Source organism: Benincasa hispida, chromosome 6 (genome assembly GCF_027475165.1).
Source record: "Benincasa hispida cultivar pf3 chromosome 6, pf3_genome.v1.1, whole genome shotgun sequence".
Classification (NCBI taxonomy): Eukaryota; Viridiplantae; Streptophyta; class Magnoliopsida; order Cucurbitales; family Cucurbitaceae; genus Benincasa; species Benincasa hispida.
Window position 1 is genome coordinate 9,599,506 of NC_143483.1, and position 72,089 is coordinate 9,671,594.

The following is a 72,089-nucleotide window of genomic DNA, read 5'->3' on the forward strand; positions in this document are numbered from 1 at the left end:
AAAGAATGGAACCTACAAAACAGAAGCTCGTTATAAGCTGATTCGTGGAGCTCGCTCTCTTTAAGACGTTTCACGGCACTACCCAAGTGTGCAAGCAGGTCAGGAATACTACCATGTCTTCCCAGGATAAAACAACCCAAAAAAGAAAAATCGATCGAAAATGCACCATTACCGACCAGAACACACACCCTTTCTGACTGAAGGCTCGAAAAACGAAAAAGAAAGTAAGCAAAGGAGAACCTGCGATGGAAGGAAGTGTAAGAATTGTGAATGGTGAATTGTGTGTTTTTGAACTACTGAAGGTCACGCCTTGTATAGGCCTTCAGAGTGGAACTCCGTATGAGATAGAAGCGGGCAGCCTCTGAACGTGCGAGGGCGGGCTGAAAAAAGCGCACGCGAAAAACCACTAGGAATTTTTTTCCTGGTTTTTATTTATTAAAAGAGATAAATAAATAATAATAATAATTTTATTAAGGAAAAATAATCACACACGCGCGCATGCCACGCCACACCCAATTGATGGACGCCGATAGTAGCGCGCATGTGGGATGTCCATCGAATCGACATTGGTCTATCTTCTCACTTCTTCCAAAACATGGGTACCCCTCTGGGCCCAAACCTATAGCCCAAGGTTGGAGTACAAAAGGGAGGCTTTCTTTTCAAAATTCTTCAATGTGGGATTCTCCAACCAAAGGTTGGTTCCCTCTTATTTTGAAAAATAAATTTTCACCCAACAATCCCCCACTTGAAAATTTAAATAGAAGAGAGAAAAAGGTTTTTCATCGAGTAGTTTCAGTCTATACAACACTGTGCATAAGTAAAGGTGTCTTATGACTTAAACCTTTACGTAGTGTAAATGATTCATAATATACTAGAGTAACACTTGGTTTTGAAATTTATCTCTAACAGCATCTCACACAGAGTGTCATTAAGGTGTGGTTCAAAAGCTCGTGCTTTAAGGCCTAGCATGTGTATCCCGATTTAGTGAACGCTCTAAAGAGTTTTCCTAAAAAAAACTCCATAGGAAGCAGCCCCACTTTCACATTCACATAGGTGAGTCTATCAAGAGTACTCTAGTAGCTAGGTACCCTACTTGTCATCAAGTATAGATCTCATTAAGAACTGAGTTCAACCTTTCTTATGCTTCAGGATATCATGCTCAAACTCTAAGTCATAGGAATGAAACTCTGTGTTTTGTTTAGCATGATTCACTATATATCACTTGTGACCAGTTATTAGATGTTGAACCTATTTCTTGGGATCTCTAGTCTACAGATTGGGTTTTCCTCACAGTGATTCATCTTTTTATAGGCATGAGTCCCATCCTTTATGAGGTTCTGAGAACCTTCTCTCTGGCCAGTCCTTTTCTCAAAGGATCAGCCAAATTTTCATCAGTTCGTATATGATCCACTCTAACTGCACCAGTAGTGAGAAACTCTCTAATGATATTGTGTTTACAACGTATTTGTCGTCTCTTTCCATTATAGTAACGGTTCTGAACTTTTGCGATTGTTGCAGTACTATTGTAATGGATCAATATAGTTGGTACCGGCTTTTCCCATAAAGGAATCTCTGATAGCAGACTTCTAAGCTAACCTGCTTCTTCACAAGCTGTCGCTAGTGCTATCATTTCTGACTCCATCGTAGATTGGGCTAAAATAGTCTGTTTCTTGGACTTCCAAGAGACAACTCCGCCTACTATATTAAAGATATAGTCACTTGTAGCTTTTGAATCATCCAAAAGAGAGTTCCAGTCAGCATCGCTGAACCCTTCCAAGACAGCGGAAAAATTATGATAATATAATCCTAGGTTTTGGGTTTTCCTCAAGTACCTCATTACCCTTTCTATAGCATTCCAATGCTCTTTACTAGGTTTGCTTGTAAATCTCAAAATATCCTACAACATAAGCTATGTCAGGCCTAATACAGTCAGCAACTTAACTAACTATGATGCTCACATGCTCAGATTGATTAACATTGTCACCAATATTTTTAACAATTTAACACTAGGGTCATAAGGAGTACAGACTAGTTTACATTCAAAGTAATTATATTTCTTTAGAATCTTTTCTATATAGTGAGATTGATCCAAAGAAATTCTCTTTTCAGACCTATTCACTTTTATGTCTAAGATTACACTAGCTTCTCCTAAGTCTTTCATGTCGAAGTTTGAACTCAATATTGATTTCATATCATTTATGACATGTAAGTTCGACCCAAAGAACAACAAATCATCTACATATAGACACAAGATAATGCAAAGATTATTTTCAAACTTATAGTAGATACATTTGTCACTTTCATTAACCTTGAAACCTTTAGATAGGATAAGGTCATCAAATTTTTCATGTCATTGCTTAGGAGCTTGTTTTAGTCCATAGAGAGATTTCTCTAATTTACACACCTTATTTTCTTGACCATGGACTACAAAACCTTCAGGTTATTTCATATAAATCTCTTCTTCAAATTCACCATTTAGGAAAGCGGTCTTTACACCCATCTGATGTACTACAAGATTATAAAGGGTAACAAGAGAAAACAGGACAGGGATTGAGGTAATTCTAGTGACAGGGGAGAAGGTGTTAAAGAAATCTACGTTTCCTCTTTGTCTAAAGCCCTTTTCCACTAACCTAGCTTTAAATTTGTCAACAATTCCATCAAGTCTAAGTTTCTTCCTTAAGATCCATTTGCACCCTATTGCCTTGCAACCTGGGGGTAGATCTACTAAGTGCCAAGTTCTATTTGACTCAAGTGATTCCATCTCATCATTTATGGCTTCTTACCATAGGTTGGCATCTACTGAGGACATGGTAGCTTTTATATCTTTAGGGTCTTCTTCTACGTTATAAGTCAGGAAGTCATCCCTGAAATCCTTGATGGTACTAGCTCTTTTGATTCTTATAGTTTCTAGGTAGGTTTCCTCTGTAGAGGTTGAAGGAACTCTTATACAAGAGTACCTCTGAGTAGAAGCAAATCTTTCCAAATTTATTGTGACAAAGTTACCACATTTACATTCACACAAAAAGATATGCACTACAAAATTACCGGCATGCTTAGAAGAAAATTAACAAGAGAACAAAAATACGTACTAGTTGAAGAAATTTTCTTCACAGCCAAACTCACTCTCTCCAAGGAACTGATCCTCTCGCTGTCACTGGAATGTCAATTTATCGTTCAACAACACCACCGGTCGTCTACCAGGAACGACCTCCACACGAACAGAAGAATGGGGACGACACCACCACTTGGAACCCTCGGTATTCTCGGTGTGAGAATCCAAAGAGTGGGCTCTGTTGGGATTTGGTAGAGGGGAGGAGGAATGAAGATCGTATACAACGATCAAGCAAGCGAGAGAAAGGAAAGTTTATCGTATAGACAAAATGTTTGATCGTTTAGGTGAAGTACACGATCGTGTAGGAAAAAAGGCAGCGATGGTCTATACGATCGTTTAGTAAATGCTCAGCGTTAGACGATCGTTTAGTAAAACGTAGGCAATTGTTTAGAAAGATGCACGCGCGAGTATGCGATCGTGTAGTAAATTTGAGCTACCGGGTATAGCCTATCAGTTTACTAAACGATAGGCAACACACTACTTATGAGCAAATTTCGTGAACCTTTCCAAAATGAAAATAATTTCCATTTTATTCTTCAGTTACGAAAATTGATTGGAACCTCCCACTAACACACGGTTACGGAGAAAACGACGGTCAATTATCCTTTAATTGTCAAATTAATAATAATAAATATAATCATATTATATTCATTAACCTATAATTTAATATCACATATAAACCATAGTGTTTTCTCCTCCACTAGATATAAATCAAATTTATATCCTTTTTCCTTCAATTAATGTATCTCATACATAAAGTCAATCATATCATATATAATTAACCAGTTTAATTATATCATATATAATCGAACTCCCTCTTGTTAATTTGAACATTTCATTCTGACCCAAAAACTGATTCTCAACTTGGATCCATTGAGCTACCAAGAGAACCTTATGGACCTATAGCTCGAAACTCTAACGATATGTGAATAGCTGACTAAACTCTTTAGTCACGAGATCCACCATCCGTTAACTGTCAGACATTCCACTAAAGACTGATAGTTGAACTCTTCTTACCACAGATATATTTCTGTGTCCATCAGATATAATCAATCAATAGTATGATAACCCTTCACAGATGCTTGTAAGTACAGCTGGACTAATTTACCGTTTTGCCCCTGTAGTTACATCTAACTTCTTAAGTACCACTGATCCCTCTAATGAACAATACAACATAGTCCTACTATGTGTGAACACTTCTCGGGCCATGAGAAGGTGTGTGGCGCCACATCATTCAAGCCTGGGATCAGCCCTTAATGGAGCAATCTATCTATTTACCTCTGCTTTAGGGAAGGAGTGAATTCTATCTTGTGTAGCTGAGTTCCCAACTTCCAAATCAGACGAATCCCCAAAGTGGTAGGTTTGAGTCGGCGAATTAGCCATTCGCACCCATGCAAATCAAAGAATCGCCCTCAAAGGCAGAAGTTCCCAACTCACTGAGGATTGAGGTCCTATTACCTATGGTCATCCTAGTGAAGTAAAGTCTCTATCATGAATGGCGTTATATAACGAGACGTTAACACTTCGTGGTCGGGTCTTATACAAAATCTTTGTATAGAACGCCCTCGCTCGCATGTCCCCACGTGAATGATTAGAATCAGACCATCTATAGCAAATCATAACACTTGTAACTATTCTACAAAGCGGGCTGCATCCGTAACGTTACCAGGATAAGATTTCCCTCCTATATCCATATACTACAAACCATTTTGGTTATCACTTAAGACATGATCCACTTGTATGTCACCACATATATGCTTAAGTTACAGAATGACAACCAGGGATTTTAGTTTATTAGTTTGTTGTAAAGCAAATAAAACATCCAATGTTCAAAGACAAGTAGTGAAGAAAATATCATATATTCTACATCACAAGCGTTCGTACAAAATAAACTACAGGACATGAGAGTTTAGGGCATCATCCCCAGCAGAGGTAGAATTTCTAACTGGGTTAGACCATTGGATCCCGAGCCCCCACTATTCCTTGATTTAAAAGAAAATCTATCCTCAAAGATGCCATCAAATTCACATAAATCAAAATGAATTAAATCTAGAGGTTCAAAAATCCTAAGTACAGATTTATGCAGAGTTTTAGTAATTTTAGCCTAACTACAATACTCGCAGTTATCAAATTCATTCGTAGATAACTTAGATATCATTTCCAACCTAATCATGTTATTAATTAAAGTCTTATTCACATGATAGAGTCTAGCATGCCAAACAGTCATAGAACATAGCATATACACAAAAGATTTCATTTTATTAAGGTCTAAATTTAATTTGAACATTCCCTAAATTGCATACCCTTTCCCTACGAATACATTATTTTTGGTAAGGGTATATAAGTCTGGCCCTATAGTTTGAGTAAACCCGGCTTTATTGAGGAGATAGCCCGAGACCAAATTCTTTATAATCTCTGAAGTGTGCAGGACGTCCTTCAACATAAGGGTCTTCCTAAAGGTAAAATTTAGTTCCACCTCATCGGTTTCAGCAACTTTCATGGAGCGGTGAGCCCCCAACAGAATATTTATATCCTTAGTTTCAGTATAAGTTTTAAAAAGACTAAGGTCGTGATAGACGTGGTGCGTATGGCCATTATCTATCCACCACCCTTCACAACCATCGATCACATTTACTTCTGTGATCATGGCAACTAATGATTCTTCTATCAGGTTCGCCTGTCCAGCAGGACGATGCTTGTCTTATAGTTTCTGACCATGTGTCCAGGTTTATTACAATTAAAGCAGAGGAACTGTACCGTTTCTCCTTAAGAGGGTTCCTATTTTTTTTTTTTTTGGTTCCGGTTGCTGGAGCCACGGTTCTGCCATTTCCTCTTTGTCCTCTTTGATTTTCGGTCAAGTTTTACCACGGTAGAGGCGGGTTCCCAGGTACACCGTTCACCTCCTCCCTCTGGTCCTACTTCTCGACTTCCTCCTCAATCCTTAGCCGGGTGATAAGACTTTCCAAAGAGAACTCCTTGATCTTATGCCTCAAAGTGTTCTTAAAATCCTTCCACAAATAAGGCAGTTTATCAATAATAACAACAACTTGGAATTGTTCATCTAGAAGCATACCTTCAGTAATTATCTCATGGGCTATCTTCTACAGCTCATGGGATTGGGCCTTCATAGATTTTTCATCTGTCATCTAAAACTTGAGATAATGGTTGAGAGCATATTTCTTCGACCTGGCCTCTTTGGTATCGTACTTCTTTTGTAGGGCATCCCAGACCTCCTTCGTTGTCTTCATTGTGCTGTAGTTGTCATACAGATCATCAATCAAACAATTCTAAATAGAGTTATTACATAGTAAATCTTTCTTCTCTCAGTCAACAACTTCTTTTAACTATTGTTCAGTTGGTTCTTCTAAAGTGACGATCGGCTTATCTCTAGTACAAGTGTCGGTAGCTTTCTTGACGGTAAGAAAGAATAGTATCTTTTGCTTCCACCGTTTGAAGTTCGCTCAATGAACCAGAATGGACGGTTGAGGTCAGATGTCATAACGTCGTTAATGCTAATGAGGGCCATTAGTGATGTGGCAGAAGACGTCTTAAAATTTTTGTCAACGGCAAGACCCTCAAATAATGAACAAGATAGAAGCAAACGGTCAAGTCACGACGGTCGAGCAAAGAACGGAACCTGCAAAATAAAAGCTCATTATAGGCTGAGTCGCGGAGCTCACTCTCTTCAAGACGTTTCGTGGCACTGCCCAAATGTGCAAGCAGGTCAGGGGTATTGTCACGTCGTCCCCAGGATAAAACAACCTAAAAAAGAAAAACCGATAAAAAATGCACCATTACCGACCGAAACATACACCCTTTTCTGACTGAATGCTTAGAAAACGGAAAGGAAAGTAAGTAGAGGAGAGCCTGCGATGGAAGAAAGTGTAAGAATTGTGAATTGTGTGTTTTTAAACTGTTGAAGGCCACACCTTTTATAGGCCTTCAGAGTGGAACTACCACATGAGAGAGAAGCGGGCAGCCTCTGAACGTGCGAGGGCGGCTGGAAGATGCGTGCACGAAAGACCATTAGCGGACGGACAGTGGTGGTGCATGTGTGGGACGTCCACCGAACCCACATTAGTCTATCTCCTCACTCCTTCCAAAACATGGGTACCCCTTAGGGCCCAAACCCATAGCTCAAGATTGGAGTACAAAATGGAGGCTTCCTTTTCAAAATTCTCCAATGTGAGATTCTCAAACCAAAGGTTGATTCCCTCTTATTTTGAAAAATAAATTTTCACCCAACAGTATATGATTAAACTGAGATTCCATCTGAATAAGAGGGATCCTAAGAATATGAAAGTATGATTAAAAAATACTTTAAAAAATCGAAAGTCACTACCTATACCAGCAAAGTACTCAATCATATGAACTTTATAGTTGAGTGTGCTCAGCTTGGACCAATTTTACATTGGGTGACCTTTTGTGAATTTTCCTAGGAAGTGTGTGAATGAGAATAAAGCATGCTGAAAGGATCAATGTAGGTTTGTGAGGATAGTCTTCACTCTTAGAAGTAGTTCAAGAAATTCAAGAATGACGTTGTCAGGTTGCAGGGGATGCAAGGAGTACTAAGGCCATCGGGTGTCGAAGCCGAGACCAAGGGGCAGATTTCCATGCCCCACACTATCATTAAAACAAAGACAATTTATTAGTTTTAAAGGAAAAACAACATACATATATGTAAAAAATTCATCATTCAAGGGGACACATGTTCTCTTGATTCTTTCATAGTTTTGCCTTAGATTAAATAAAAACTACATTCAAAACCTAAATACCAAAAAAGTATCGCGTCTATCATCGTTGGTTTTTTAGATTGTAAATTAATAGGGATTTAAGTTAATTCTCAGTCATTAAAGTAAGTTTAGCTCAGCGCTTTTTCTTCCTAGATTTAGAGGTCGAATGTTCGATTATTTTCCGAGAGTTGTAAAAAAGTGGTTGATTCCAAGTCTTGGATTTGGAAGTATCAGTTACAAAAACGGTGCCGTATTCTGTTACACTAGAGCACGAGCTTAAAGCTACAGAATTTGATGATGCGGGGATTCTCTGCCAACAGAAAACTCCCAAAGAAGAAGATGACTTCATTCCAAAATCCATACCTTCTTTAATCACAGTCTCTCACACGCTCCGATCCAAATCCTTCGTGCTTCACACGCTCCTTTCAAAACAAACTTCATTACCATCACCAACCAAACTGATACCAAAGACAAAAAAATGTCGGCTTAATTTTCAGGTTTCAGCTCGGCCCCCTCTCCTCTTCTTCTCTCTGACCTTCAAACAGGTACGCCATCACAGAACTTTCCATTAACTTTTTACCCTTTCTTTTAATTTTCATGTCTTTCATTTCAATTTCTATGTTGTTATCTCTTTCTTTGATTGTTTTGGCAAATGGGTTTGTTTTAGGTTTCCATTTCAAGATCTGGGTCGTGGATTAACTTTGGGAATTTCTTTAAACTTTTTTTTTTTTTATCTTTTTTGTGTGATTGATTTGCTCTTGCTTGTAATTTCCCCCTTTTCTTCATACCTTTTTGCTCAACAATTCTGGGAATCTCTCATTCTTTCCTTTTTTCTTCACTTTTCCCCAATGTTCATATTCTCTCCCTTTAACCAGCTGCGTTGCTCTTACTATAGAGACTTAGTTTTTTAATGATATAAAAGAATTCACAATTGTATATAGTTATCTTAACCTAGAAGCAACACTTTTGGGATAAGCCTGCAAGTGATAAATTATAACTTTGGACCATTAATTATTATTATGATTGTCAGAGACATGATATACCAAGTTGAAACATTTTGTTCGGGGTAAAAGGTTCTGAAAAGAAAAGAGAAAAGGCTGATTTTTATGAATATGAAGTCTAGGGCTTGTTGGTGTTTCAGTTTTCTCTAAACAAGCTGGTGAAAGATTGTTTTTTTCTTTTTTCTTTTGGTATCAAACTCCAGAGGTTATATTTTGCTCCAATTAAGGTTTTCCACATAGAAAGCTGCGTGAAACAATGTACAGTGAGGGTTATACTGCTGAAGTTACAAGCTTGTCACCTAAAGCCACAGAGAATGATGTTTATGATTTTTTCTCCCATTGTGGCGCGGTCGAGCACGTAGAAATCCTCAGGTGAATAAAATATAAATCCCCTGGCTTGATGGTTTGTTACGATTTATAATCATATGTGAACCTATTACCATTAGCTTGTCACACACAAATCAAAAGCTTTGAAACAATTTGTATCAGTATGCTAATGTCTTAGTTTCATCAACTCCAACAAGAGGCGTCTCCGTCACGTCATAGATTTATGCTGAATTATGAGATCTTACCTAGGAACTTACTGAAGCTTCAATAATCAATGAATAAACTTGCAAGATCTGAATTTCTTATTCATTATTGCTGTTGTGGTTAGTAGTAAAAAGAAGAGTGAACTTTTCAGAAATGATAGGAAAGTAAACTGGGCTGATAATGAGTCTACCTCTGAAGTCTACATTAATTTTCTTAGTGCTGCAGTTTTCAATTAGCTGTAAAACCAAGCTACTTGAAAATGTTCTCTTTTGCAATAACAGATCGGGCGATTATGCATGTACTGCTTACGTGACCTTCCGAGATGCTTTTGCTTTGGAAACTGCTATATTGCTTAGTGTAAGTTCTTGAGGATTATTTGATTTTGGTTGACTTGAGATTCCTCTGTGCTCCTTCATTTTGAAATAGCTAGCTTCTCTTCTTTCTTACGTTATCATAGATTTGTGTACAGTACTTCCCTTTTGTTTCTGCTCACTTGCATGTGCATCGATGATGTACGTGATCACACAAATACACTCTTTAGGGTGAGCGGATGAGGAGGAGGTGGCCTTTGTAGAAGGATGATGTGCACTAATCAAGAAATGGTTTGAATCCTAGGCTCGGGATGTTACAATTTCATTTTCGGAGTCTATAAATTTCTTGCTTTTAAAGAAAGTTTTCTACGTTCCTCTTTGTTTCTTTATTTTTCAACATGTTTGATTTTCTCCAACTTACTCAATATGCAATTACTTAAATTTGCTGGAATTAGAGGGAAAATCATTTGAATCACTTTTCATATGTAGTTTCAAGCATTCCCATGAGCCATGACTAATCGATATTTGTTCTTGTAACTCTTATGATTCAGTTCATCTTTTAATGATATCAAATAAATCTTTCTAAGTTTGAGGTGGTCCATCCTTACATCTTAGGGGCTTGGGTTGAACTCTGAATCCACATTTCACCTTTTTAGAAGAAAATTGAACATTATGTGTTCTCTCGAAACAAGTGCCTATGCGTACGGCGTAACCAACAAAATTAGTTATCTTCAAATATCTCTTGTAAGCTTTTGTATTGCAGTTCATTTACTGATTTTGATGTTCCAGGGGGCTGAAATCCTTGATCAATGTGTGTTCATATCGCGGTGGGGAACATACATAGATGAATCAGATACTTGGAACAGCCATTCACATATAACCAACGACAATACAAGCTTAATGGTAAGTGTAAATACATAGGTACTCGTTCTTTAAAGGTATCAACGTGCCGTAACACATCCTGAGCCTACTCGCTACATATTGCTGGGTCAATCTTCTGGCTTGTACACAATATTTTGAATTGATCTCTCTAAGTTTCTCTTTATGAAAATCAGGTGACAGAAATAATGCATTCTGTTCACACACCAGGGGAGGCTGTAACTATGGCTCAACAAGTAGTGAAAACAATGCTATCAAAGGGATATGTTTTAACCAAAGATGCACTTGTAAAGGCTAAAGCTTTTGATGACTCTTGTCAAGTCTCAGCTACAGCAGCAGCAAAAGTTTATGAGCTTAGCAACAGGATTGGACTCACCGAGACAATTCATGCTGGCATGGAAACCGTTAAGTACATCGACGAGAAGTTTCACGTTTCCGATATCACCAGATCCGCTGCAGCAGTAACTGGAACAGCGGCTGTGGTGGCGGTGACAGTGACAGGGAAAGCCGCAATGGCAGCAGGTAATGCTGTAATAAACAGCAGCTACTTTGCGAAGGGTGCGCTTTGGGTTTCGGATATGTTGAGCCGTGCTGCTAAGGCTGCAGCTGAAGTAGGTAATAATAACAGTAAATAAGAGAAAAGAAAACAAAAACTTCCAATCAAACCAACAAAAATAACTTTCATTCTTTAACGCCATCATGAAAAATATAAATATACTCAAAATCAGAATCTTGATGTGCATTTTGGTATGATTATATATAAGTAATTATCACAACTCTCTATAAACTTGTTTGGGTAAATATGGTAGATACAGCGTTGAACATTTGAACGATTTGTTCTCTGTTTTATATCACGTTAAATTGAGAAATAATAGTAGTTAAAACTATGTATATATGTCACACTTAAGCTAATGGATTATGGAGAGTTGAGTTACTTATTGGGGAATGTAGTTCTTTTACCAAAAAAATCATGCTATCACTTATAAGATTAAATCGAAAAATTCATAATATGTTAGTTTGCTTAAGAAAATTGATTATTTGATTTTAAAAGCCTTCATTCATTTGGGGGAAAAAAAAAAAGAAATTTTAATGTTGGAAGTGTCATTTGATGGTTGGTGATAATGTTGGGTCGAGTTAAAGCATATTGCATGTCAGAAGTGCAACCTAGATCAATAGTAATTTATATATATATATATATTAGGTTAGAATTGCAAATCCTCCTACCAAATTTGTATTAAAAAATGTGTAAAGCATGTTACATAGTAAAAATAGATATACTTAATTATGAGTTTATTGTCTGCGAGCATATCGCAACTGACATGACCAGGAGAGGTTGCGATTCAGATATCTCTCAATTCTTATTGTATTAAAGATAAATTATAAGTCTAATTTAAAACTAAACTTATTAACAAAGACTTTAAAGAAAAGTTCAATCGATTTTTCTTGCTGTAGGGCTTAATAACGAGCTTCGATATCTTTTTTGTCCTTCAAATTTAGTCAAGCAATACTTATGTGCATCTTAAGAAGCATCTATCTCTATGCATCGCACAATCATCACTAGGGGTGTTCAACAATCCAACTCGTGCAGTTTGGGTTGGGTTATCAACTAATTTGGGTTGGGTTGGGTTCAAATAAATAAAAATTTTATAGGTTGAGTTGGTTCATGGGTTCACTTAATATAAAATCCAAATCAACTCGAATCAACCTGAATTCATTATTACCTTTAAAAAAAAAAAATTTGTTACTTATAACACAATTATTTATACATATATTGATTTAATTTTATTTAATTTCAATATTTTTTGAATAATTTATTCTTTAACAACTCTTAAAAGTAGTTTCTTTGCACTTTTGAAAGAAACTTTTTACTATATAAATTGAAATTGAGTAGTTAATCTTAATTCAATATATAAAAATAATTAAATTAGATTTTTACATATTTACGTTTTGCTTTTTTTTTTATAACAAAATTTTAAATAAACAATCTGATTAACCCGAACCAGCTCAAATATTTCATGGTGGTTTGGTTCATTTTTTAATAAGGGTTATTTGGGTTGAATAAATTTACAACCCGAATAATTGAATTAGATCTAAAAAGTCTTTTAACCCAACCTATAAACACCCCTAATCATCGCACTCATGAAAAATGAATTTCAATATTTCAAAAAAAGAAGTAATAAGAATTTGCAATATGGTAAATAATGATTGGACAATCTGATGAGATCCATAAATATAGGTGTTGTCAAGATGCACCTAAGCATTTTTTTTTTAACCCATATTCATATGAAGAAAACTTCAGTAAACTTCTAAATGATTGATTAACTAATTTTCCATCTCATAAACTTTCTATTGTTTGCCATTAAGGTTGAAAATGACAATGTCGATCTTTTTTAAAAAAAGAAAAAAAAAAAAAAAAAGAAAAAGCAATGTCAATTAAAACGTCGAGGTCTTATTTTTACTGAAATGTTGATAATAAAATTTTGACATTGATAGATATTTCTAAGAAAATTATAAAAGCAATAAATTATAAATTCTATTTATATTAATGATAAATATTGTACACTTTTTAAATAAGTTAACATGTATATTATTTACATCATATTTATATTAGTGAATTTTTTTTTTTTGTTTCATGGATTTTGTGCAATATAATAGAAATATTGATTCAGATCTCGTGTCAATATTAACCCATACAAAAAAAGTAGCAATACTGAAGAAAATATCAATATGTCGATTTGATACCATGGTTTCAATTATTTGCAGAAAAAAAGAGAAAATTAATCTTCCTTCTTTGCCAACAAGAGTGTAGCTCAACTGGCATAATGTTCATATTATCACTCGTGGTCTGAGGTTTGATTCTTCGACCCCACACTTTGACACTTTAATTACAATACCTTTAAAAAAAAATTCTATGTTTTCTTTTCAGCCCTTTAGATCCCGTGTATTCTTTATGGAAATGAATATTAAATATATTTGATAGTTCTAAAATTTTGCTATATTTTTAACAGTTTTACTTCCCTAAATTAAAATTAATTAATTAAATGTAAGAGAATAATTAATTTAGACATAAATTTAATTTAGTATTAGTTAATATGTTCATATATTTTAGTTAATTATTTAATTACTTAAAATAAAATAAATATTTTAATGATAAATATTTTACACTTTTTAAACAAGTTAACATGTATATTATTTATATTTGTACATTAATGATATTTTGTTATGTTTCATGGATTTTGTGCAATATAATGGGAATGTTTATTCAAATCTCATGTAAATATTGAACCCATAAAAAAAAGTAGTAATATTGATGAAAATATCGATATGTCGATTTAATACCATGGTTGCAATTATTTTGTAGAAAAAATAAAAGGAGAAAAATAATTTTTTTCTACAATTTCTTTTCGGATCCATGTATTGTTTCATGGAAATGAATATTAAATATTTGAGGTTTGAACTTTAGAAAATGTATGCGGTAATTAATGTTTTTGTTTGGAGGTACAAGATAATTTATATTTGGAAATTAAATTTATGTGTTTGTTTTATCGATTTTGTATACATAAAACTAAAATTAAATAATTACTTAATTAAATTAAATTAAGAGAATAATCTTTTAAATAATTGATTAATTAAATGTAAGAGAATAATTTTTTTTGAGGAAAAAATATAAAAGAATAACTAATTTAGTCATAAATTTAATCTAGTATTAGTTAATATGTTGATATATTAATTAATTATTTAATTACCTAAAATTGCACAAACTACCCCTGAGGTTTGTTACTATCACACCTCTTACCTTTTAATTTGATCGATAAACCCCCTCTAGTTTACTAAGAGTTGCAATCAAACTCTTTAGTTGATCAATGTTAAACTAGGGAAGGTAAAACTTGTCCATTCACAAATATTCAAAAGAAAAAAAAAAAAAAAGGTTTATGTTAAAAATTAGAAGAGTTCGATGACAATCTTGGACTGTTTAAGGACGACAGTAGCATCGACCATTTGGAGAAGTTTTAGGTTTTTGTTGGGTTTGGCTGGAAAAATCATTAAAAATGGATAAAAATTAGGAAGATCGAGAATTCAGGGCACACACGGCTGAGATAAAGAGGCGAAACTACAAAAATAAAAAACGGACGAAAAAATGGAAAGAGGAGTGAGAAAGAGTCCAGAATCTCAAATAATTTAATTTTTAAATATTCTTTGAAAACAAAATGGGGTTTTAAAAATGGTTTTCTTGACATTGGTCGCCAAACCTCACAATTGAACAACACCGCATGACCTTCATCATCATCTCCCCAGGAAAAACGGAATCAAAAGAGATGGAAAGAAGAAGATGGATGGAGAGAAAGAGATTGGTACAATCAAGTTCAGAAAGGGGAAGGGCCACGAAATGACGGTCAACAGAGCCGCGTCGGTGAATACTGGAAGGCGGCACTAAGTTGTTGCGGTTGTTGATTATCGAGAAAGAAGAGGAAACGGGGAGGAGAAGCCTACTGACATCGAAAGATAGTTGAACAAAAGACGGTCGAACGATAGCGCGAATCAACGGAAGCTGGCTGGCGACTGGTTGATGCTAGTTGTGGCATGGCCAGTGTAAGAGAGATGATGAGCAAGAGAGAGGGCATGAGTGGCATGCATTGTGGCTTCATCTAGCTTCGTTGTCGGTGCTTAGAGATCTTTTGCTGCTTCTTTTCAAGTAATTTTCTTTTTGTTTTTCCTTGTATAGATATGTAAATTGACAACTTTGTCCTTCCTTAATTTAATTTCAAGTTATCAATTAACATAAGGGTTTGATTGCAACTGTTAATAAATTATAGGAGGTTGATTGATCAAATTAAAAGTTAAGGGGTGTGATTGTAACAAACTTTATAGTTCAGGGTTGGTTTGTGCAACTTTTTTTTAAATAAATAATTAATTAAATGTAAGAGTAATTTTTTTCGAGGAAAAAATATAAAAGAATAATTAATTTAGTCATAAATTTAATTTAAAATTAGTTAATAGGTTGATATACTAATTAATTATTTAATTACTTAAAATAAAAATAAATTAGTATTTTGATGTTAAAGATAGCATAAAATTTTAATGATAGATATATTAGTGGAAATTTTCTAAATCGAAATAATATATTCATATTTAATATTTAATTAAAATTAATAGAAATGATTAATTTATATTAATTTATTAAATTAAGTTTTTATTGTTCTCATTTTTCATGTATAAAAATTCTGTATGTATGGACACGGCGGATCCAAAATCTTATGTTTGGTAGGCAACAACTTTATATAAAATTAAAATTTTAGTCCATGAACTTTTAAATTTATGTCATATATAGTTCTTGAATATTAAAAATATAAATATACTAGGTCACTAACATCTTGACTTGTGTGTCTAATACATAGTACTAAAATTTTTTAAAAAAAAAGAAAAATGTAACTATTTAGTTACAAAATTAAAAATTTATTGTTCAATTAGAAACAAAATTACTTTTTTTTTCTAATAGAACGGTTCATTTTTAAGCATTTTTAATATTTTGTGAGATTTATTATATAACGCCTCAAGCACAAGATTTGACACCTGATGGTCTTAGCATTCCTTTGCGACCGGTGTATGTTCTCACTCACATGCTTCCGAACACGCATCCTAAGAAAATTTCAAGAGGTTACTCAACAAAGAATTGCTCAAAGCTAATCACAGCCACCGAAAAGAAAGATGCATCTAATTGGTATAGGTAGTAACTTTCAATTATTTTAATTCTTTCTTAACTATACTTTCATGTTCTCAAGATCTCTCTCATTCATATGTGCAGTTCATTCATGTCCCCTTCCTAAACTTGGGACGTTACTGAAGGAATGGAATTCCATAGCCGAAGCGTATGAATGCATGTGCCAATGTAATTCAAATTGAAAAGCTTGAAAAAATAAAGAAATTATAGAAGAACAAGATAAATATTTATAAATTTAAGCATGCTTCTAGGGAGAAAAGGATGAGAAGAACTAACCCTTGAAGACTTTTCTTTTCATAATCCCTTTCCTCGAAACTGAACAGCACGAACGCAAATCTCCCTCAAACTGGAAAACGCCTCTCACGAACAGAGGACGCCACCATTTGATTTTCTCGCTATTCTTCAGACAAAGAATCAAGAATGTGTGGACTCCTTAATTTGGTAGGGAGAAGTGATTTTTGCGTGAGAAAAATTTTTGATGAAGAAGATGAAGAATGTAGAGAAAACTTTTTTTCTCTTTTGGGTGATCTATGTGTTGGATTGAAGTTTCTCAAAATGAATCTACTCCCTCCCTTTTCATTTGAGATTGAGTTGATTAGAGAGAGATTTTAATATGTAATTAAATAAATATTAATTAATTAATTCACAAGAACTCCCGATGGGAGTTATTATTTGGAATTTAAATAAATTATATATTAAATCAAATTTAATATATAATTAAATAAATATAATTAATTAATTATCATATATTTAATTTAATTTAAATCACATTCAAATAATAACCTATAGTTTTAATCTGAATCTCATTCATATTAATTTTAACCTATAGTTTATATGAATCTTATTTATATAATAAATATTTGAATTTTATTCAAATATTTATCTCTCACATATTTTAAAACATAATATTGAATCTTATTCAAAATTAACTTTATGTTAATAATTTCTTTATATACATTATATTAATTGTATCTTATATAATTAATTCGCTTATTTAATTTGAATAATTCAAATTAATCCAAAATAAATTGATTTTTATTTTACTCCTAGTGAGATAGCAAAGAGACCTTATGAACATATAGGTCCAATGATACGATATTAATTAATTAAACTCTTTAATTAAATTAATCAACATTCATTAACTGCAAGTCACTCCACTAAAGACCCACGACTGCACTTTTCGCACTGTAGATATATTTCTGTGTCCAAGGATATAACTAATCAACAGTAAGTCAACCCTTCAAGAATCGCTCGTAACTACAGTTGAGTTAAATTACTGTTTTACCCTTGTAGTTATATCTAACTTCTTAAGTACCACTGATACTTCTAATGAACAAACAATTTATAGTGCAACTATAAACTAATCCCTCTCAAGTTAGTGAGAGGGTGAGGTCTCAATATTCAAGACCTGAATGAGCCTTTTCAATTCACCTACTTACCCTAAAGACGAGAATGAGTGAATTTCATCTTGTGTAACTATGTTCCCAACTCTCGGACAAATCCCCAAAATATAGGTTTATTGAGTCGACGAATCTAGTCACTCTCACCTATATAGATCAAAGGATCGCCCTTATGAACAGGAGTTCATAACTCACTCAGGAGTAAGGTCGATTCACCTATGGTTATCCTATGAAATGTTAATCTCTTCGATTAATGGCGTTATAAAGAGAGACTAATCATTTTGTGGTCCGATCTTATACAAACTCTTTGCATGAGATACACCTACTCACATGTCTCCACGTGGACGATTAGGATCAGATCATTTATAACACTTTACAACTTTGTAACAATTACAAAGTGAGTCGTATCCATAGTGTCACTAGGATAAGGCACCCAACCTTATCCATTTAGGTTATTACTTAAACACGATCCACATGTATGTCAACTACATACATGTTTAAGTTACATAAAATAACCTTGAATCTCAGTTTATTGGATTGAGTTAATGTAATGTAAATATCAAATAAAATAACACCTTATTTTATTAAATAAATAATTCATATAAAAAATTTAGATACTACGAGAACCATGAGATTTAGGGCATCAACCCCAATAGTTACATATGAGATATTAAATTGAAAGTTTATATTTCTATTAGACATTTTTAATTGAGTTACGACAGTTTAAATTGAAAGTTTAGATATTTATTAGTCATAATTTTAAAAAATAAAAATTGTAATTGTAATTTAACTTAAATGTAATTTCAAATACATTGAATGAGACTTAGATATTTATCAAAATTGTAAAATAGAAACTAAGTTTTTTCATAGAATAAATTTTCGTAAAATACTTTACTAAGGCTCCGTTAGGTAACCATTTGGTTTTTTATTTTTGAAAATTATAACTATGTCCTCTCAATTTCGTTCATTGGTTTGCATCAACAACAACTTCCACGTAGACTCAAACTCTAGACGCAATGCTCCTTTCTTTGATCCTCCACCCAATTACTAAGATAAGTACCATTATTTTTTTTTTAAAATGAGATATTTCATTAAGCCTCAAGGGCAATAATTTGAGTTTTCATCTTTTGTAGTAAAGAGTACTAGTTCAAAAAGAAAAATTATTACCTTCAACGCCAGATAATCTAAGTCTTATAGCTCTCTTAGTAGTTTTATGAGCAATATTGGGGAAAAATAAGTCTATATGCGTTAATGGTCATGCAATTATCATGTGTTGGTCTGATGAGTATGGTTATGCGTTAACTGTGTATGCGATGATCATGCACTCCTACCACAAGTTTTCTTACTCTTTCGCCAAGTATAACGAGATCACAAGTTTCTCGAAATGATCTGAGGTCGAACATGGGGACTTGCAACTAAAAGAGGAATGTAAAGTGATGTGTTTGAGGCGGAGAATAAAAAAAAAAAGAAGTTGATTAACTATGCACTACTCATACTCCTAGCTAAACAGACGATGAGTAACTGAGTCTACTATAAGAATCATTAGAGACGCAGCAGCTATTAACGTGTAATAAGGTGCATGGAGAAGCAGGATTGGGGAGAAGAAATCGCCAAGTCCCTAAGTTTGATCGCAAGAGTAATTCCAGCTTGCCATACTCGTACATCGCACATCTCTCAGTGGTCAACTATATGTGTCATATCTCTATGACGCATTATTGCTGTTGCATTGAGCATAAGGTTATTTCTATTTCTAGGAACAGTTCTTACTTTGCTTAGTGAGTTCCACAACTACTTACCCTCTCGAGCAGTTAGTTATAACTACTTGTTTCTATTAGCGCGATCATAGACAAGCATTGTGATAGTCTCGCACTAAACAAACAGGATTGAATCGCTACGCTCGCACATTGCACACGTTTCAGTGACAGCTACATGTGTCATATCTCTATGATGCATGATTGAATGTGTGATGATTCTTGTGATCCATACTTAGCTCATGTTGATGAAGAAAAAACGATAAAATAGAAGAAGATAATGGAAATGATGTTGAAGGAATTAGAGAGATGCATGAAGAAACTCTTATAAAAGAGAACCAGTGAGCGGAAGCAAGATCTTTCCAAGCCCATTGTGAAAGAATTAAAGGTATTCACAAACATACAGAATAGTTATGCAACTTATACAAAATTACAACATGCTAAAGTAATCAAATACAGAAGGAATGAGAGCCATACCTTTGAAGAACTTTTCTTCTGTAAATCTCTCGCTCTCGTGAACAATTGAACAGCAATCTCTTGTTGTTGCTACAATCGTTTAACCAATCTTTTGTTGTCGTTCAGATCATGAACAGTCCTCTCCTTGAACAAGCACCCTTCGACACTACCACTTAGAAATCTTGGTACTCTCGGAGTGAGAATCTAGGAGGTGTGGACTCTATGTGAATTTGGTAGAGGGAAGGAGGAAGAAAATGACCGAACTACACAATCAAGTAAGTGGGAGAATGGATCTATCTATCGCATAGACTAAGAGTACTTGATCGTTTAGTAAATCTCGCTCTCGTGAGAATCGTCTGGTCGATCATTTAGTCTCTCGCTAGATCGTTTACACGATCGTTTAGTAAATCGCTAGACCATTTACACGATCATTAATCTCTCGCTAGAAAGCTATCATGTAGTCTCTCGTGAGTAAACAATTAATAATGCTACTAACAAAGCGATCTATCTGTAAAATAAAAACTTTTTTCATTTTATCCTTTAGTTATTAAAAACTGAAAATAACCTCCCACTTTCACGCTCGAGATTACATCTTATTCCTCAAGTTCCTACTATTCCTCTAATGAACAACAAACTCTCTCAGCCCAGTGAGAGGGTGAGGCCCCTTGTTCAAGACCTGGATTCAATACTTGAGAGAACAACCTTTCTCCTATCCCTAAATCGGGTAGACGTGAACTCCGTCCTGCACCCTATGTCCCCAGCTATTTATTAGGTCTTATCCCTGAAATGGGAGTCTTATTGAGCCGACGCTGTTGAGCCAACCCTCACTTATGCAAATCTAAGGGTAATCCTAAATAAACAGGAGTTCATAGTTAACTCAGGATTAAGATCGAGTTACCTAGGTCATCTAGGTGAAATAGTCAGTCTTATACAATAAACATCGTTATAAAGTAAGAGTGGCTTATTTCTTGGTCCAATCTTATACAAACTCATTGCATAGGACGCCTCTACTCCTCATGTCATAACATGTACGAATAAAGATCACATCGTATGTAACACTTTACAACTCTTTGTAATAACTACAGAGTAGGCCGCATCCAATGGTGTTATCAGAATAAGGTACCAAACTTATTCATGTATCATAGATCATTTTGACTATTTACTCAAACCTGATTCACTCTTATGTCTCCACATAAAGTTCAAGTACTCATGCAATAGTCATGAGTCTTAGTTTATTGGATTTAGACTTTCATGTGGACATAATATAACTATAGTGAGGGGAGTGCAACTATGGGTTTTAGTGAGTGACCCATTAGTAAACGAATGGGGATTAATTTGGTCTAATGAGTTTAGCCAATTGATCTCGGATCGTTGGAGCTTATGATCTGTAGGTCCGCAAGGTCCCCCTACTAGCTCGTAACGAACTAGCTCTAGAATAGCGTGATAAGTTAATTTGAAACGTTCAAATTAGAATTAAGGGAATTAGTAATTATATGAGATATAATTACGTGTTTAATTTGAGAATTAAACGGAATAGGATAATTTATATTTAAATCTGATTTAAATATATAAAGATGGATGTGTGTAAAAATTAATTTAATATTTGATATTAAATTAATTAAGTTTTATTTAAAAATTAATTTATGAAATTAATTATCTTTTTCAGTTTTTAAAATCAAAATGATTTTTAAGAAATCAAGTTTTGATTTTGTAATAAAATTGAAAAATTGAAAAACAAAACACAAATGGAAAAACCATGTTTTCCATTATCCATCTTCTACTTGCTCACACAAAATCCATCTCTATTGCCTTGTGTTACTCCAAGCATGAGCTGCAACTCATGCAACTCTCTCCCTTGCATGTTGATCTGCAATATATTGAAGAGTTTGGAGTAAATTAAGAGAGAATTTTAGAGAAAATTCATGCTGAAGAAAGAGTTCTTCAACTAGATTGCTACTGTAAGCAATTCTCCTTCATCCCTTGATTCAAGTTTGTTTTGAGTCCTACAACTCAATCTAGAGCACCAAGAGAATAGTGGGGAAGATCTTGAGGTGGTCTGCAACAAGATTTGTTGCAGCTGGAAAACAAGCTTTGAAGAAGTTCTACAAGAGGTATGTCATGAAACTCACTTGTTTTCTGCAAGAGCATGCTTTATATTTTGCCAAAATTAATGAATCAGAGTGCTTAAATGATCCTTGTTGCTTCCGATGTTGCTGATACATTCCTACATGTATCTCATACATCAAATCAATTTAATTATATCATATATAATCAAATTCCCTCTTATTAATTTGAACACTTCAAACTAACCCAAAAACTTATTCTCAACTTGAATCCATTGAGCTACCAAGGGGACCTTATAGACTTGTAGCTTGAAGCTTCAATGGTACGTGAATAACCGACTAAACTCTTTAATCACAAAATCCACCATCCGTTAACTATCGGGCACTCCACTAAAGATCGACAGCTGCACTCTTCTCACTACAATTATAATTTTGTGTCCATTGGATATAACCAATCAATAGTACGATAACCCTTCACAAATCGCTCGTAAATACAGTTGTGCCAATTTACCGTTTTATCCCTGTAGTTACATCTAACTCCTTAAGTACTACTGATTCCTCTAATGAACAATACATCATAGTCCTACTATGAGTGAACACCTCTCGGGTCATGAGAAAGTGTGTGGCGCCACATCGTTCAAGCCCTAGAATCATCCTTTAAGTGAGCAATCTATCTATTTACCCCTGCTTTGGAGAATGAGTGAATTTCATCTTGTGTAGCTGAGTTCTCAACTCCCCAATCAAACGAATCCCCAAAGTGGTAGGTTTGAGTCGACAATCTGGCCACTCGCACCCATACAAATCAAAGGACCACCCTTATAAGCAGAAGTTCCCAACTCACTAAGAAGATATCCTTGGGATATCTGACCTTAATCCTGAGTAGGCAGGGTAGATTTGAGTCGGTAATATGATTGCTTGTCAGAAGATCTGCTGTGCAGTTCAGATATCCCAAGGTATGCGATCATATTCGTTTCTTTCTGAAGGATCAACATACTCCACCCACTTTTTGTGATCATACTTCTATCATAGTTATCATTTTGTAGTTGCGGCAGTGCATGCGACTAACTTTTCTTCAGTGAGATTGACGCATGCAATTGACTCCTGCGATAATTACAAAATAAACACTTTGACGCAGAATAACGCATGATATGAGGTCAGCTGGGATTTTTAGTGTAAATCAACGCAAGTAACATAAATTCTTAGTATTATCGTTGCACATTCTGCTCATCTATCCTCATTATTCTAAGTAAAAGGTTGCGATAGCTTGTATTTCTACAAGCTATCAAGCAACAACATTCAAATGCCTTCTAGTATGAACAAATGATATAGCATTAAAGTCTGAAATAAGTGCAAGAATCTCTACTATTAAACATTCAACTTGGCAGTGAGAGGATGATCTGCCATTTATCAAGTTAATTGTCTCTAAGCAGTTGGATTCAATGATAATGTTCAAGAAACCCCTAATTCTTGCCAAACAAACACCTTTTAATATCGCTTTCATTTCAGACAAAGGGGGCTCTAAAGCAAAAGTTAAACAATCAAGCGCCAAGCCTGTCAATAATCCAATTGGGTTCCTACATACCACTCCCACACCCAGAATTGAGGGATTCTTCCCCCAAGCAACATCGACATTAAGTTTCATTACATCAATTGGAGGACATAACCAATGTGTACAGCAGGAAGAGAGAATATTTGTTGGAGTTTTAGGGCATTTATCTGAAAAATTCTTGCACTTGGAAAACTCATAAGTGTAATTTTGAATCCATGAAGCCTAAATTTATATGTCAGCAACAAGAGAATCATGTACCACCTTATTACAATCCGATCAGATGCTCCAACAAATCACGACAATTAGTTCAAGTTCACCGTGAGAGCTAGAATTATCGCGTTGAATCTATCCATCTGAGAAGTTGAGATTGAAGTCATCGTAGATAATTGGACAATCAGAGAATCGATACTAGATATTAACAGCTTTTTGGCATCCAAACAGAACATGATCAATAGAAAGTCAGCCACCGGTAAGGACGAAGCTAATAGGTTAAAATAGATTGGTTTGAAGAAAGTTAGTCTGGCAAGCCAAAGGGTCCGAGAAAAAAATAGACTAGATTGCCATCACCCACCCTGTAACGCAATCCTTTGGACAAGAGATTTCTCCCCCAAACAAAACTTTTCTAGATAAAACAAGAATTAGGACCCACATTACCCTCCAATATTAAGCAATCTTCAAAATAAATGCTCGAGTACTACAGAAACCAGAGTATTTTGATTATCAAAATCCTCCACATTTGTTTAGCAATTAAGACCTGATTGAATCCTTGGTAAATGCATCTTCTTCCAATTAATCCAATAAATCTTCTTCTTCTTACTCTCTGAGCCCCACCCAAACCTTGAAATGATTTGTTAATGTCCTCATGAAATTGCTTCTAAATAAACTCATGGTATATGTTGGAAGTGATTGACCAACACTCTTGATTAAAATTTCTTTCCCAACTTCAGAAAAAAAAAAATTAAAAAAAAAATGATCTCTTCCATCTTTGGGCAGCTTTCAAGACCCATTTTTTGATAAAATTGAAATCAGTTGATTTGTTCCTTGAAAGTGAAAATCGAAGGCCCAAATATTGGCCTAAATTATCAACGTATGAAATGCCTAACAACCCATGCTTAAGAACCCTGCATGATCTTGGTTAACATTAGTAGAAAAAATCATAGAGGATTTATCAAAATTAATACTTTCACCTGATGCCAATTCGTAAAGAATGAAGATATTCTTAAGGTTAATCATCTCCTTTTCAGAAGCTTTGCAAATGAGAAAACTATTGTCAGCAAACAATAAATGAGAAATAGTAGGACTAGAATTATTAAACAGACTTGATAAACTGTTAGTTAATATAGCATTTTGAATTGAGGAAGAAAGACCTTTAGTAACAAAAAAGAAATAAGTAAGGTGAAAAGGGATCTCTTTGATGGAGGCCTCTAGATGGAATAATATTCCCTTTAGTTTCATCATTTAGTAAAACAAAAAAACAAAACTTGCAAAAGATATATAATCATTTATTAAAGACACCCAAGAGAGGTCAAATTCCTATTTGATTAAACTATAAAGGAATTCTCACTCAACTCGGTCATGAAATTTATTAAGATCGAGTTTAGTAGTAGCTAGTCCTCTTTACATATTTTGCGGTTTTTAAGAAAGTGTAGACATTCATGATCAAGTATGATATTATCATGAATAGCACGCCCAAGAATGCATGCAATCGGACACACAAAAATCAAATGCTCCAAAAGAGGCTTAAGTCTGTTAGCGATAGCTTTAGTAATAATTCTATATGAAATATTACATAAATTTATAAGTCCATGATCACCAACAGAGCAAGTACCGTTATTTGACTTTAGAAAACATGTGTTAATATATATACGTTCCAAATATTAACTACATACTTTTTTATATTTGATGAAATATATATATTCATATATAGGGGTGGATCTATGAAGGAGCTAGGGCCAGAAGCGTGTCTCTCATTTCGTAACATTTTTTACGTACGTAATTATACAACGTTGTTTCTTATTTTATATATGTAAAACGTTTGGAGGTAAAAAAAAATATACTTCTAACCCTGAACTCTTCGTAGATTCACCCTATATATATATATATATAAGATTTTAAAAAAACTAATATTAGATGAATCTTAGAAGTAAAATCCTACAAAAGAAACAAACATATTAAATATATATAGAACGAAATAAAAGTATCGGAGTATGGACACTACCCGTGACTTTGCATTGATTTGACGGGGAACCTATTTCATTGCCTTGTGGTTTTCATAGCCGGAATTGGAGGCGCATATAGAGTATAGTAGTAGTATGTAGTAGTATGGCTAAATTATTAATTTTGGTTCTAAATTTTGTTTGTATCTATTCAATCTTTACATTTTTTTCAAATATATAATTGATTGCATTTTGTTTCTAGCTTCTAGATTTTAAAAATTAAAGTCTATAAAAAAATTCCTAAATTTCTTGTTTTATTTTCTATTCTTTTATCGACGTCTTCAAATACCAAGTCAAATTTTGAAAACTAAAAAAATTTAGTTTTAAAAAATTTGTATTTTTAATTAGAAGTTGGCTAAAAATTCAACTCTTCTACTTGAGAAAAATGCAAATCATGATAAGAAATTGAGATAAAATATGTTTAATTTTTTATAAACCACAATAGTTACAAAACATGCCTATATTATTCAGCTTCTCATTCTCATTTCGAATATGTTTCATCCATCTATATCTCTTGCTAATTTTATAATATTTTTTAAAAAGTATTTAGTTTCTTCTATCCAAACGTTAGAGTTGCATAATTACTAATTGAAATTTCTTAAAAGTCGGAGATAAAATAGATATAATCATCAAAATTTAAGGAAGAAATATATAGTTTGATTGTATTAAGTACCAACTAGGGAAAAGAAGGGGTTTTGTCCCACAATGAAAAATTAAGTATCGCTAAAAGAGTATAAATACAAAAGAATGTAAAGAAAATTCTAAATTATGGTTGGGGTGGAAGTAGGATTTTTCCTTACATGATCGCATTGTCGGCCATTTGGGTGGACAAATGGATGGACAAGTAATTATGTGAAAAAACAACTAATTTTCATATAAAATATATTACACTTCCATTTAAATTTTACTATTGTTTAAAATTATTTTTAAAAATTAATTTCAGATCCATTATTTTTAGATCTAATATTACTGTGAGCTAGTCTTTTTTGTCTATTTCTTTTTCCTCTTCTTTATATAGGGGAGAGTTTTCTAGATCTTATTCCTGTGATTTCAAACTTCCTACTTTCTTTCTATATATTGTTTCTGAGCAAATTTCAGTCGATTCCATTCATTTTTTCAATAAGTGCACGCTTGAATTTAGACGTCGTGTAAACCTTAGAAAGTAATTGATAATCGAGATTTAGCATCAAAGTTGCATTGAATTTTGCTTTCAAAGCTGTGGATCTTCCTCGATCTATACTTTCTATATATGTATATATGTTTTAACCCTAAAAATACTTGGATTATTTGTGAGGGAGGAAATGCAAAGCCGTGCATCGAAAAGAAAAAAAAGTAGATGATTTGAAAGAGGAGATAAGCAAGGTGAAGACAAAGCAGAATAATTTGTAATACCCTGGTGTCTTATAGTCCCAACTTTCCTTCTATATAAGTGGCAGTACTTGAAAAAATTTTAAGATGATTCCAACCAAATATACCAAAAACATTGTGGAACTCCATATGCTCTTATTTGAATCCTTACATTTTATTCCAAAATAATTTAGTGTATAGTCTATTATGAAAGTCTATTTCTATGCCAATTGTTCTAGATATAGTTTACTATTATTTTAGTTTAAGATGATATGACATTAAAGTACATGGTCCCTAGTCAAATTCATGAACTAAAATGAAGTATCATATGAATCAAATCTTTTGGCGCTAGGATCTCGTCTACGTTGGACTTTGTTGCAGATGTTCGGTAACTTTGACTTTCGCCCTTTTTTGTGGTCTGATCTCAATATTGTCCGAGTTAACTTGCGTAAGAAATCCTTGCACGAATCTGGTGAACCTATTGCATTTTGATGCTTAAGTGAGTACTAAGAGTAACTAATTCAACTAAACATTAAAAGAAGAAAAGTCATAGCTCTCATAAGGTGATTACTTAAGGCTATTTATAAGCCATTCCTCTGACACATACTCATGGTTGCATGTAACGACATGGGTGTTAGTGACGTTTTTGGCTCTCGAAGTTGCAGAGTGCCAATTCGGCCTTGGCTCATTATTTTTCGATTGGTAATATATTTACTAGCTCAATGGCCAATCCAAACCCTGAGGCACTGACATTCTCCTTTTGGTACACATTCTTCTATGCCCTTTTTCGATACCTTTTGGGCTTCGGCCCACCCGTGGGCTTTGGATCTTACCTTAAGCAACCCTCAACATTTGTAACTTAACAACATGAATAATAAATCTCAATGGATCCTCATTATCTTTGACCAAAAATTATTAAAAATCTTAAACCATTGATTACGTTGATGAATTGTGGTAAATTTAAGGGGTAGTTGTAAAATGGACAAAACAAGTTATAAATATTATGTTCATAGCCTAGACCTTTTGGTTTTGCAAAAATAACAAAAAAAAATCTCATACCACTATTTTAAATGGTAAATATAAAAAGTGTTTGGATACATTTGATACACACTTGATACACTTGATACCGCTTGATACACTTCATACATTATTGATGTACACTTAATATATCTTGATATATTTGATACACTACTGATGTACATTTGATACACTTGATATCGTCTTTATTATCTCCAATGACGAAATCCCTTTCTACAGATGCAACAACTTCCATTTTGATAACTTGTTTTTGCTCATTTCGCAATTAGCCCTTACAAAATTTGTCTAAAGAACTGCTGAAAATGATGATATATTCAAGTGCTTTTAAAGGTATTTAAGTAAATTATGAAGAATGACACTTTTGCAAATAAGTTACTTTTCAATAATAATAATAATTAAAAAAAATAACTAAAAAAAAAACAAGATTTCAAATGCCATAAAAAAAAAACATTAAACTCAATTTGCTTCTTGAAAGGGTATTTTATGCTTCTTGTTCATGGCTTTGCCTCTTCTTCGTCTGGTACATCGTCAGCGGTAAGTTGGCTAGCTTATTTTTGCCACATTTACAAATTCAGAACTCTTAAAAGACACGACTATAAATTCCTAAACTCAATTTGCTACCAATAGAATTTCCTTAAATTTAAGTAGGTTTTTGAAATGATGTCATTCTCTACTATACTTCAGTGATTAATATGTTAAATAGGTATTTAAAATTTAAAAAAAAAAAAAAAAAAAAAAATAGCGTCTATGAGGTGGGTTCCTATAATTTTTGTGATGCAAAGAACTTTATAGTTTAAATGCTAATCACCTAAAACCACATACAATTAATTCAAGAGGCTAATAATTGAAGTCAATGGGTTGAAAATGTAACGAGCTATATAATGTAATGTAATAGTCTAAATTGTTTTAAATAGGTGGACATATTATATTATCATTATTCTTAGAGATTATGTTACTATCAAACAAGAAATGGTCTCCAGGTATTGAAATATTATGAATCAATCCAAATGGAAGCAAATTGGGGAGTTTCAGCTTCTCCTCGATGTTTGTTTCCTCAACCTCTCCAAATGATAGTTGACCATTCACCATCTGTATTTTTGTAAATTTAAAAAACATTACACTGAAAGAAAAGTTGCAAAAAGCAACCCACTAGTATTGAATTTTCTTGGTTTAGCTAGGAAATGTAAAACAAGGTCTTTAAAAGATGCTCTCATTTAGAGATGTCAATTTTTCTGCGGGATCTGGACCCCACTTGGAACGGGGTGGAGATTCCTCGATTAGGTGGAGAATGATGAGGGAGTGGGAGAAAAAATTTCTCGTGAACTAAACGGTGACGAGGAATGTATTCCCCGATCCTGCCTCCCTCTCGTTCCTTGTCCCCACCCCGATTAGCTTTAACATATTTATTTAGTATAATTATCTAATGCTATATTATTATTATTATTATTATTATTATTATTATTATTATTATTATTACTACTCCTATTATATAAATATTACATCTAAATTTTAAATTTGGTTAATTATTGGAAAAGATATTGAATATGTTTGAATTTAATATCTAATTTTAGATTATATATGTGAATAATTTGATTTATATTTATTTCTTTTCACTAAAAAAATTAATTAGTTTTTTTAGGCCAAAATTTGAGTAATTTATCCTTAAATTCAAATTGTCGTATAAAACTAATCATAATAAACAATTTAATGATAAAGTTAATTATTTAATTAAACTTTACTCACATTAGTGATTTAAATTAATTGGCTTTTTACAAAAAAAATAAAAATAAAAAATTCCGCGGGGAACCCGATTCCTACGAATTTTCCATGGGAATCCCCGCCCCGATACCCAAATTTCACAATGATAGGGAATGAAATGAAGAGCGGGATGGGATGGGGAATGGTCTCCCCGTCCCAACCGTGGACATCTCTAGTCTCATTGAGCTCATATGGAAAGAAAGACAAAAGCATTTTTTTAACCAAAAAAAGGGGGAAAAAAGAACATCAACCAATGTGTTATTAATAAAGAAAAAATGCAAAATGAGCATAGTAGTTGTATTATCAACTTCAAAGTTAGAGATTCAATTTTTTCATCCTATATATGGTCAAAAATACCTAAATAATTAAATAAGAGGGAGAGAAGTAATCGATGAAACAAATAAAATCTAAAAAAAAAAATAATAAAAAACCCAAATCTTGGTCTAACTTTGTGTGACAAATATATGAGTGATAATTTACATTTTTTCTCACTTTCCTTCCCATTTTAATATTTCTGTTTGTTACTTGGATCATTATGTAACGGGCCAACAATATAGAATGATATACTGTGTAAAGAAATTTTGATTTTTCTATAAAAAGGTGTAAAGAAATTTTGCTATCTACGTTATTTTATTATTTAACAAGTTGTGTCAAATCCATTAATTTTAATTGAATAAATATGTTTTATTATTAATAATATTGAAAAAAAACTATATAAAATTATAATTTTAAAATTTAAAATTTTAATTGAACAAATGGATTGAATAAAATTAAAGTTCAATGATGGATAACAAGTCGAAAATAACTTTTAAGAGATTTTTCCTTTAAGAAAAAAAAAACCTTTTAGAGAATTTTTGAAGTGATACCTGAAAAAAATTCTTTCTAAATAATTTTTAAAGTGCGATTTTAAAATTTTTTAAAATCATTTCCGATTATTAAAATGTTACAATTTTTTTAATTATGATTATAACTATTGGATTACTACATCACTCTTCTGTTAATTTCTATAACTTATCAAAGTTAGAATAGGTTAATTGACATACGTTAATTAGGAGTGTGCAAAATTCAGTCCAAATCGACGAATTGAACTAAATCGACTGGTTCGATCTGATTTTTCTAATTTTTAATGATTTCTCGATTTATTGCTTAAAAAATCGAGATCCTCTATTCGTATCTCAATTCATAGCTAAAAAGATCATAAAGACTGGAACCGAACTGAATTTAATATATATTTATTTATTAGTTTCCCAAATAAATCCACCAGCCCACATTTCCTCTTATGGTGCAAATAGAGAAAAGCTCATTAGCCCAACTAAAATAGATATACATTTTTTTATTAAAAAAAGAACCCTAACTTCGATTTTAGCCGATTCAAACTTTTGAAAATCGACCTATTCGATTCAGTCACTAGTTTTGCTCAAAATCAAACCAAAGCATACAAACCCCCAACATTAACAATAAAGAGATTTGTGATTGATTCGAATCAATCATACATGTTGTACTAAAAAAACCTCTATTACATTATTAAGTTACAAAATTTAATTTTATAACATCTATCTTAATAACTCATAAATATAGATAAAGACTAAAGTTAAATAAGAAAGACATTAAAATCTCATGTAGTAACCATTTGATTTTTTATTTTGAATTTTTAAAAATTAAGCCTATAAATATCTCTTTCACCTCTAAATTTTTGTTTTTTTTCATTATACTTTCTACCGATGTTTTCAAATATCAATTTAGGTTTTGAAAACAAAAAAGAGTAATTTTTAAAATATATTTTCGTTTTTAGAATTCAATTCTTTTATTTAAGAAAGATGAAAACCATCTAAAAAAGATTAAAACTCGAGATACAAATCCAACCAAAGTTGTTTGTTTTCCCTAATATTGATTGGTTTCTTCTCTTTGCCTCCTCAAAAAGTGGCAAACCTACCATCTCTCTCCTTTTTCACCCCATCTTTTGTACTTTGTGCTTCCCATCCCCATGATTGTGAGCAAACTCAAATTAAAAGGAAATATAAGAAAAGAAACATTATAGTTATTTTTTTTATTATTATTATTATAAGCCACAATTATAACAGCTTGAATAAATGAGGCTGTATTTTCTTAGTAATTAGTTGGAAAATTTGTACATCCACACTCAACTCTCCCAATCAAACCAAAATCCTCTTCTTCACTGTACAACAAACAATCCAAACAGAAAAATTAACCCCAAAACCAAAAATCTGAACAAACAAATAGAAAAATTTGTTTGAATCACACTAAGAACAACAAATGGGGCAACGAATTAACCCATTTTCATTACAATCAGGACACCTCTGAAATCCACCTTCTTCTTCTTCTTCTTCTTCTTCTTCCTCTTCACCTTCTTCACAGTAAATTTTGCAGCTTCCACTGCATGTCTCACATGGCACAAACCTCACATCCCCACATGCCTCACAACTCCCTCCGCCGTCTCCGCCGCCGCCCTCCTCCTCCACTTTCTCACACCCTTCCAGAATCTTCTCCAGCTCCCCATCTTCGTGCAGCTTCCTAATTTCCTCTGCTCCACCAATGTACTTTTCTCCCACGAACACTCTCGGCAATCCGCCGCCCTTCATCCCTTCTCCGAGCAGATCCTTTAATTCCTGTTTGAACCCTGAGTCCATCGAAACATCCCGTTCGTCCACTCGAGCTCCCATTGATTTCAGAATCATCCTCACTTCACAACAATCCTCGTATGTCTTTCGAACCCCTCTCAGACTCGTGAAGTACACCACTATTTTGTCTCTGTTTTTCCCCTCTGCGGGTTTTCCGGTCGGTAATTCGTCCTCTGGTGGCCGGAGATCAAATGGGTCCTCCGGTGATCGCTCCTCAAAGGATTTCCGAAACGAAGATATCACATCAGGGTCCAAATCTGAAACAGAGAAGCTCAAATTGTTAAAGGAATAATCTGAATATAATTTGAATTGAGATGAATTTCGCAACAAAAGAAGGATTGTTACCCATTGGTTGAAGCCAGGAAGACGAGGAATCATTAATTGAAATATCCTTCAAATTCGAATTCCCCTGTTCTAAGGAATCACATACCGGAATTGTACTACTGACATCGAAAGAGAAGCTTCGGGAACGACATGTCGGACGGAAGGGACTAATGTCGTCGAGGCCTTCCATGACTTCCCAAACGTTAATGGTTTCGGGTTCTCCGGGCGGCGTCATGATCGGAGTTCTGGGGGCAATTTTGGAAATTTTGTCGTTGATCAAATTAGACCAAGTTTTAGCCTCAATTAAGGCCATCGGAGCGTCATTCTTGGTTTGAATAATTTGGAGATGGGGAGATTGAGATTCATCAACATGAACATCAACGGCGGTGTAGATTTTGTTATCGTAGTGAATGTTTTCGAGCTTGAGAGAGCCGAGAGTGGAGGAGGAAAAGGCAACGACGTGGTAGCCGTCGGAGTGGGGCGGCGGAGATTGGTGAGCGTGAAGAGAGTTGCTTCTTTGGGTGATGGAATTCCGGCAATGGGGGCATCGTCGCTTTTGCTTAGAGGTAGCACAACCCATTAGAGAAAGAGAAAGAAAAAGCCACAAAAATGAGACCAAAAATTGAGAAATGGGAATGAAAAGGGAAGAAGAATTTTGGGGAAAGAGGACAACAGGAGGTGAGTTTTTTTGAAGGAAGGGGTTTGAAATTAGAGGCTTGAATTGAGGGGTTGAATGGAAAAATAAGTGGGAAAATGGAGTTGAAAGTCAAAGAAAAAGAAAGGGTTTTTATTTAAATTTCATTCCACAACCCACTTTTATTATTATTATTATCCTTTAATTGGCTGAAAAAATAAAAATTTGTCCTTTAAGCCTCCTCAAGGCTCAACTACTTCCGACCTTGGTGATACAAATAAAAAAAGAGCGACGCTTTATGGGTTGGAGTCGGCGTTCAACGCGACGAGTAGCCCGCCGACGTTTTTTTTTTTCTTTTTCTTTTTCTTTTTAAAAAAAATTTATCAATAAATTCCTTTTTCCACGTATGACTATGAACGGAGTCAAATGAAGAAGAAAACTAGATATATCTAGAAACCTTTGTGTGGTTTTTTTGGGTGTAAAATACCTTTAAATGCAATTTTCTTTTTTACAATTTTAAATGTAATTAAAAAAAAAGGGAAATGTAACATATCATAAATGTAACTATAATGTTTATGGGATTTTTAAAAATAAAAAAATAAGAGAAACTATTTAAAAAAAACCAAATTTAATCTTTTTTTAGAATGATAGAAACGAATAAAAATCTATAATTTATACTATATGATAGATGTTGATAAAAATCTATTAGTGTTCATCATTTTTTGTTTTGTTATTTTTTAAATAGTTTGATTTTTTTTATATGTGTAAATTTCCCTAAAGTTTATAAGTATTTAAATATTTATTTTTGAAAAAAAAAAGTATTCGAAACATTTTTTTAAAAAAATATTAGAAACAAAATTAGATTGTTGGACAGCTTTGGGGTTTAGTGCCTTTGTGTTTGAACTTTGAACTAGAATAGTATTACGTGCTAGACATGCTTAGTTGCTCGTATATGGCTTGAAGAACAGCTCCCATAGGTGGAGACTACTGCAAAACAAGGGAAATTTTTCTATACAAGGTGGAGTGTTGAAAATTTTTGGAGTGTCAAAATTTTTTCATACTTATTCCATTAAAGTTGGGGTTCACTGATATTAATGTAAGATCCACTAATATTTATAAAGATAGATTTATAGTGTGAATAAAGAGATTATAGTGTACTTTTGTATAGTGCTAGAAATCTACTATTGCTTTCTCCCTATACACTTAACTCGTCAAAAACTTCTATAATCAATCTTCTTAACATTCAATCGGTTCATAATCATGGGAAGTACCTGGGAATTCCTTCATCCATCTCAAAAAACAAGCAGGTATCCTTATCATATCTTAAAGAAAAAGTGTATAAAGCTTTGCAGGGTTGGAAGAGGCATCTACCCTCAAAAGTAGGCAAAGAAGTTTTGATCAAGGCCGTGGCTCAGGCTATTCCAATCTATATTCTTACGTGTTTTAAATTACCGTTGGGAACTTGTCATAATCTTAATCAAGTAATGGAAGATTTTTGGTGGAACAGATATGAAAAAGGAAAAAAAAAAAAACATTGGGTAAGCTGAAAACATATGGCTTACCCTAGGGAGAAGGGTGGTTTGTGGTTTCAAGTTATCCAAATTTTCAACCAAGCTCTGCCAGCAAAGCACACGTGGCATATTCTTTGGAGAGGTCAATCCCTGGTGGCTCGCAACCTAAAGGCCAAGTATTTCCCAAATACCACTTTTCTTCATGTTGGTCTGGGTTATCACCCTTTTTACCATTGACAAAGCGTTTTATAGGTCATGAGCTTGCCATCAAAGGTGGTTGTTGGAGAATTAGTGGTGGAAGGTCGATTGAAATTTACTTTGATCAGTGGATCTCCAAGAAAACAACGTTCAAACTTCTTTCTTTCTCGCAACCACTTTCAGTGTCAATGGTGGATAGTCTTATTACTAACGGGAATTGGAATATGGCTATGATATATGAATTCTTCTGTCATGATAATGTTGCGATCATTAGGAAGTATCCCCCTTTACACCCCTTCTCAGGTTGATAGCGTCATTTGGCATTATGATGAAAAGGGAATCTACTACGTGAAAAGTGGTTATATATTGGCCCGATCTTTGTCCTTGGAGGGCTCACCTTCCTCATATCAAGACACTGAAAAAATTTTAGAAGATATCGTGGGCCATTTCTATTGTTCAAAAAATGAAAATCTTTTTGTGGCAAACTTGCCTAAACTTTCTCCCAACATGTCATACTTTGGCTAGGTGTTCCATTATTGAGTGTGAGGATTACCTGTTGTGTCATCAGGCTCAATAATCTATCATCCATGTGTTGTGGTATTGCAAGGGAAGTAAACACATCTAGTCTCTTTGGCCTCCTAGCCTCAACCTTTTGAATATGCATTTATCTGATATTGTCTCTTTTTTGTAGGGCTTGGGAGGTTTCGAGCCATTTGGAGATCTAAATTTTTGCTCTTATTTCATATTTAATTTGGCAGTGTCACAATCTTCTTGTTTTCGATAAGCGAAACTCTTCCAATCATAATCCTATCCAGTGGCCGCTTAACATGGTGGAATCTGTCGATCGTCTGTTGTCCTCGAATTATCTTGCGGACTCTCAATTTCCTCCAACACGCCAGGACATCGTGGAGGATTTTCATTGGCCAACTTCCCCTCCCCTCTTTTAAATTAAACTCTAATGCAGCAGTTGTGACCGATGAAGTGGGAGTTGGAGCTATTGTTCGTGATTTAAAAGGGAAAGCATTGCTTTTTTATGGAGAACCATTTCCACTTATCGGGATCTGTTGATCTCGCTGAAGTCATTGCCATGTTTAAAGGAGTATCTCGATCTATCTATTGAAGCTGGCATATATCATTTTTGGGCTGAAACTGATTCCTTTATTTCGAAATCTTCTAGTTGGTGGATTCTAAGCTCCCATGGGTGGATTCTACTTTTCGTTCAGATTTGAATTCCTTTTAAGCTTTTATATTTTGTTGTTTTTCTTGGTTCTAAAAAAAATTGCAAAATATGACTAAAAAAAAATTATGTTGACGAGCACAATAAAGTAGACATTGTAAATTTTAGGGGAAATAGAGCTACAATGCAAAACTAGAAATCACTAGAGTTTAATTCCATAGAAATTTGAACAAAAAATATACAAATTTAGTAGTCTATATTTAGATCAGCTAAAACCAAATACTCCTAGCAACTATGATTTCCAACCTCAATTTTTTTGGCTTCTTTTAAGCAAGATCTCAACTAACAAGTCAACAACTAAGTTCTAAGAATTCAACATCAAGGATTAAGTTGGACACTGACTAACTTAGAATCAAAATTTTTTAGACAAGGAACAAGCTAGTAGCTACAAGAGTCTAGACTTTTCCCTTGAAATGCCTTAACCATCGAGAAAACCAATCTCAATGGAAAAATGGTCGTTGGCATCAACAGAACCTTGTCAAGAGAGGTTTTGTTGACATTAAAACATGAAGGTGTCAACATAAGCCTTTATCTCGATGCCATGTAATCGACGTGGGAATGGTTTTACATTTGTTGATGCTATGTAGAAGGTGTTGATACAAGTCACCTTGACCAAACACTTTCATCCATATAAGATAATATAAAATATATTGATCCTACTTAATGTTCTTGGTGTGCAACTCAAGAAACTTTTAGGTTAAATTTAACCGGAAAAACTCAAAATTAATAGGCATTCATCATAATTTATTTGAACAACCTAATAACAAAGCTTTAGATAGCCTCCGAACATAACCCTAAATATCACATCATAAACCATGTCAAAAAAAAAAAAAAAAACTAAGGTGCCCCTAATTAAAATGTTCTACAAAAAATAAAGATAAGATTGATTCGAATTATTGAATAAAATATGAATAATAATATAAATGTTTCAGTATTAATACTAATAATCGAACAGTTTTATCCTTAGATACAAGATAAAATGTATAATTTAAAAATAAAATAAAAATGTCAACCATATTGGTAGTCTTTTCAAATAATTTCTTACGAACTGAACAACTTTTCTTGTCTAAGTATGTATTTATTGGTCTCAATGATGGGTTGAATTACGATATAGTTGAGCTAGGTTACTTTATGAGTCTCACTTATTTTAGGGTGTCGAATACATTCAAAGCTTCCTTGAACTAGGTTACTCTCTATTTTACTTTGATAAAATTAGTAGATACTTGGCTCACATCACATTAATTAGTATAACTAACAAATTTACAAAACGCATGATTTTAGGCATATGATTTGATACTTTTCTTTAGTGAAAATTGTTATTGCATGCTATTTATCCCTTTATTTGGTTTAATTTGGTAAAAGGATCAAGTAAAGGTCCTTTAACAATCTAAAGTGTGTTTTTACTGATTCAAGATGATTTTATGGGCTTTTACCGTTGTTTTTAACTCCGTTAGACTTGTGTTATTAACAATATTTGTTTGGTTCTTCTTCAGTGGGAGTCTATGGTAATGTCTCAACATGTGTGTTTTCTGTCAACATGTTGTTTTCATCAAGATGCAGATTCTTCTGTTTTATTGTTTCCTTATCGAGAAGATTATGGTAGTTTATTCTTTTTTATTGAGTTTTCTTTTCTACGAGGCTCGGAATATTTTGTTAGGGTTTCCTTTTACGTTTCATTGTGTACATTTAAGGGTAGTCTTTGTGTTTGTTAGGGTTGGGCGTTCTTTATTCTAAAAGAAGTATTTCATTGATGTTGTCTTGCGAGTTCGATCAGAATTGCAAGTGAGTGTGACCTTCTCAGTGAAGGTTGTATGTTCCTATCTCATCATTCCTCATCTAGAGAATACGAGATGAAGTTATATCAAATTGAGAGGGATGCTTTAACTTAGGGGAGCCTAAGTTCATAAAGTAGAGTGAACTTCATTAAAAAAAGAAATATAAACTACTTGGTGAGTAGGAGTCATCTCACACTTAGGGGAGCCTAAATGTTCATCTATTAATATATTCGTACTTAGGGAGATCGTAAGGTGTATTGAGAGGGAATCTCACATTTAGGGGGAACCTAAGTATTATTGCAAGAAGTTGAGCTTGACATATGTCACTATTATTGCATGTTTCTACAAATAAGTACAACGTTATAATTGTTTTACTTTATATTAGTAGATTTATCTTTCTCAGGAACACTACCCCTAAATGTATAGATGGTATTTCACCAAACTGGGTTACCAATTTCTATGTTATATATCTTTCTGTGTGTTGTCCTGCAAAGTGCTATAGAATTGTGTGCTAGACTACTTTTCTATTTTTTAAATTGTTTTACAGATTTTGACGGTGATGCACCCTATCATCCAAAGTGATGCTCCCGAATCAAAATCCTAAAATTCTACAATCATGTCCAATCTTCAGAATGGTGAAATCGACCTAGGTAGTGCTAGAAAATGTGAGATTGATTCAAGAGACTTCAATTCTATATTTTCCAACTTGTCTTATTTTGTGTATGCACTTTTCTATCATTTATTTTCTTTTATCTTTCATTTGAACATTGATATTATAACCATAACTTTTGATTCAATGAAATTCATGCCTTCTTTTCTTAGTTATGAGCTAAATTTCTAAGAGATTCATTTATGTGGATACCCTAAGAACTTATGGTTTGAACAACTGCTAATGCATCTCTTTCTACTTTGACTTGTACATTTTCTTTGTTGATTTTAGTGACGATGTGTTAAATTGAATTGGTTACTTAATTTAACATACTAGTAAAGTTTTATTGTTGAGACTATTAGGATATAATTTGATGTCACAAAGGACTACGAGATTAAGAGCCTAGAGATAGGGCTGTCACATACGCTTAGAAATAAGGTACACCGTAGGATAAAGAAATTGTATGGAAGGATCTAAGATTAAGTTAGCGATAGAGATATAGGTCCAGCTACTTAGGCTCCTAAAGAAACTTGATACTAGACCGAATAGGAGATGCTTTATTTCCATGTTAAGCCACTGTCGACCTGATGCGGCCGCAATATCGCTCAATTCATAATCCGTTTTGGTTGAAACTAGACTAAAATCCTTATTTATCAAGGATTGTTTTACTATTTTTCATTCGAACACTCACACCAACCATCACTTATTTTACTTTGTTACCATCAATTTTGTTGATCACATTGTTTAACAACAAACTAAACACATCTAGTCTCATAGGATATGATACGTGAAAATATTCTCAAGTTTTATTACTTTTTCTTTATGAAAAGTTTTATTACTTATTGACGGTATATGTTTGCAAATAGACCATTCTTATTACATTTTTATCACTCAAATACATTTGGTCGATTAATAATTCATCTGATGAGAATATGTGATATTTTACTTAAATAGTTATAATATAATTGAAACAAGAGCAAATTGAGAATTATCTTAAAATTAAATATTTCACCGTTAAACAATAATCATGTCAAATCTCTTACTATATCATAAATTGCATTTGATCTAATACAATAGAAAAACAACCCTAAAGAAAGGTTTTGAACTTTTAAAAAAAATATTCTAAAGAAAGGTTTTGAACTAAAAAACAAAATCTAAAGAAAGGTTGAACCGAAAAAAAACGTAAAGAAAGATTTCCATATCATAATGTATCCAACTATGAAAATAGAATTTTAAACTTAAACTTTCCTTAAGCAACTAAATATATGTATTGGCTTTAAAAGAAACAACCATTTTTCCATTTCTTGAATACAACAAATATATTTTAGGGATATTTGAACCTCCGATCTCAAGCATTAGAGCATATGTTAATCACCACTATATGCCTTAGCTATTTCATTTAATTAATTAAAAAATAAATTTAAATAATCCATGGAGCATCACAACAAGATTCACCTTCCTTTTCTATAGTCCAATCATAAGAACTTTATAGTCAAGTGTGCTTAACTTGGAGCAATCTTATGTTGAGTGACCTCCTATAAAAACCAGATGACATTATCAAGTCGCGGGTATTGAATCTGGGTATTAGAGCAAAACCTCTCTCAATAAGGTGTGGGTTTAAGCATGTGAGTGAGAACGAAACATGTTTAAAGGGCCCGTGTTACCGTTAATCACTGTTATATGTCTTAACTATTTTACTTTATTAATTAGAAAATAAATTTAAATAACCCATAGAGAATCCTAAATGTTTTATTAATTAGTAAAGAATATATATATATATATATATATATATTTAAACGTGCGTGCTACTCCCACTAGCCAATGGGCTCAAAACCAGGAGATTGTTTGGGAATGGGCAGCCTTTAACAACCTTGTTTAATAATCCTCCTTTAGCTATTTGTTTATTAATCTATTGACCATATAAAAATAAGTATGTTTCTTTTTATTTTATTTTTGCTTATTTGACCAGATTTTATTGGGGATAAATTAAGATGAATTCAATTTTTTTGAAATATGACAGAAACAAAAAGAGAAGAGTTAGTGGCTTAATGCACGGAATGTCTGTCATGTGTTTTCCTATCTTTTACTTAATCATTAAATTAATTAATTGAATAAATATCCTCAAAATATAATTTTTGTTCACTTTCATGGATTCCCACTATGTATTTCTTTTTCTTTCTTTCTTTTTTTTTGGGTATAATTTTGTGGTGGATTCAATTTTCTTTTTCTTCATTGGTCTGTTCTTCTCATTTTTACACTTTTCTCGAGATGATCGTCAGCAATTTTGTCCAATCCAATCATCGCTATGATTTTCAATATATTCACATGTGAGATGTAACTTCATATTACATTAATTAACTAAAAGCATTAGTTAATGTAATATTGTGCAATATTTGTATCTTTTTTTATAGTAATTTTTTTAAATAAAATTCATGTTTATTTAATATAGTATTATTCAAAAAGCTCAAACGAGTATTTGATTAACAAAATAAAAATAAAAAAATTGTGAAGATCATCTAAAAAAGAAGATTGGAGATCTCATATTAAAAAATGTAAAAACCTCGTGTAATCTTTAAAAAATACACGAAATACTTGTCTATTATCAATTAATTTTGAGATTAAAACTATCTACATAAATAACATATATTTTTTATATTTCGTATGATTTTTTGCAAAATTATAAAACGCATGAAATACCAAAATTTGAGTTTTCGTATCTCTACCAACATTTTTCTCTCCTAAAGTAACAAATTATATCATTGGAAAAAAAAAGTAAATGTCAATAAAATTAAAACAACATTTATCATCTCACAAGTATCCCTTCTGCTAACAGTTTAAAAGGAGAAAACATAATATCATTTGAAAGATTGATGATTTCATCTCATCTCATGATGGTTGAACAAAAAAAATAAAAAATTTCACTTTGGTCTTATAAATATGTTAATTTCTTAAAATAGTTAGGCGTCATTCTACCTCCATCATAGTTTAAAATCTTTATGAGTAGTTAATAATAAAACTATATTGGATGTTATAATAAAGTATGAAGGTATAGTTTATTTATTTTGCTATAAAAACATTTAATAGCATCTTTTATTAAAGCTATAGTATGTTTATATGGCTAAAATAATATGTTATCTTTAACTTATAATAGCACTTTTTTAATGCTAGTATAGTATTTATAGCTTTATAGTAAGGTTATTTAGTCTTTTTTAATAGTTATAATTACTATAATAATCTTTTGATAGCACTTCTTTTTTACTGTAGACATTTTGTTATAGCTTTGCTTATGACTATAAAAGGTACAATTTTTTTTTCTCAACAATAATACTTTGTATATCATTCTTCATATTTTGTTAAAAATAAACTCATGACTCAAGCTCAACCCACACATATTAAATACTTCATAGAACATTAAATATCATGACTTTCATTCATAATTGAAATTTTATAAATCTACTAACATTACAAAAAAAACAATATAGTCATTTCCTAGAACAAAGTATACAATTGATAGAAAATAAAGTAATGTGTCTTTCATGTTTATTTTTCTAAGTAAATAAAATATTAGCCAACAAAATCCTCCAACCATCCTCATGAGCAACATACATCAGTCATCAAACCACATCAACAGCCTCAAAATGATCATCCACTACGTATGTTAAGTTAACAATATAACAACAATTTAGCATAGCAAGATCACATCGTTGATCAATTTATGTATATTAATGGAATGTATATTAACTCTAGAATGTATATTAATGGAAATATGAGCAACTCAACTACATAAGAGGATGTGAGATTGTACTCTTCACAAGATGGAGCGTTAGACTCTCAAACAAACACAATTCAAAGAAATAAAGACAAAATTTGTTCAAAATCTAAGATAAAACCTATAGTTCAAAATGAGAGAATAAATTAAAAAAAAAAAAAAAAAAAGGAATAAAGTCAGACCTCTTTGAACGTCAATATTCACGAGGAGCTTGGTCAACATTGAAACATTCCAAGGAGCTTGGTTAACCACTTTGTGAATGTCCAAAATGTTGAAAATCTTTCCTCTCAAACCACAAAATATGTAGAGAAATAAGTCAGGATTAATTTCAACTCTCAAAAGTTACTTTTATCATATGAACATAATAGATACCAAAAAAAAAAAAAAAAAAAAAAAAAAAAAAAAAAAAAAAAAAAAAAACCAAGTTACTAACTGCACAGTAGAAAAAGAAGAAAAAAACAGTGAAAATTTGTCTCAGATCAAACTTTGACCACACAATCAACTCAAAACAACAATTTAATTAAGTAAAAAGTTTCAAAAGCATAAGCATATTTTAATCACACCACATAAATTCCAAATTAAACTTTATTCACACCATAAATTCCAAATTAAATGCTAATCATAATTCGAATCATACTTTGAACGATCAAAACCATTAAACTTAACTAATGTGTTTCTACACTTGAAAGTATCAACTAAGTCATCAAATTTAAACCAACAACTAAACAAAACAAAACATGAACATATAACATTAAAACTGAACTTAACAAAACGTGAACAAAGTCATTGTGTGTTAATAATAAACATGAAATTAGTATTTTTAAAGGAAGCTTGAGGCCCAATAAGGATTAGTTTCCTTGGTTTTTTAGTTCTAAGTGACCAAAGATTGAGAAACTACAAGTTGAAACATCAATTGCAGATTAGACTCAACCAAAAACACAATAAAACATTAAAATATATTCTGAAAGTTGAATGGAAGATGCTGCAACAAAAAGCCCAGATGGTAAAGATGAAGTTGAGAAAAGCTCTGATCCTCAACTCAGCCAACCTCTGTTACAAGATCAGCTTAGATGAATACATAAATATGCAGAACTGTTGAAATACATGAATATAGAAACTCTCAAAGGTTACAGCAGTTAGCATGGCATTAGCAAGGCTTCTCAATTATCCTTGAATCTCACTCACGACCCATATCATATACATCCATCCACTCAACTACACAATACATTTCATACTCAACATGATTGTGATGACCGTAGTCCATCTTCACTATGATGTTTTTAGTAACCTTTCAAGGTTCCACAAAGCAAAATTACCAAACAACATGACTTTGACAGTCTGAAGTTGGCCTTTTCTATTACTATGTAAATTCAAAAACAAACCTTTGATGGCTCCATGCCCGATTGCTTCATGAATTCAATATCATCAACCTGAAATTAAGCAACTTTAATGCTCAGATGAAGAAACAGTATAGAAAAGAGAAAGTTCTAGACTATTAATTTAGATATATTAGATACACAAGAAAGAATGGAAATGGGAATTGTGGGCTTTTGGCACTAGCAGGAAGAGATTGGATTATCATTTTCTCCCGTCTTTCTTCTCTTTCTATTCCTTTCCTTTTTCATAGGAGTGCTTCAAGATCATTTTTAGTGTTGATGTTGTAAAATTCTTATTGGTTAGTGTGGTATTGTGCTTTTAGAACATGGAAGAAATGAGACAATTTTGATAGCTTATTTTATATGCAGCTGCTACTGGAGAAAATAGTGCTTGCGGTAAAGTTTTTAGATCATCCATAATGTTCTAACTTATCAAGTTTCAGTGAACAACTCTCTATTACATCACTTACCGACTGCTTGAATTATTTAACTATGGTTCTTTTGCCTTAAACAATGCAATTGCAAAGGTGCATGACCTATTTAATTATGGTTCTTTTGTCTTAAAAAATTATATGTAGCATGCTAATAGAAGGAGATGAATCATTACCCCTTTGGAATATAATGTTGTTTTTGTTGAAGGTTGAGTTTAACTTGACACTCTCTTTTAGTTTAACTTGCCACTCTCTTTTAGTACAACTTAAAGTATCAATAATTGCTAAGGAAAATGGTGCTAAGCTTTAATATGATCTTTCTTCTAATAATTGAGCACAATAGATGATTTATTTTCCTTTGATTCTTCATGTGATGCACACCTCTGTAGGTTAAGATACATTGTATCATTTTTCCTATTGCAGTCTCTTTTTCAAGTAAGAGATGGAATTATCTCTGATTGGGCTTCAGAATGCTAGAAAAAATCACTTGTAAATGTTATTGTAGCAAGTAATTATTGTTGGGGTTGATGTTCTAAATCTCGTAGGGTCCTGTAGTTTGTAAACACCTGTATGAACAAATGCTTGTGATGTAATAATATGAGATATTTTCTTCACTATTGTTTATGAAATATGAGATATTTAGCATTTATCACAAACTTAACTAAGATCCCTGATTATCGTTGTAATTTAATTAAGCATGTATGTGAAGACATACAAGTGAATCATGCCTTAAGTGATAACCTAAACGGTCTGTAGTATATGGATAAAGAAGGGAAACCTTATCCTGGTGACACTACGGATACGGCCCACTTTGTAGATGTTACAAGTATTGTAAAGTGCTACAGATGGTCTGATTCTGATCATTCATATGGAGACATGCGAGCAAGGTGTCCTATACAAAGAAGTTTGTATAAGATTGGACCACGAAATGATTGGTCTCGTTATATAAAGTCGTTCATGACAGGGATTTTCATTTCACTAGGATAACCATAGGTAATATGACCTTAATCCTTAGTGGATTGGGAACTCCTGCCTATGAGGACAGTCCTTTGATTTGCATGGGTGCAAGTGGCCAGATTGCTGACTCAAACCTACCACTTTGGGGGTTCGTCTGATTGGGGAACTGGGAACTCAGTTACACAATATGGAATTCACTTCTTCCCTGAAGCAGGGGTAAGTAGATAGATTGCTCCCTTAAGGGCTGATTTTGGTGCTTGAACGATGTGGAGCCACATACTTTCTCATGACCCGAGAGGTGTTCACTCATAGTAGGACTATGATGTATTGTTCATTAGAGGAATCAGTGGTACTTAAGGAGTTAGATGTAACTATAAAAACAAAACGGTAAATTGGTCCAACTATACTTACGAGCGATCTGTGAAGGATTATTGTACTGTTGATTGGTTATATCCAATGGATACATAAATATATCTATAGTGAGAAGAGTTCAGTTGTCGGTCTTTAGTGGAGTGCCCGGCAGTTAATGGATGGTGGATTTCGTGATTAAAGAGTTTAATCAGTTATTCACGTACCGTTAGAGCTTCAATCTACAGGTCCATAAGGTCCCCTCGGTAGCTCAATGGATTCAAGTTGAGAATTAGCTTTTTGGGTTATTTTGAAGTGTTCAAATTAACAAGAGGGAATTTGATTATATATGATATAATTAAATTGGTTCAATTATATGTGATATAATTGATATGATGTATGAGATACATTAATTGAAGGAATTTGATATAAATATGATTTATATTAATTAAAGGAGAAAAGAACTATGGTTTAAATATTACATATGATGTGATATTAAAACTATAGGTTATAAATATAATATGATAAGTTAGTTATTATATTTATTTATAATTAAATATTTATTTATAATTAAAACAATTATATAATAATTGTGGTTGATTATTTTCTCCATTAACCGTGAAAATAGAAGGTTATTTTCAGTTTTGAATAACTGAAGGATAAAATGAAAAGTGTTTTCATTTTTGTAAAGAGATCGTTTCATAGTTGCATTACCAATCGTTTACTCACAAGAGACTACACGATAGCCTTCAAGCGAGAGACTAAACGATCGTGTAAAGCAACTTTTACTAAACGATCGTGTAAATGATCCAGTGATAGAGCGACACTTACTAAATGATCGTGTAAACGATCTAGCGTGATTTACTAAACGATCGTATACTAGCAAGATTTACTAAACGATCAAGCACTCTCAGTCTATGCGATAGACAGAACTTTCTCCCACTTGCTTGATCGTGTAGTTCGATCGTTTCCTTCCTCCGTCCCTCAACCAAATTCACACAGAGTCCACACCTCTTAGATTCTCACTCCGAGAATACCAAGGACGCTAAGTGATAGTGTCGAAGGTTGCTTGTTCAAGGAGAAGACTATTCATGATTACTAGACGATTGGCTAGGCGATTTGAACGATAACGAGAGGTTATTTTCTGATTGGTTACAAGAGCGAGAGATTGACAGAAGAAGTGTTCTTCAAAGGTATGTCTCTCATTCCCTTTTGAATTTGATTACTTAAGCATGCTGTAATTTTGTTAAAGATGCATAACTATTATGTATGTTTGTGAATGTGTTTAATTCTTTTACAATGGGCTTGGAAAGATCTTGCTTCCGCTCACTGGTTCTCTTGAATAAGAGTTCCTTCAATTATACCTTAGCATATGTTAAATATTTATTATTGGTTATTTATTTTCTTATATTGGCTACTGCTAGTGGTCCTTTTTTCCTTCAGATTAGAGTATTAGCTATTGAATCTCCGCGTTTGGTTCAAGAATATTAAAGGTTTGGGAAATACTACTTGAACCTGAAGATTATTGTGCTTGTATATTCTCTAAAATATGAATTTGAAAGGTTTGGGAAACAACAGTTCATTACCTTTAATTGCTTGTGTATTCTCTAAAATATGATGGGCCATTTCGATCTATTGGAAAGCATTGTGAAACTAATGCTAGTTAGAAAATCAATTATATGTGCAACATAACGCTTTCTTTGCATAAATTTATTTGTTTTGCACCCCCTTTTTGAATTGATATCTTTCAAATTCTTATTCACATGTATCATATTCTTTCTTGATTGGTGCTTTTTGATATCATTGATTTGTTGTTTCTTTTTGGCTTTTGTAGGTGAACATTATTTTTCTGTTTGTTTCTTTATTCAAAAGGTGTGTCCATCATACAAGAATTTTAAGCCCCTTGAGTCTTTTTGGCTAAGGTATGTGGTTCTCATAAGCAAATTTTCACTTAGATACTTTAGGAACATTTGGATGATGGTTTCAATCTAGTTTAAAGATTTTTTTTTTTTTTTTTTTTTTTTTTTTGTCTCTGATGCCTGAAAGCCTCCATTTGTAGATTTGGCATAGTTTCGGGACTGTTTGGACATTTTGCAGCAAAGAACCAAGTCTGTCTCGGTGAATTTTAAGCATTACACCTCTCTTGAGACTTTTTCGGATTAGATTTAGATGTTGTAAATTAGTTATCCATTCATGGGTATATCTTATTTATAATTTGGACTTGGTTCGAGGCGTTCAAATTGAGGCTTAAGGTTGCTCATTTCGAACACTAAATTGAGATTTTAACTAAGGCTTCAATCTAAGTTCTAACCTTGGGACCTTATTCCTCTTACTTTAGGAGTCTTTTGGATAGTTTAGGAGTACTTTTATACACGTTAGGTATGTGAAATTCTACCTGTGGAGTTTGTGTGTTGTTTGATATCATGTTGTGTGCTTTTATGTGTATTAAGAGGTGGTAGCAGAATTATATATTGTTTTCTTATACTGTTCTTGTAGAAACCGAAAGTTAATCTATGAACTTTTTCCTCTAAATGGTCTAGTTTTTAGAAAGTGTATACAAAGGAAGTCAGGTGGGCATAGGGGCCTTAGGTGAATTTTGGTTATTTTGAATATTTGGAATTTCAAACTGTTTTAAATTTAAATTGGTTTTTAATTAATTTTTTGAGTTGGGAACTTGTAATAGGTCTTAGTTTAGTTTTCTTGAGTTGTCATTGAATACAGTTGGTTAGTTTTTAATAAGGTTTGTTGGATTTATTTTATGAAGTGTTAATATTCGTTTTTTGGGAATTCTGACAGTTCTGTTGAGATGAAATGGTTGTGGAATATTATCGGGAGTTTGTTTCTTTGAACAGGTTCAAAGTAAATTTTTTGTTTTTGTTGTGGTAGCGTTGTTATGCTGCCAAAAAGTTTCCAAAATATAAGAGTTTGTAAACTTAGTTTCATGTTAAATTTTGGTAACGAGATATGTTTTCTTGCATGCTAACATGATCCTTATTTACTTATTTGTTCAATTTGAAGAGATCTAGTGGCACTATTTTGGACTTATTATATGCTATAACTCAAAAGTGAAAAGTGGATAATAAAGAAATAAAAAAAAAATTAAACTTAATTTCTCCCCATTATTTCTTACAACGATTTGCATCTTTCTTAAGTACAATGGTTGAATTCTTAGTCAAATTCCAAATTAAGATTATATGTTTTATGTGTTTTTTCTTTTTTCTTTTTTTCCTTTTTTGCATATTCACATAGAAGATTCAAGTAGTAGTAGTGAAGATGATAGAAATATGATCCCACAACAAAACAGTAGAAGTGTTGGATATGATGTTTTTTATTGTAGTTCTATAGAAGTGTTATTGTATTTTAGGTCACTTTGAACTTAATTTTGTGGTAGTGTGTCATTGTTATATTTTAGGTTGGGGTTATGTGGATTTATAGGTGGAAGAGAAATATTGTTGGTTTGCCATATGCAGATCAACAAACATGCATATATTATAGTAGGCATGCATTGCAGCAAACAATTTTTTATATTTTTTTTAATAAAATATGATAACAGACATTTCTTGACACAAAATGGGAAATTTAATGTTGGTTTTTAACTCTGATCGACATTAAAAATGGATTGAACATTTTAGAAAAATAAGTCATTAAAAAGAAATTGAACAATTATTGGAAAAAATGGTAAAAACCCAATATAGAAGATGGTGTACAATGTTGGTTTTCAACTAACATTGAATATGGTGTACAATGTCGGTTTTCAACCGACATTGAAGATAATTGGCATTGAATTTTCGGTCATATATAATGTCGGTTTAAAACCGACATTAAACCTTTTATAACATGATCTTCGATGTCGGTTTACAACTAACATTGTACCCTATAATGCCGGTTTTGTATCGACATTAAAGTCCAGTTTTGTACTAGTAATTCAACAATCTTTCCAATAGCCATTAAAGATGTCTTAACATCACACTAATAAAAATATTGAAAGGGGACGTATTGCTGTGTTGCAGCTAAAAATTTAATGTATATGAACCAAACATAACAAATAACAGGGGATATACCAATATGAACATAGCTTAATGATTAAGATATCGAAGCTCAAATCTCCATCTATTAAAAAAGCATGGAATAATTATGTAGATATTTGAAAATAATTATTGGATATTTCGTTTGAAAATTGTTGAATCCATGCATGGGTTCCATAAAATTGAAATTGCGCAATTACAAATATAACAATCAATCTCAAAGTATTTGTAAGTATAACATAAGACAAAATAATTTACAAATATAGCAATATTTAGATTAAGCTCTCAAAGTCTATCAGTATAGACATATCGTTAATAGAAACCTATCATTAATAGAAGTTTATCACTAACTGATAGATTTTGTTATATTTCTAATTCTTTAAAATATTGTTATATACTTAGTTATTAATCCTAAAAGTGTTACCTTTGCATTTTCCCAAATAAAATGGCTACAACTCGGCCAATGGAAGGCATCCTCAACATGACCATGGGCTCAAACTTATGTTAAATTGGATGAGTGGCAATGAACTGCTCAAGAAGTAGTCCATCAGTAGTTTAAGCCCACTGGCTTGGGCTTGGGCCAAAATAGGCCCAAGCTTGTTGGAATTTGTTTATGTGGTCAAGCTTTAGAAACATTAATTTAAAGAAGTCAAAATTTCAAAATATATAATTATAAAACTAGTTCCGACCTTTTTCCTTACTACAAAAAGAACACAAGAGAACTAAATAAAAAAAAAGTAGATCGCCGAGAAGCAAGATCACGAGCAATAGAGTTACAATTGTGGTTGATAAAAAAGAAGCTTTAAATAGAATTACAGTGATGTAAATTACAAATAATAATAATAGGTCTTCATTTTTATATAAAGGACCAAATAACATAACAACTTTTATTTCCTTAAAAAAACTTACAACTATGGTTGGATTTAAATGGGCAAAAAGTCTAAGAATCGTATTTCTAAAGATTTTTATTTGGGTCATTGAAAAAAAAACTATACTACTTTAGTTTTTCTTTGGGCATGCAACTTATTAGCAATGTGGGAGAAAAGGATTCATGCATGCATTTGAGATATATCAATCATCAAAAGCTTTTAATGAATTAATCATTAAGCAAGCTTATCACTGATCATATAAAGTATGCAAAAAAGGGAGCATAAAGTCAAAGCTTTTTGCATATATATTGTGTCCAAAAATCATGATCCTAAGTTGGCAGAAACAAATTAATTCACATGCCTTTTGCCCAATGTTACTTAGGCCAGGCCTCACCTAGGTCTTCACACCCAAATATAAACATATGCAAGAAAATTGTCTTGTCATAATTATTCATGGAAGGAGACAATGAAACCCTAGCTCCATGAAGGAAAAGTGTGTAAAAGTAACTAATAAAATGATAATAATGGAGAATAATCATCATGTAGTTTTATCCATTTTTCTAGAATAGCCATACCATCTATATTTTACCATGAAAGTATCTTGTTTTACAAAGGATATTATACATTCGTAATTAACTCCACTTTTCGACACAAAAATTAGAGAATATAAATAAATGGAGATTTGAGTATTAACATGTGATGTTGTCGAAATATTCACTTCACGTTAACATATCTAGTTAAACTAAATAAGTGTTTCTTATTCATAAAAGTAAAATTAATCATTTTTCTATCATCATTGTCAAATTTATCTTATTGAAATACATGCCAATTATTTATTGACTGAAGGTGAATAAACTTAAGAGATAAAGCGTTTTATTTTAGCTCTAACGTATATGAGATTCTACCATATTAGAATAAAGTTCTCTTATCCATCATTTGAATATTCGACCAATACATAAATGAATTAGGGTTGAAAATATAATAAAATGTATTAATCAAAGATATGTTATTCAATGAATTTGCCCACAAAGAGAGCTCAATCATGGGACAAATGCCTAGGATTGCTCCATGGTGCTTTCAATAATTAGAAAGAACCAAAATGAATTCTTTATGTATATGCTACACTTAATATTGGATTAGTTTTCAATTGGTTGGGTAAGAATATTAATTACTTTTTATTTTTTGTGTTTCCATTATTGCTTGTCGTTGTGCAATAAACCCCCGGCCCCTTCTATTAATTATTAGATTGATTTAAACTATCGATATCTTAATTTTATATAAATTTTGATAAAAATATCTAATAAGGATATTTGTAGAAAAATTATAAAAATAAAAAAGTTTTAAAAAAGTTTTAAAAAAAAAACAAACTCCCGGCCCCTTCTATTACTTATTAGCAACGTTTAAAATATCGATGTCTTAATTTTATATAAATTTTGATAAAAATATCTAATAAGGATATTTGTAGAAAAATTATAAAAATAAAAAAGTTTTTAAAAAAAAAAACCAGCCCCTTCTATTACTTATTAGCAACGTTTAAAATATCGATGTCTTAATTTTATATAAATTTTGATAAAAATATCTTATAAAATATCAATTTCAATGGATATTTTTGGGAAAATTATAAAAATAAAAATTTTAAAAAAATAAATTTAAATCAAAATAAACTTTGTGTAATTTACAAACAAGTTAACATGTCAATTATTTATATTATTATATTTACATTAATGAGATTTTGTTGCTTTTTTTATATTATATCATAGATTTTCTACAATACAATAGGAATATCGATTCACCTCTTATGTCGATATCGAACCCATGAAAATGTGGAAATATCAATGGAAATAATGACATGGTTGATGAAAATTTAATACTATGCTTATTAAAGCCTTCTCACCCCATGAAAATATCGACATGTCGATGTCGATTTCAATCATATCAGCCTGTTACTTTTAAAATTTCATGAATGAAATAAAAATTAAATTTAAATTTCAAAAATCAAATATATTAGTTTTGAAAATTTAGAGGACAAAAATGTAATTTTACTACATAAATCTAATAAAAGAATAGCAACCTAAATACAAAATCAATGAAGTTGACTTGCTTAAACCCAAATAAATAAATAAATAAATAAATAAATAAATAAAATAAAAAATAAAAAAAACCCACACACTCAGAACAATATTAATGGTTACCCATAAAATAGTATTATCCTTGTCACATACTCACAACAAACATGTCTTAAATAAAGATTGGGCAAAAGAAAACAACTGATGACACAAGATCATTTTTACGCACTTATTTAATTAAATTGTCTCAAACTGATGAAACCAACTCCTTATTTTGTAACTTTCTATATTTACATTTGATTCATTCTGTGAATGAAGGACCCATATTAATTAAAGTGAGTTTAGTTTAATAATATTAATATGATATTTGTTTTTAGAGATCGGAGGTTAAATATCGACCCACCCTATAATTATTGTAGAAAAAAAATGAAGTTTCTTATTTACAAATATGTCCACTGCCTCGAAAAACTTTCTTTTTACAATATTTTAGATTAGTTGAGCTTAATTCATCCAGGAATTAAAAAGTTTATTACATGATAATATGTAATATTAAACAATTCATTTCAATTAAAATAGTATGGCCACACATACGAATATTTCTAAACATGTATGTGAGAAAAGTGACTGCCAAAAAGATGCTATATATAAAAGGCTGAAAACTCCATAATCTTTTAAAATTAAAGGAAATTCCTTCTTCAATTTTATATATTTATTCTTCTCCTTCAATCTCTCGATATGCTTCCATTTCATCAACAGTTATATCGATTATTCTCCCTATATGTGAAAATTGTTAATAACTCATGGGAAAGTTTTCAGAATTTATACCATTTTTATGGAGCTTGTAGATGGGAAGAATTCAATATAATTAAAATTTAGGGTTACGAAAATGATGGACACTTTTTCTTTGGATAATTGCAATAGGAAGTACTTTTAACGCTAATGATTAAGTATATAGAAATATTTTTGAAATAATTGCACATATAGCAAAATCTATTAGTGATAGATTCTACCGCTGATAGACTCATATTAGCAATATAGTCTATCGTTGATAGACTCTGAGAGTTTGATCTAAATTTTGCTATATTTTGTAAATTTGTCTATATTATATTATATATGTTAATACTTTGGATTTGATTGTTTTTTTTCATTGCTATTTCAAAACGATTTAAGTTTTAATTTTGTTTCTTTAAAAAAAGAAACGTGAATGAAAAACTTTTTTTTATTAGCAAAAGTTGTAGTACTTCAAGTTTAGTGTTCAATCAACAATTTAGTTATATCCAATGTTGCTTCTTTTTTTTTTCTTTTTTATCATTGGTTTTAGTTTATAAAGAAAGTATATAAGGGAAATATGAATTCACTTTATATGTCGATGTGGAACCCATACACTTGTCAAAACATCGATGGAGATGTGAGATGTCGACATGTTGATGAAAATTTAATACCTTGGCTGTTTTTCTCTTTTAAATAATTATAATGAACTATTTTCGTTGAGAAAAAAAAATGAAAAAGTACGAAGACACAAAAAAAATCCACAAAAAGCCCTTTAGAGAAGGAGTTTCCAACTAAGTAAGATGTATTATCTAGAGAAAGTTACAAAAAACAAAAGAAAAACTTTGAAATCGAAGCCCAAAGAGAGACATGGAACCTCATCAAAGACGAATCCTCACTAGGGTCCTTATCCACATCTCTAAACACTCTATTGTTCATCTCCCTTTAAAGATCTCACAACAATGTATAAACCCCTACAAACTGCTCTCACTTGTGGCCTCAAACATTTGCAGAAGACCCAACTAAAAATATATCAATATTAATCCGGAGAGGAAAATGATATTACATAGATTTAAGCATTGGACAAATTAATCATATCGATACTTCTTCAACCCACATAACTATTAAAAAACGAAGAAGAAAAAATGTCTTTTTCCCATGCATTGTCATGCGCTGTTTTTCAACTTTCTAGCTACTTTGACAAAGATGGTTTCAAAAGTGAGAGTTGAATTTCACTTTATTTAAAGGTATGTAACAAGTTCATACTAAATTAACATAGCCTAAAATGCTTTTACTTTGCTACCATGCAAATGAAAACAAGTAACAATTGTTTGTTGTTTTGGCATATATATTTAAAATAATACACAAATTGGACCATATGATCAATTTTTTTCTGATCATACGTACAAATCAGGCCTCAACTTTTGGATGAATATAAAGTAATTGAGTTTTTTATTTGGTTTGGTTTCCAAACAAAACATGATAATATGATTATGAAAAAAGTTGGTATTGAAAAACAAAAACCAATTAGGCTGTGATTGGCTAATAAGAAAAGAGATAGAAATTAGAATTAATATAAAGTGGTATTGAAAAACAAATAAGAGAGGGAGGTCCCCTAATAATAAACTATTTCTAACTGTTGAAGAATAGAAGAACCACGTTGTGTAGCGAAGAGAAGTTTGCAACTAAAGAAAAGAGAGAAGGCAAAAGCACATGGGAATAGGGAAAGCAAGTGGAGAAGATTCAAAGCACTTTCTTCAATTCCCCTCCATATAAAAATTTAGATTTAATTTGCTTCTTCCATCTCTAAACTTTGTCATTTGTGTCTATTTACTCATCAAATTTTAAAATATACATATATTTAATAAGATAATTATTTTAAATAACAAAACTGTTGGTAATATTTTCAAATATAGCAAAATATCTCTGTCTATCAGTGATTAACATCTATCATTATAACAGTGTCATTTTGCTCTATTTGTAAAAAAGTCAGCTCATTTTTCTATATTTGAAAATTACCCTATTTAGTAATTCTTTAAAACCCTACTTGATAACATTTTTGCTTCCTGTTTCTATTTCTCGTTTCATGTTTCTTATTTTTTAAGTACTAAAAACGTGAACATGTTTGGTAATTATCTTTTTGATAGAAACATTTATCATTTTTGTATTTTTATTTTCTTTCCCTTTTTTTAAAGTGTAAATATAAAATATATGACATGCATTAGAATATATACTAAAAATAATAATCAAAATTTTATATTATTTAATACAAATAAGTCTCATATAAAATAAAAATAGTAATACAATTATTTATATATATCATTCAAATATTGTCCCATTTTCATCGAAAAACAATTGACGTAGGTGGGTTGGAATCCAAGAGTTGTATTTCTATTTCAATTTCAAGCACACCTTTTCACCCTCTAACAAGAAGAAACATTAAATATAAATATAAAATAGAAACGAAATAAAATAGTTTCTCAAATTTGACATATCTTTTTAGAAACATTCCTTAATATTTAGAAATTAAAAATGAGAATAGTTATCAAATAAGAAAAATAAGAAACGATAATATTATCAAATAGACAGTAAACTTTCAAATTTTTGACCTAATAAATCACTAAACTGTTAAGTTTGTATCTAAATAAATTCTTAACAAATTTAAAAATTTAAAAAGTTTTAATTAATCTATTAAATATAAATTTAAATTTATGTCTAACAAAAATCTAAACGTTTAATTTTATCTCTAGTAAATTTATGAATTTAAAAAATAAAAAATAAAAAATTTGAAAGATTAAATTTATAATTTAACTAAAAATGGAAGAGAGAGAAGAGTGGGAGTGGTTTTGAAAGAAGTTAAATAGCAAACAAAAGAACAACAAATGAGAAATTCCCACAAATATCCTTCCCTTCCCCTAGGGGCATACATCCCCTAAAACTTGCTGAAACCCACATGTGAGCAGCTTCACTACATTGCATTTTCTAGGACCCACAAACACTCCATTTTTAACTGTCCCCCAACTCCTTCCTTTCCCCTTAAATTAAATCTCCCACTAACCCTTACCTTACTCTTTAACATTTTTAAATATCCATGTCTTCCAAATAACCATTTCTCACCTTTTTTGTTTTCCTTTAATTAAGTTTTTTTTTTCTAATAATGACAAAATTCCTGGAAATATTTTTAAATGTAGCAAAATATATCACTGTTTATCGGTGTAAGCAAGGACCGGGAGATTGATAGAAGAACCTGGTCGTGACTAAAAAGAACTTGTGTTCAACTCTGCAGGTTGGCTGTTTGGAAGGGATTGCTTCCTGCCGTCTGTTTTTCCCTTTGAGATCTTCTCCTAGTAAAGTAGGTTCAAGTCACATTTTTGGTTTGCTACAAGCTAAGCTCAGGAACAACAGTCAATCACGTCTCTTATAGTCGTTAGTTCGTTCTTAATGGAGATAGATACTAATAAATATCTATCAGTGTTAGTGATATACGTTGATAGATGTTTATCAATATATATCTGAGTAGGTGGTGACATTTTGTTATATTTATAAATAAGTTGGCTCATTTTCTTATATTTGAAAATGATCTTTATTAATATTAGGTTTTTATAGTAGTGATATGTGAACTCATGAAGATACAAAAATGACGATTGAAATGTGGATATACCGATAGAAATATAAAATCGTACTCTTATATATGTTATTTTACAAATATAGCATTCCTTTTAAACAATTAATTTTAATGTACATACTTATTGATTTAATTAAATAATTGGTAGTATATATATTATTGGGTTGAGATGATTTTAATAATTAGTGATTAACTTATTTTGATCTCTTATTCACAATCATTTTTTTATATTTATAATATGTAATTATTCTCATCCTAATATTCCTACCTCAACCCCTAAAGAATTTAAACTAATGGATCTACATTTTCCTTCATACAACTCTTCCTAACCATATAGTATATTTAGCTAATAAAATATATAACATAGGATTAGTTAAGAAAAGCATATACATAAAGTATAATTAATCTAAATAAAGGAGGCTCATAATCATATATTAAATGTATTAATAAACAAGTTTGTAGATCCCGAGGTACGTAGCCCTAGTTGTGAGAATTTATATAACCAAAATTCTTGCAGCAAATTGGAAAGATAATTAATTAATTAATTATAAGATTTAAATATTATTTTGGTTCTTAAAGTTTGAATCTTGTTCTTATTTGGTTCTTAAATTTTAAAAAACGTCTGTTTTAGTCTCTAAATTTTTAAAAAGTGTTTATTTCCGTCCCAATCGTTAAAATTCTGCTAACTTTTACATATGAAATTTTTTTAAAGATGAAATTACATCTAACATGGATTGAGCAAGATGAAGGTGAAGTAAAATGTTAATGACCAATGCACCCAAATAGTGAAACGGCCAAAATTTCGAACTTAAACTGACTTTTGAAACCCTAGATTTTTTAACGTGACTAACTTATTTGACAACCTAGTCATCCAAAAATAGAAGTCATCTTACTATTTTGTTTAAGAGTTAATAGAATTTTAATAGAATGGACTAAAGTAAGCAATTTTTAAAAGATTAAGAACTAGAATAGATGTATTTTAAAGTTTAAGGACCAAAATAGAATAAGATTCAAAATTCATGAACCAAAATAAAATTTAAATCTAATAATAAAATTGATAGAGAAATGTTGGTGTTTTGGATTATTTTGATTAGAGGGTAGCCCTAGTTTCCTCGTCCCACAACTAAGGGCATGGCGTATTGGGATGGCCCCCTCTTTTTTCATTTTTCATTTTTTTTTTCCTTTAAAACTTTAAATATTTGACTCCAAATGATTGTGTTCTTATGAGAAACTCATTTCAATTTTCTTCTCTTATTTATTTATTTTGATGATAATGATCTTCTTTTACTTTTAATTTACACTTTTTTTATTTTTTTGATTTGTGTGCAAATTGGATAGATATTTCTATGATTTGTCAGAAGGGTTAAAAAAAAGATTTTTATTATTTTATGTGTTTTCTTCCTGGACCCTATGCTGGCCACCAACTATTATTTTAATCCTTCCCATGTTGATATATATATATATTGTTTTGATTCTTTTTTAATAAACATAAAAGCAAAAAGGCAAGGCTAATTATTTCAATTTTTTTGTTTTAGAATTTTAGGAGTATTTAATTAAGAGAATTTTGATTTGATTTGTTAACCTAGAGTTGAGATGGTGAGTCTAGGGTTTTGATTATAATGTGTTTTGAAATCTTATATATCTAGCTATATACTAATTTATTATGCATTCATTATAAATTCAAATCCCTAATATAGGCTTTATAAATTTAAATCTTGTGAACCATTATGCTGCACAATTTCAAAAATGACCAAGAAAAACACAAACTTTCTAAATCTTTGATATTAATTATGTGAAATTTTCCAACATGTTTCTAGTACTTATATATCTATGAGTGTCCAAGTCAATTTATGTGTACCTCAACTAATCTTACAGGACAACCCGTCGACTTTATAACATCTGAGTGTCAAGAAAATCTGATATTAAATTCTAAGTAGATTACTACCATAGATTGAACCCATAACTTCTTAGTCATTTAGAAAGGTCATGTCCCTCTATTTACCACTAGATCAACCCATGATAGGTTCGTAAGGAGTCGTGAATTCTTCATTGATCACATCACCTCCACGTCATTTTGATTTTAAAAAATGATACTCAGAGAGCTTCAATTCATTAGATAACAGATATGCAAAAATATTATCTAAGAAGAGATTAAAGAAAAACTTTCCAGCTGAGATATATATATTGGTACACCAAAAGGCAACAAGATTGATAATATCTTCCCATATACGAAAGAGGAAATGTTTCTGAACTTTTTAGAGTTCTATTGTTGAACTCCAACCAAATAACCCATATGAATTTAGTAGCTTCACAAACATTGCATCAACAAATAACATGGAAAAAAAAAAAAAAAAAAAAGCCTTTTTGCTAATACTTTCCTTATTTTACCTCAACAAATTCAAATCTCTAATTGGCATGTTTAGAATGACATTTTCAAAGTATACTAATTTTTTAAAAAGTCATTTCAAACCAATTCTAAAAATTTAAATCGGTTGCATCAAAACGTTATTATTATGATTGGTTATACATGAATATAACAAAAATGTTAATAATATTTGAGCATAGCTGACCCAAAAGGAAATATTAAAAAAAATAAAATAAAATAAATGACACAAACACCTTATAATATGGTATGCATGTGACAGCCAAGTTAAGAGAGAGAGAAAGAGAGATCCATATCATGGGATGGGTCCAGGAAAGCTCCCTTCCATGACAAAAATATACAGCAAATTCACACCCTCTTTCTTCTTTCTTTTTTTCTTTTTTTTCTTTTTTTTTTCCCTCTCTTTACCTAAAATTCGCTGTCTTTCAGACTCTTCACCCATTTTCCCACACTTCTAGCCATGAGAGTGAGAGCCAATACACCACTCTCTAACCCATTTCCTTTTCTTCTTCTTCTTCTTCTTTAATCAAATTCTTCTTCTATTTCTTCTCATCTTTCTCTCTTTGAATCTCAATCCAAATCTTAACACACACCCACATAATATTGTGAGATCTAGCATGCATTGCCATTCCTATGGCTTCCCCTCACCATTCCCATAGCTTCATGTTCCAATCCCGCCCCGCCGATCACCATGAATACGTCCCCTCCGCCTCCTTTAACGCCATCCCTTCATGCCCTCCTCACCTCTACTTTCACGGTCTCTCTCTTCTTCTCTCTTCTTCTTTCTGCGTGCGAACTTTTTTTTTTCTAATAACATTCGATCTTTATCAATAACTAGGTTTTTTCAAATATATTGCAAGACTAGGGCAATTACTGTATATATGATCGTATTCTTCTTTCGAATTTGGGGTATGATGAGTATGCTATTGATGTTTCAACCTGAATTTTTTTTCTGAGTAAGAAATAAAAGGAAGTCGGGATGAGTAGGTGTACCAGAAAATCTCAACTAAATTGTAGTTTCTTGTTGAAAATTCTTTGTTGTTCTCTCCTTTCTTTCTTTGTGTTTGCTCTACATGCATGCGCATGATGGAATTTTGATTATAGAAGTGATGTTTGTTTGGTTATTGTTTAGATGGGGTTGTTCCGGTGATGATGAAGAGATCGATGTCGTTTTCAGGAGTCGAGAATGGGTGTGAGGAAGTGAATGGCGACGAGGGGTTATCGGACGATGGATTGGCGTTGGGAGAGAAGAAGAAGCGATTAAATTTAGAGCAAGTGAAAGCATTGGAGAAAAGTTTTGAGTTAGGGAATAAGCTTGAGCCAGAGAGGAAAATGCAGCTAGCCAAAGCTTTGGGGTTGCAGCCAAGACAAATTGCTATTTGGTTTCAGAATAGAAGAGCCAGATGGAAAACCAAACAATTGGAGAGAGATTACGAGGTGTTGAAGAAACAGTTTGAAGCTCTAAAAGCTGACAATGATGTACTTCAAGCTCAAAATACCAAACTCCATGCAGAGGTAATAAAAACAAAAACAATACATTCAAATTTCACCTCCCGTTTTGGTAATTATTTGGTTTTTCAAAAACTTTTTATCTTTCTATGTTCAATAAAAGAACTGCGAATTCTTAATCAAATTCAAAAAACAAAACTAAATTCTTTTTAAAAAAGAAATTAAATAGGTTGCACTCATTTTTTGTGCAATTCACACAACATCCAATAATAATGTATTATATGGAATTTGTTTAAATAAGAATGATTTTATTTTATGCAGTATGGAATTTGGGTAACACATAATTATTGTCCTTTTTAAAAACTACTTTTTTTAGTTTATAAACTAAAATTTCAAAAACAAAAAATAAAAAATAAAATAATTATCAAATGAGGTTTTAGTTTTTTAGAATTATGCTCGTCTTTTATACCATCTATTTACAATTATTTTCATCTAATTAACACACCTAAATTTCATAAACATGATCTAAAAAAACTATGCCTTCATTTATAAATCCAAAAACAATGAAATTAGTCAAATTTCAAAAGTGAAAATGAAATTTAGCCATTTGTCCAAAATTCCCATTTGTGATTGAATTTGTGGGTTGTTAAATTTGGATTAAGGAAAATTAATAATCCTTGCTATTTACCCTAGTAGGATAAAAGTTCCCGATTAACCTAATGTTTATTGAGTGTGTGCCTTTATATATGTGTATGTATTTCTATCCACTATGAATTAAAATTAAGTACAAAAGTATGTCTGTTCAGAAAAACAAAGTACAGAAAGTATATATAGGCAAATAAATATGAGGCCGTAAATATTCAAATTTATATTACTATTAAACCAGTTGTTAATTTCTAATTTTAGCTTTCTTATTTTATTTTTTTACAAAGTTAAGTGAAAGTTTTTAGTAGACGAGTTTTGAAATCTTATAAATTTAAATATACTAGTTGTTAATTCTCTTAATTAATTTAGTGATCTTGTTTAACCTATTAATTAACATTTTTATAAGAGTTGTTTTCACACTTCCATTGGAACACATCCTTTACACAACTTGTGTAAATTTTCATAACAATCAAGATTTAAAATGTCGATCTTGGTACAACGATCAAGATGTTAATTTTGTAAAATTATTGATAAACATACTATTAAAATCATATTTCTATAAAAATTAATAAATAAATATTTATGATTTTCAAGTGAGTAAACATGTCTATTATTTATATTATATTTATATTAATGATATTTTGTTATTTATTTTTGTATGTTTCGTGGATTTCTCTAGGATATAATAGAAATATTAATAATAACCCATGATTTTCAATAGTTATTAGCATTAAAGACCAAAGACTCCGGCGAGGTGGTGGGGGGCGGCGCCGCCACCATGAACTTAAAGAAAGAAAACGAACGGTGTTGGAGCAGCGACAACAGTTGCGACATCAACCTCGACATCTCAAAGACACAAGCATCGATAGGTGGCGGCAGTGGTGGCGGCGGAAGAGGATGTTCTCAACCAGGAATAATCAAAGATCTTTTCCCATCCGCGGCATTCCGATCCGCCGCCATAACGCAGCTGCTTCAACACGGGTCGTCAAGATCAACGGTGGATCATCCTCAAGTGATCCAAGAAGAAAGCTTCTCTCAAATGTTCAATGGCATTGAAGAACAACAACAAACTGCAGCAGCAGCAGCAGCAGCAGCTGGGTTTTGGCCATGGAATTCAGATCAAAATTCCCATTTTCATTAATCCATCATTACACAGTTAATTTTTTTTTTCTCCCATATAAAACAGTTAAAATTTTTAAATGAATTAGTTCAGTTGTAATATTATTATTGGGAATTTGGGATTATAATTAAATTAAATGATACGCATTTGTTTCGTTAAGGTCGATAATATATATTTTGTTCTATATATATATATATATTTTTTGGTTAAAATACCAATCCGGTCTCAATACTTTGAAAATTATTTAATTTTGGTCTTCAGTTTTCTATTGTCTAATTTTAGTCTATATACTTTTAATAAATTTTAAATTTAGTCTCTAATACTTGTTTATAGTTGATTTTTCTTTTAAAAAAATTATTATTCTATAATATTTTTACTGTAAAATTTGAAAACATATTCACATATATATTTCTTTGCATGAAAATTATTATTATTATTGAAAAATTACCTTCTTAGTCTCCAAGTTTTAAAAAATATGTGCATTTGGTTCCTAAATTTTAAAAGTGTACCTTTTTAGTCCTAAAGTTTATAAAAATAGGTTTAAAAGGTTTTTGAAGTATTTTTTGTTCGATTTTTAAAAGTAATTATATAATATTTAAAATTAGAAAAAATAATTTTATAGAGGATATGATCTTTAGAAAATCATTTTTCTAATTTAAAATATAATATAATTATTCAAAATAATAATATGAAGTTATTTAAGAGACTTTTTAAACCTATTTTTAAAAATCCGGACTAAAAAGATACATTTTGAAAACTCATGAACCAAATGTGTCTATTCTTACTTATAAACTAGGGGCTAAAAAGTACATTTTTTTAAATTTAAGGACCAAACACACATATTTTTCAAAACTTAAGGATCAAAAGAGTAATTTTTTCTATTATTATTTAATCAAATTTTCTCAAAATTAATTGAATATACGGGAACTAAAATTGAACCATTGAAAGTACAGAGGCTAAAATTAAACAGATTTCACATTACGAGTACGAAAATAATATTCTAACCATTTTTTTTTTTAGGAAATATGTGACAAATTTTTGGTGGGTTGGATCTGATGAGAAAAAAAAAGAAATGGAGAGAGAATAATAGTGAGAGAGAACATGTGTAATTGTGTATGTGTGTCTGTGTGTGTGGGTTATTCAGTGGCTTTCCAGCTCTCTGCATGTGGGATGGGCTATGCAAGTTTTTGTTTTTGTTTTTATTTTATTTTTATTTTTATGATTCTCTTTTCTTGCCAAGATTTAGTATTTTAAATGCAACTAGTTCTTTACCACTAGAAACTTAATTTTTCTTCCAAAAAAAAATTTGTTTGTATATTATATTATATGGGAGTGGATTTAAAAGAATTGTCGTAATAATGAAAAAAAACTTGCCTACATTGTTAGTGGCTATAAAATCTTTTACCTTGGTAAGACAGTTTTTTTTCTAAATAATAATAATAATAAAAAAATATCATTTCGTATTTATATTTGGAAGTTTGTTAAATTTTAGTATTTGTAATTTTGAAATATCTAACTTTAATCTCTATACTTTCATAATGTTAAGTAATTAGAAACTACAAATATCAAGAAATGTGGTTTTTATAGTAGTGATCACAAATTGACAATAACGTTTTGTTACATTTATAAATATTTTGGTTCGTTTTACTATATTTGAAAAGAGTCTTAAAACATTCAGAGGAAATATTTTAGTACTATTATAATAGATAATAGTTTTCATTACTTTTATTTATTGCTCGTCACGTTAGTAGCATATTTAAGAATAATATGAATTATATTAAAAAATTTAATAATTAATTAATATATTATTTAATGATATATCAAGTAACGATAGTACTAGAAATATTTCGAAATCGGTTAACGAAACTTAGAGGGAATTGGTTAAGCAAAAGTGTAAGAAATCCACTCAAGCATATGAGTAGGTTGAATTATAACTTAATTGAGACCATAAACTTGACAAATTTCTAGTAGTACGGGAGTATACAAATTTTCCTCGCTCTCATCATTTGTTGTGTGCCACATCATCATATATTTAAAATAAAGTGGGACTTTCCGATATTAATGTGGTGTTTACTAATATTTTAATTATGAAGACAAATCTATAGTGCGAACAAAGGAAGTATGATACTCCCATAGTACAAGAAATTTCCTTCCAAAAACTACATATAGCTCATTTAAGTGAGACTAGGGGTCGTCCGTATGAGTCTAGCTAACTAGCTAGATGAGAAACTATCTAGTTTGTATAGGTGGGTCATAGTTTGATCCATGTGAATACTGATCTCTCAATTTTTAGTAAATAACTTATTTCAAAAAAAAGTTTGACGTAAGTAAGTGGATAGCTGTTCAAGTAAGTGAGAAGTCAAACCCACCTTAACCAAATTAGATTCCAAACTATCTTGACTATATGTTAATTAGAGCATGATATCTTTTATTGAAAATTTTGGATATTAAAAATCTGAATAAGAGTACTTTGTTTGTGCCTAGGGTTACAACAATATCAGGGAAAATATATGTAATGTAATTATAGTTGATGCACCATTATTAATTATTTTGAATTGTTTAATCAATTGCATTACTAATTTTGGGAGCACATGATTAGGGGTATATATTAGTCAACTTTGATCAATATTGTTTTAAAAAAAAATGTCAACTTTGCTCCTATTTCATTTAGTACTTAAGAAAATAGCAAAGAGAGAATATGAATTTTTCTTTTCAAAATAATTGGGAGAGAAATATAGAAGTGGATTCGTATCATCCAGAAAAGAAAAAGGAAGATAATTAATATAATTTCTTGTTGCTTCCTAGTCTGTTCACTAATTTTTTTTTGAATTAATATAATTTCTTGTTGCTTCCTAGTCTGTTCACTAATTTTTTTTCAAAAAAAAATCTTTGGTGCATTTTGGCTTACACCTATCTATGATGCAACTCTTATTACACCTAATTAAAATTTGACACATATCAAAAAAAATTAAAATGATTTAAAAAAATTATTTTTGTGTGTATGTATAGAAAAGGGGAGTATGGAATTTAGGCTACACCTAAGTATTGCTCTTCTTTTTAAATTCCAAGATAGAACTGTTGGTCATCTTTACATTTTCAAAAATAAAAATAAAGAAGTTTTTTTTTTTTTTTTGTGCGAAGATATGAGAGAATTTGAACCTCTCTCTATATATGATATTTTAGTTGATGATATATGTCTTCATTAATCGATTATATATATACATGTGAAAGTTGGTGAAAAATATATCGTATTATGAGTACACAAACCTACTTGATTTATTATAGTTATGGTATTTCTTTCTTTGAAATTCATCAAGAAAATATGAGAAATTTTTCTTTAAAAAAAAATCAAATAGCAACCAACAATTCAAAGTGGTTTGACTAGTTTTCTTAGTATATTGGAAGTGAAGATTCATATCTTATACTTTTTAGTCATTAACACAAATTATATATTTGGTTGACCAGTCATAATGAGCATATTTAACTATTTAATGCTTGAAAAAACTCTTTTATTAGAATGTGGAAAGTTTTTATGTTTTATGTGTAATATTGAATCTTTCAATATATAAGTATATCGAGGTACCAATGGATATTTCAATCTGGATTCATAATCTATAAAAGAAAATATATATATATATATATATATATATATATAAATTTAAAAAAAAAAAGACAAAAAAAAAAAAAAAAAACAAAGTAGAAAGGTCAGCAAACGAAATGGACAATTTTGGATGTGATTGTAACGTAGAAATAATTCTTTATATGGTACAAAAAAAAAGGTGGTCAAGTCCTTTTCACAAAGTGGAGCTTGAGGTCTCATAATTGTTGAAAGATATCATAATTTGTTGAGAGACAAATTTTTCTTACTTATTTTTTAGAATATTTTTGAAATTTATGATTACAATGGACAGTACAAAATTGAATGTATGTTAAGATGCACCCAAATATTACCGTTAATAATTGAAGTCGAGGAATTTGAGTGTCTTGAAGTTCAATTTTGGTGCCAAAAGGCTTGATGGGTCTATTGTCATGGGGTACTCCAACTGACTACTCTTTTAAGTCTTTAACTGATTGAAGAGTTCTTGAGTCATCAATTTCAAAGTTTGGGGTCATTCTTCTCTCTAGCTACTTCATCCTAGCTCATAGGGGCTACCATTGATGTTCTTTCACACTACAATTATTTTATTGATATGATTTTCGTCTTCGGCTTTTTAGGAGTTTCAACTTTGTTTCTTATTTCCTATTCAAAATGATATAATTGATAATGAGGCTAAATGACATGGAATGACGATTTTGATGTTTTAGAAATATTATTTTGTATGATTTAGAATAGTAGTTTGAAAATGTTTATATAGATCCTTGTAGCGTTCCGATTCTGACTCTGTTCGAATTTCATTACGGATCTTGTTGAAAGTTATGTCCTAAATCTCGTGATCGGTAAATTGTGAACAAATTATTTAATTAAATAAAGTTATTTTCTAATAAATAAAGTGTTATTTGTTATATACATAATTCAAATCCAATAAACTAAGATTTAAAGTTATTTATTGTAACTTGAACAGTATGTAATTGACATACAAGTTAATCAAGTTTAAGTAATAACCTAAAAGGTCTATAGTATGTGGACAAGATTGGGTATCTTATCCTGCTAACACTATGGATACAACCCACTGTGTAAGGTTACAAATGTTGTAAGTGTTACGATTTGATCAAATCATTCATGTGGTGACATGTGTGTGGGGTATCCTATACAATGAGTTTGTATAAGACTAAACCATGAAATATATAATCTCTCTTTGTAACATCATTAACTGAAAAGATTAATATTTCAATTGATGACCATATGTAACTTAATCTCAATTATGCGTGAGTTATGAATTCTCTTGCATATGAGGGCTCATCCTTTGATTTGTATAGGTGAGATTGACTCAAGGTACCGACTAAATATGCCTACCATTTTGGGGATGAGACCAAGTGGAGAGCTAGGAACATAGATACATAAGATGAAATTTACTTATTCTCGCCTTTAAGGAAAGTAGAAAAGTTGTTCTCTTAAATACTGACTCTAAGGCTTGAACAATGAGAACTTACCCTCTTATTAGCTTGAGAGGGACTTTGTTTATGATTGGACCATAGACAAAATGTTCATTAGAAGATCAGCAGTATTTAAGAAGTAACTACAAGGGTAAAATGGTCATTTGACCAACTATAATTACGAACAACTTGTGAATGATTAACTTACTTGTAATAGTTATATCCATTGACACAATATATCCTACAGTGCATAAGAGTACAACTATGAGTCTTTAGTGGAGTGACCCACAGTTAATTAATGGTGATTAATTTAATTAAAGAATTTAATTAATTAATCTTTGATTATTGGAGTTTATAATTTGTAGGTCTATTATGTCCCATGCTAGCTCACTACAGAATAACAAAGACCAAACTTTGAAAGAACAATTTGAATTGTTCAAATTAGCTAAGAGAAATATATGTATTAATTTTATAGGACATAATTAATATAAAGTATAATGTATAATATGGTTAATTTTAAACATGATTTATAATAATAACTATATATCACTTGGGAAAATTAATATATTTGAATTTGATTCAAATATTAAATTAATATGAATATGATTTATATTAAAACTATAGGTTATAAATAATATAAATTAGATTCATATTAAAACTATAGATCATAAATAATATGAACTGGATTCATATTAATGGAGGAATACACATTTGATTCAAATGATCAAGTAAATATTGGATATTTAATAAATTAACGAATTAGTTAATTGATTTATTAAATTATTTAATTAACCCCTCCCTTTTAAGTAGGAGAATGGGTATTTGTTATATTCTAACTCTGCATTTTTGAAGAGAGGTAACTTCACTCAACATTATACTTCTCTCTTAAAGGATTCTCAAGTTCTCGAGAAAAAAAAAAAACTATAGAAAAATTCTCATTCAGTATTTTTCCCAATATTTTCTTATCTCTTTCAGATTAAACCACTCCCACAATTGAGGTTCTTGTCAGAGGATAATCAGGAAGGCTTTTCTAGAGGTGTCTAGTTTGAAGTATAATATTTTGTTCATGATTAGAAGGTTTGGGGAAGATTTAGAAGAAAAAGTCTTCAAAAGTATTAATTCTTCTCTCCATAATTTAATGTTTAGTCTATTTTACATCGCTTGAGATGCGTATTAATTTTAATTCTATATTTATTTTCATCTCCCAAAATCAATAAAAAAAAAAGTGACTTTACGCTTCTGCTCCAAGATTCAGTCCCATCAGGTCTATGGTGAGCTTGACCTCTGCCCCACTTTTTCCTGATCTAGTCTCAAGATGTTTCAAGCTGACATGCGCAAGAGATCCTTGCACTTGTATGGAATCGAGCCTACAACACTCCTATATTTTAAGTTAGTACAATGAGTGACTAATTCAACTATGCATAAAAGAAGTTAGGTCGGGGGCTTTCCTTTGAAGATTACTTACCCTTCCTTTTGGGACCATCAAACTAGACTATTTTTAGGCCCTTTCTTCCATACATGCCTCTAATACTGTTGAAAGAACCATTGAAGGTCCTTGAGCGAAAAATGGGATTGGACTCAAACCAAAAATTTACATAATTAAATTTTACAGCAAACAAAACATACAGATATGCATTTAAAATTAATTTACAGCATACTTGAAAAGAAATAAAGAAGAGTAAAGGAGTTTAAAAACCCTTACCTTTGAAGAACCGTTCTTCAACAAGAATCCTTCGAACTGTATGGAACACCACCACTAGAAATCCATTGTATTCTCTAAATGAGAATCCAAGAGGTGTGAGCTCTGGCTATTTTGGAAAAGGGAAAATTAGAAAGAAGAATATCAAGAGAGTGGGGAAGCTTGAGAGAAATTACAGAGCTCTTCTATAATTTTTCTTTAGAAAGAAGAAGAATGAATAACCACACCACCCACTCCTACACGATATAAAGTGAAAAAGGGGAGGGAGTTTCCCTCCTTAAGATTGTTTTTTAAATTAAAATTAATAAAATAAATTAATTTTAATAAAAACTTTAATATATATTTATACAATAACCACTTTATCATATAATATATATTAAACTGTATGCTATATCAAATATAACAAATAACATATAGTTTAATATTGTATCCAATACAATATAACATATAGTTTAATTCTCTTAACAACGATATTTAATATAAATCTCATTTATATTAAATTTAATTATATGAATCCAATTTACATAATTAATATTTGAATCGTATTCAAATTTTATTTCCTCTCATGTAAACTTTATATTATAATGTATCAAATACATTATAGTAATTATATCATATATAGTTAGATTAAATTAATTATATCATATATAATTAATTTCCTCAATCAATTTGAATAATTCAAATTAATCCAAAAATTGATTCTCATTAATTTCCATTGAGCTACAGAGGGGATCTCATGGACCTGTAGTTTGAAACTTCAACGGTACATGAATAATTAATTAAACTCTCTAATTAAATTATTCACCATTCGTTAAATGTCGAGCACTCTACTAAAGACCGACAGTTGCACTCTTCGCATTACAAATATACTTCTATATCCATTAGATATAATCAATCAACAGTACAATGACTCTTCACAAATTGCTCGTAAGTACAGCTAGGCCAAAATTACCGGTTTTTCCCTATAGCTACATATAACTACTTAAGTATCACTAATCCCTCTAATGAATAATAAATCATAGTTCAACTATGACCAAACCCCTTTCGGGCTAGGAAAGGGTGTGACGCCACATTGTTCAAGCCCCAAAATCAGCTATTAAAGGAGCAATTTATCTACTTACCTCGACATTGGGGAATGAATGAATTCCTTCTTGTATAGCTATATTCCCAGCTCCTCTATCAGACGAATCTTCAAAATGGTAGGCTTGTTGAGTCGGCGATCTAGCCACTCTCACTTATACAAATCAAAGGATCGCCTTCATAGGCAGGAATTCACAACTCACTTAGGATTCAGTTCATGTTATCTATGATCATCCTGGTGAAATGTAATAATAAGACTAAACATTTCGTGGTCTGATCGTATACAGGATCAGATCTTTTGTAGCACTTTACAACAATTGTAACATCTACAAAGTAGGTCATACTCGTAGTGTCACCAAGATAAGGTAAACAACTTTATCCATCTATTACAATCCATTTAGATTATCACTTAAACATGATCTATCCATATGTCTCTACATACATGTTTAAGCTATAAGATAACCTTGGATGTTAGTTTATTGGTTTGTGGGTTTAATGCAACTAAATGTGAAATAAAACATCACATATTTTATTAGATAAATAAGATGTTTGTACAATACAATTACAAACTATAGGTCCCTATGAGATTTAGGACATCAACCCTAACACGTGTAACATCGTCGGTGTTAGAGATGTTTTTAGCGCTCGAGGTTGTAGGGTGCCAGTCTTGAGTCATAATTTGAGTTTTTTTTTTTTTTTTTTTTTTTTTTTTAGAAAGCAAAGTGAGAGAGCAGAAAAATAATACATAACTTTTCTGTATCTCCTTGGATCTGGGAGGATGAAGATGATCATATCCCCTTTTGCCAACTACCACACATGATGTGGGTTGAGAGATTATTGGGAAGGGAAGTTATTTCCCTCCCATTAATTCAAAATCAAATTGAATTAAAAAATAATTTAATTTAAATATATTATAGTAATTATATTATATATAATTAGAATTAAATTAATTATACCACATATAACTAATTCCCTCAATTAATTTGAATTAATTCAAAAACTTATTCTCATTTATTCCCGTTGAGCTACCGAAGGGACCTCATGGACCTATAGCTTGAAGCTTCAACGGTACGTGAATAATTAATTAAACTCTTTAATTAAATTATTTACTATCCATTAACTGTCGAGCACTCCACTAAAGACCGACAACTGCACTCTTCGCACTACAGATATATTTCTCTGTCTATTGGGTATAACCAATCAACAGTATGATGACCTTCACAAATTGTTCGTAAGTATAGTTGGGCCAAAATTACCGTTTTGCCTCTATAGTTACATTTATCTCCTTAAGTACCACTGATCCCTCTAATGAACAATAAATCATAGTCTAATTATGATTAAACCCCTCTCGGGCCACGAAAGGGTGTGACGCCACATTGTTCAAGCCCCAAAATCAACTCTTAAGGGAACAATTTATCTACTTATCCCGACATCGGGGAAGGAGTGAATTCCTTCTTGTATAGTTGTGTTCCCAGCTTCTCAATTAGAAGAATCCCCAAAATGGTAGGCTTGTTGAGTCAGCGATTTGGCCATTCTCACCTATACAATCGAAGGACCACCTTCATAGGCAGGAGTTCACAACTTACTTGGGATTTAGGTCATGTTACCTATGGT

The 72,089-nt window shown here is 31.5% G+C and overlaps 3 protein-coding genes across 5 annotated transcripts; 2 read left to right on the top strand and 1 right to left on the bottom strand.

The window, feature by feature from the left end:
• Window positions 1–8,028: 8,028 nt before the first annotated feature.
• LOC120080202 (RNA-binding (RRM/RBD/RNP motifs) family protein) lies at window positions 8,029–11,501 on the top strand. 3 transcript variants are annotated; one of them, XM_039034776.2, is made up of 5 exons: window positions 8,029–8,390; window positions 9,050–9,218; window positions 9,659–9,734; window positions 10,478–10,591; window positions 10,744–11,501. In XM_039034776.2, exons 2-5 carry the CDS (start codon window positions 9,103–9,105, stop codon window positions 11,200–11,202), a joined length of 765 nt encoding a protein of 254 aa, XP_038890704.1. In that variant the 5' UTR covers window positions 8,029–8,390; window positions 9,050–9,102; the 3' UTR covers window positions 11,203–11,501. The 3 variants fall into 3 exon arrangements, with proteins under 3 accessions (XP_038890704.1, XP_038890706.1, XP_038890705.1); XM_039034778.2 differs by having other exon boundaries at window positions 8,111–8,390; window positions 9,074–9,218; XM_039034777.2 differs by lacking the exon at window positions 8,029–8,390 and having other exon boundaries at window positions 8,957–9,218.
• A 20,381-nt stretch (window positions 11,502–31,882) lies between these two features.
• Window positions 31,883–33,634, bottom strand: LOC120080082 (Glutaredoxin family protein). The gene is made up of 2 exons (XM_039034637.2): window positions 32,849–33,634; window positions 31,883–32,760 (listed from the first exon to the last, which is right to left on the bottom strand). The coding sequence occupies exons 1-2, from the start codon at window positions 33,405–33,407 to the stop codon at window positions 32,126–32,128; spliced, it is 1,194 nt and encodes a 397-aa protein (XP_038890565.1). The 5' UTR covers window positions 33,408–33,634; the 3' UTR covers window positions 31,883–32,125.
• Window positions 33,635–59,934: 26,300 nt separating this feature from the next.
• Window positions 59,935–62,821, top strand: LOC120080286 (homeobox-leucine zipper protein HAT7-like). Its single transcript, XM_039034914.2, has 3 exons — window positions 59,935–60,205; window positions 60,581–60,963; window positions 62,264–62,821. The coding sequence occupies exons 1-3, from the start codon at window positions 60,082–60,084 to the stop codon at window positions 62,681–62,683; spliced, it is 927 nt and encodes a 308-aa protein (XP_038890842.2). The 5' UTR covers window positions 59,935–60,081; the 3' UTR covers window positions 62,684–62,821.
• The last annotated feature ends 9,268 nt before the right edge of the window (window positions 62,822–72,089 follow it).

Coding starts and splice junctions, on each gene's coding strand:
- LOC120080286 (XM_039034914.2), top strand. CDS start 60,082: ATGGCTTCCCCTCACCATTCCCATAGCTTCATGTTCCAATCCCGCCCC. Junction 60,206..60,580: donor TCCTCACCTCTACTTTCACG/GTCTCTCTCTTC, acceptor GTTATTGTTTAG/ATGGGGTTGTTCCGGTGATG. Junction 60,964..62,263: donor ATACCAAACTCCATGCAGAG/GTAATAAAAACA, acceptor GATTTTCAATAG/TTATTAGCATTAAAGACCAA.
- LOC120080202 (XM_039034776.2), top strand. CDS start 9,103: ATGTACAGTGAGGGTTATACTGCTGAAGTTACAAGCTTGTCACCTAAA. Junction 9,735..10,477: donor AAACTGCTATATTGCTTAGT/GTAAGTTCTTGA, acceptor TTGATGTTCCAG/GGGGCTGAAATCCTTGATCA. Junction 10,592..10,743: donor ACGACAATACAAGCTTAATG/GTAAGTGTAAAT, acceptor TATGAAAATCAG/GTGACAGAAATAATGCATTC.
- LOC120080082 (XM_039034637.2), bottom strand. CDS start 33,407: ATGGGTTGTGCTACCTCTAAGCAAAAGCGACGATGCCCCCATTGCCGG. Junction 32,761..32,848: donor TTCCTGGCTTCAACCAATGG/GTAACAATCCTT, acceptor TCTCTGTTTCAG/ATTTGGACCCTGATGTGATA.